This window comes from Dama dama, chromosome 31 (genome assembly GCF_033118175.1).
Source record: "Dama dama isolate Ldn47 chromosome 31, ASM3311817v1, whole genome shotgun sequence".
NCBI classification, from domain to species: domain Eukaryota; kingdom Metazoa; phylum Chordata; class Mammalia; order Artiodactyla; family Cervidae; genus Dama; species Dama dama.
The window spans coordinates 11,223,395-11,295,483 of NC_083711.1; the positions used below are offsets into that span (position 1 = coordinate 11,223,395).

Genomic DNA, 72,089 nt, shown 5'->3' on the forward strand with positions numbered 1-72,089 from the left:
TGATCCTCTACATAGAACACCCTAAAGACTCTACCAGAAAATTACTAGAGCTAATCAATGAATATAGTAAAGTTGCAGGATATAAAATCAACACACAGAAATCCCTTGCATTCCTATACCCTAACAATGAGAAAACAGAAAGAGAAATTAGGAAATAATTCCATTTACCATTGCAACAAAAAGAATAAAATACTTAGAAATATATATACCTAAAGAAACAAAAGACATATATATATAGATAACTATAAAACACTGGGGAAAGAAATCAAAGAGAACACAAATAGATGGAGAAATATATCGCGTTCATGGCTCGGAACAATCAATATAGTGAAAATGAGTATACTACCGAAAGAAATCTATAGATTCAATGCAATCCCTATCAAGTTACCAACGGTATTTTTCAGAGAACTAGAATAAATAATTTCACAATTTGTATGGAAATACAAAAAACCTCGAATAGCCAAAGAAATCTTGAGAAAGAAGAATGGAACTGGAGGAATCAACTTGCCAGACCTCAGTCTCCACTACAAAGCCACGGTCATCAAGACAGTATAGTACTGGCACAAAGAGAGAAATATAGATCAATGGAACAAAATAGAAAGCCCAGAGATAAATCCACCTTATCTTTGACAAAGAAGGCAAGAATATACAATGAAGAAAAGGCAACCTCTTTAACAAGTGGTGCTGGGAAAACTGGTCAACCACTTGTAAAAGAATGAAACTAGAACACTTTCTAACACCATACACAAAAATAAACTCAAAATGGATTAAAGATCTAAATGTAAGACCAGAAACTATAAAACTCCTAGAGGAAATCATAGGCAAAACACTCTCTGACATAAACCACAGAAGGATCCTCTATGACCCACCTCCCAGAATATTGGAAATAAAAGCAAAAACAAACAAACGGGACCTAATTAAAAAAAACAAAACAAAACAAAACAAAAAAAACTTCTGCACAACAAAGATAACTATAAGCAAGGTGAAAAGACAGCCTTTAGAATGGGAGAAAATAATTGCAAACGAAAAGAGGACCTTTTAAATAGTGCCTACTAAAAGACAAGCTGTCCTTCTAAGTGATTTCCTGATATTGACTCAAGTTTTCTCAGTAACTTCAAGAGATAGGTACGTCATTTCATATCCTCATTTTGTAGATGAAGGACTGAGGCTAGGTAAGTTCAGTGAATTGCCTGAGGCTCTAGAGCTAGTAAGTGACAGAGCCAGAATTTGGAGTTAGAATCCGTGTTTTTAAAGTGTCACACCAAGAGTACTCTCTTGCATAAGTGTGCAGAAGCCAGCCCGTACCAGCTCATGAGGGCTAACAATGGGTACCTCTTCCCAGCTCCACATCAGTGACATTGTGTTGGTAGTTTGAAATTGATCAAGATGGAAATATTTACTTTTTTTCAAAGGAGTCAATTTACCAGCACCCTACTGGCAGCCACTTGTATGGTCAAGAACTAATTCCTAGAATATCCTTGGAATTTTGAAGATCTGAGAACACATACTCTTCCAACTTACTTCCTCCCAATCTTTGGCACTGTGTCCAGGGCCAGCTACATAATCTTCAGGGTCCAGTGCAAACTGAAAATGTGTTTTAAAAAGCAGGAAAAAAGATCTTTTGCCTGTCTTCTGTGATCTCTTTTGACATGATGGCGCTTTGTGTTTGCTATTTAATATCACATGCTTTTGAGGTAAGAGGACAACTGTTGAGTGAGTCTAGACCCTCACAAGTGGTGGAGCCCAACACTTCCCATGCCTGTGCCCGAGTTCTCATGGTGGGAGGGGGCAGAAGGTAGTAGCACTTACTGGACTACTGGACAGTGAAGGGGCAGCGGGAAACTGAGGATTTATTCTGGGGAGGTAGGGAAGTGGTGAGAGAATGGAGGTGGGACTGCCTATAACAGCTCAAGTCTCCAGCACATGTTGCATTGTCCCAGTGGACTTCACTTGCATGTGTGCATGCTAAGTCACTTCAGTAATGTCTAACTCTTACTGACCCCATGAACTGTAGCCTGCCAGGCTTCTCTGTCTGTGGGATTTTCCAGGCAAGACTACTGGAGTGAGTTACCATACTCTCCTCCAGGGGATCTTCCCAACCCAGGTATCAAATCTGTGTCTCTTATGTCTCCTGCATAGGCAGGCAGGTTCTTTATCTCTAGTGCCACCTGGGAAGCCCAGACCTCATTTGCAAAAGACAAATTTAATTAATTGTACAATTAATTATACAAATACACTGTTTGTACACTTGTACAATTGACCTGATTGTGCTTCATAAACAGTGTGTATTCAGTGCATGTTGGGTAAATTGAATTGATTTGATTCACGACTCTCTAGCTAAGAATCCAATTAAACTTGTGCAAGTAAATATCATCATTCCAAACTCTCCTAGAGAGAAGTCAGGGGAGCATTAGCTATATGGGCGTAATTATGGAATTTTAAAGGATTGCATGTGTATTGGGGACTTTTCTGAGGTGTAGTGATGAGCAATAATGATGGAAATCTAAATCTTAAGATGACTTTGAGTTTATGGCTTAATTTTACATGGTAAGGGTTAAAGTTATACTTTTATACAGACTTAGATCCACAAATTAAAGCACTTGTAAACAGACATATCAATTCTCTCTTAAACCTGTCTTTACCTGTCTCTTTTTCAGTAGAAGAGGAATAAGCAATTCTGACCTCAAGGGACTAAGTGTAGAGCAGTATGACAGGAGGAATGAGCAATAATGGTACTTTGTTCATGGAGAGGTACTTGGGACTCACAGAAACATAGTTAAAATTATCCACTTGCATTTTGTTTATAGGAACATATGAAGGTCGAAGTGAAATGCAAGAAAAGCTCTATAAAAAAGAAAGACATGGAGGTCGACAATGTACAAAATGCAAATATTGGCATTTTGATGTTTTTAATGAGTTCAATTTTTTAAATTCAGCCTTTTCTTGAAGTAAAAAATGCATCTGGAATTTGGAGTCAAATGACCATTTTATCTCTATCATTACATAGCTGTGTGATTCTGTCCAAGTCACTTATTTTTTTTTTTTTTTATTAGTTGGAGGCCAATCACTTCACAACATTTCAGTGGGTTTTGTCATACATTGATATGAATCAGCCATGGATTTACATGTATTCCCAATCCCGATCCCCCCTCCCACCTCCCTCTCCACCCGATTCCTCTGGGTCTTCCCAGTGCACCAGGCCGGAGCACTTGTCTTGTACATCCCACCTGGGCTGGTGATCTGTTTCACCATAGATAGTATACATGCTGTTCTTTTGAAATATCCCACCCTCACATTCACCCACAAAGTTCAAAAGTCTGTTCTGTATTTCTGTGTCTCTTTTTCTGTTCTGCATATAGGGTTATCATTATCACCTTTCTAAATTCCATATACATGTGTCAGTATGCTGTAATGTTCTTTATCTTTCTGGCTTACTTCACTCTGTATAAGGGGCTCCTGCTTCATCCATCTCATTAGGACTGGTTCAAATGAATTCTTTTTAATGGATGAGTAATATTCCATGGTGTATATGTACCACAGCTTCCTTATCCATTCATCTGCTGATGGGCATCTAGGTTGCTTCCATGTCCTGGCTATTATAAACAGTGCTGCGATGAACATTGGGGTGCACGTGTCTCTTTCAGATCTGGTTTCCTCAGTGTGTATGCCCAGAAGTGGGATTGCTGGGTCATATGGCAGTTCTATTTCCAGGTTTTTAAGAAATCTCCACACTATTTTCCATAGCAGCTGTACTAGTTTGCATTCCCACCAACAGTGTAAGAGGGTTCCCTTTTCTCCACACCCTCTCCAGCATTTATTGCTTGTAGGCTTTTGGATAGCAGCCATCCTGACTGGCATGTAATGGTACCTCATTGTGGTTTTGATTTGCATTTCTCTAATAATGAGTGATGTTGAGCATCTTTTCATGTGTTTGTTAGCCATCTGTATGTCTTCTTTGGAGAAATGTCTGTTTAGTTCTTTGGCCCATTTTTTGATTGGGTCATTTATTTTTCTGGAATTGAGCTGCAGGAGTTGCTTGTATATTTTTGAGATTAATCCTTTGTCTGTTTCTTCATTTGCTATTATTTTCTCCCAATCTGAGGGCTGTCTTTTCACCTTACTTATAGTTTCCTTTGTAGTGCAAAAGCTTTTAAGTTTCATTAGGTCCCGTTTGTTTAGTTTTGCTTTTATTTCCAATATTCTGGGAGGTGGGTCATAGAGGATCTTGCTGTGATTTATGTCGGAGAGTGTTTTGCCTATGTTCTCCTCTAGGAGTTTTATAGTTTCTGGTCTTACATTTAGATCTTTAATCCATTTTGAGTTTATTTTTGTGTATGGTGTTAGAAAGTGTTCTAGTTTCATTCTTTTACAAGTGGTTGACCAGTTTTCCCAGCACCACTTGTTAAAGAGGTTGTCTTTTTTCCATTGTATATCCTTGCCTCCTTTGTCAAAGATAAGGTGTCCATAGGTTCGTGGATTTATCTCTGGGCTTTCTATTCTGTTCCATTGATCTATATTTCTGTCTTTGTGCCAGTACCATACTGTCTTGATGACTGTGGCTTTGTAGTAGAGTCTGAAGTCAGGCAGGTTGATTCCTCCAGCTCCATTCTTCTTTCTCAAGATTACTTTGGCTATTCGAGGTTTTTTGTATTTCCATACAAATTGTGAAATTCTTTGGTCTAGTTCTGTGAAAAATACCATTGGTAGCTTGATAGGGATTGCATTGAATCTATAGACTGCTTTGGGTAGAAGAGCCATTTTGACAATATTAATTCTTCCAATCCATGAACACGGTATGTTTCTCCATCTGTTTGTGTCCTCTTTGATCTCTTTCATCAGTGTTTTATAGTTTTCTATGTATAGGTCCGTTGTTTCTTTAGATAGATATACTCCTAAGTATTTTATTCTTTTTGTTGCAATGGTGAATGGTATTGTTTCCTTTATTTCTCTGCCTGTTTTTTCATTGTTAGTATATAGGAATGCAAGGGATTTCTGTGTGTTAATTTTATATCCTGCAACTTTACTATATTCATTGATTAGCTCTAGTAATTTTCTGGTAGAGTCTTTAGGGTTTCCTATGTAGAGGATCATGTCATCTGCAAACAGTGAGAGTTTCACTTCTTCTTTTCCTATCTGGATTCCTTTTACTTCTTTTTCTGCTCTGATTACTGTGGCCAGAACTTCCAACACTATGTTGAATAGTAGTGGTGAGAGTGGGCACCCTTGTCTTGTTCCTGATTTCAGGGGAAATGCTTTCAATTTTTCACCATTGAGGGTGATGCTTGCTGTGGGTTTGTCATATATAGCTTTTATTATGTTGAGGTATGTTCCTTCTATTCCTGCTTTTTGGAGAGTTTTAATCATAAATGAGTGTTGAATTTTGTCGAAGGCTTTGTCTGCATCTATTGAGATAATCATATGGTTTTTATCTTTCAATTTGTTAATGTGTTGTATTACATTGTTTGATTTGCGGATATTAAAGAATCCTTGCATTCCTGGGATAAAGCCCACTTGGTCATGGTGTATGATTTTTTTAATATGTTGTTGGATTCTGTTTGCTAGAATTTTGTTAAGGATTTTTGCATCTATGTTCATCAGTGATATTGGCCTGTAGTTTTCTTTTTTGTGGCATCTTTGTCTGGTTTTGGAATTAGGGTGATGGTGGCCTCATAGAATGAGTTTGGAAGCTTACCTTCATCTGCAATTTTCTGGAAGAGTTTGAGTAAGATAGGTGTTAGCTCTTCTCTAAATTTTTGGTAGAATTCAGCTGTGAAGCCATCTGGTCCTGGGCTTTTGTTTGCTGGAAGATTTTTGATGACAGTTTTGATTTCCTTGCTTGTGATGGGTCTGTTAAGATCTTCTATTTCTTCCTGGTTCAGTTTTGGAAAGTTATACTTTTCTAAGAATTTGTCCATTTCATCCAAGTTGTCCATTTTATTGGCATAGAGCTGCTGGTAGTAGTCTCTTATGATCCTTTGTATTTCAGTGTTGTCTGTTGTGATCTCTCCATTTTCATTTCTAATTTTGTTAATTTGGTTCTTCTCTGTTTGTTTCTTAATGAGTCTTGCTAATGGTTTGTCAATTTTGTTTATTTTTTCAAAAAACCAGCTTTTAGCTTTGTTGATTTTTGCTATGGTCTCTTTAGTTTCTTTTGCATTTATTTCTGCCCTGATTTTTAAGATTTCTTTCCTTCTGCTAACCTTGGGGTTCTTCAGTTCTTCCTTCTCTAATTGCTTTAGGTGTAGAGTTAGGTTATTTATTTGGCTTTTTTCTTGTTTCTTGATGTAAGCCTGTAATGCTATGAACCTTCTCCTTAGCACTGCTTTTACAGTGTCCCATAGGTTTTGGGTTGTTGTGTTTTCATTTTCATTCATTTCTATACATATTTTGATTTCTTCTACGATTTGTTGGTTATTCAGAAGCGTGTTATTTAGCCTCCATATGTTTGAAGTTTTAACAATTTTTTTCCTGTAATTGAGATCTAATCTTACTGCACTGTGGTCAGAAAAGATGACTGGAATGATTTCAGTTTTTTTGAATTTTCCAAGACCAGATTTGTGGCCCAGGATGTGATCTATTCTGGAGAATGTTCCGTGTGCACTTGAGAAAAAGGTGAAGTTGATTGTTTTGGGGTGAAATGTCCTATAGATATCAATTAGGTCTAGCTGGTCCATTGTGTCATTTAAGGTTTGTGTTTCCTTGTTAATTTTCTGTTTAATTGATCTATCCATAGTTGTGAGTGGGGTATTAAAGTCTCCCACTATTATTGTGTTAGTATTAATTTCCTCTTTCATACTTGTTAGTGTTTGCCGCACATGTTGCGGTGCTCCTATGTTGGGTGCATATATATTTATAATTGTTATATCTTCTCCTTTGATTGATCCTTTGATCATTATGTAGTGTCCTTCTTTGTCTCTTTTCACTTCCTTTATTTGAAAGTCTATTTTATCTGATATGAGTATTGCGACTCCTGCTTTCTTTTGGTCTCCATTTGCATGAAATATTTTTTTCCAGCCCTTCACTTTTAGTCTGTATGTGTCTCTTGTTTTGAGGTGGGTCTCTTGTAGACAGCATATATAGGGGTCTTGTTTTTGTATCCATTCAGCCAATCTTTGTCTTTTGGTTGGGACATTCAACCCATTTACATTTAAGGTAATTATTGATAGGTGTGGTCCCGTTGCCATTTACTTTGTTGTTTTGGGTTCACGTTTATACAACCTTTCTGCATTTCCTGTTTAGAGAAGATCCTTTAGCATTTGTTGAAGAGCTGGTTTGGTGGTGCTGAATTCTCTCAGCTTTTGTTTATCTGTAAAGCTTTTGAATTCTCCTTCATATCTGAATGAGATCCTTGCTGGATACAGTAATCTAGGTTGTAGGTTATTCTCTTTCATTACTTTCAGTATGTCCTGCCATTCCCTTCTGGCCTGGAGGGTTTCTATCGATAGATCAGCTGTTATCCTTATGGGAATCCCGTTGTGTGTTATTTGTTGTTTTTCCCTTGCTGCTTTTAATATTTGTTCTTTGTGTTTGATCTTTGTTAATTTGACTAGTATGTGTCTTGGGGTGTTTCGCCTTGGGTTTATCCTGTTTGGGACTCTCTGGGTTTCTTGGACTTGGGTGGCTATTTCCTTCCCCATTTTAGGGAAGTTTTCAGCTATTATCTCCTCGAGTATTTTCTTATGGCCTTTCTTTTTGTCTTCTTCTTCTGGAATTCCTATGATTCGAATGTTGGGGCGTTTCACAGTGTCCCAGAGGTCCCTGAGGTTGTCCTCATTTCTTTTGATCCTTTTTTCTTTTTTCCTCTCTGCTTCATTTATTTCCACCATTTTATCTTCTACCGCACTTATCCTATCTTCTGCCTCCATTATTCTACTCTTGGTTCCCTCCAAAGTGTTTTTGATCTGATTCATTGCATTAATCATTTTAAATTGACTCTTCTTTATTTCTTCTAGGTCTTTATTAAACATTTCTTGCATCTTTTCAGTCTTTGTCTCCAGGCTATTTGTCTGTAACTCCATTTTGTTTTCAAGATTTTGGATCATTTTTATTATCATTATTCTAAATTCTTTTTCAGGTAGATTCCCTATCTCCTCCTCTTTTGTTTGACTTGGTGGGCATTTTTCATGTTCCTTTACCTGTTGGGTATTTCTTTGCCTTTTCATCTTGTTTAGATTGCTGTGTCTGGAGTGGGCTTTCTGTATTCTGGAGGTCTGTGGCTCCTTTTAATTGTGGAGAATTAACCCAGTGGGTGGGGTTAGATGATTGGCTTGTCAAGGTTTCCTGGTTAGGGAAGCTTGCGTCAGTGTTCTGGTGCTTGGAACTTGATTTCTTCTCTTTGGAGAGCAATGGAGTGCCCAGTAATGAGTTTTGAGATGGGTCTATGTGTTAGGTGTGACCTTGGGCAGCCTGTATGTTGACGTTCAGGGCTATGTTCCTGCGTTGCTGGAGAATTTGCGTGGTATGTCTTGCTCTAAAACTTATTGGCTCTTGGGTGGTGGTTGGTTTCAGTGTAGGTATGGAGGCTTTTGGACGGTCACTTATTACTTAAAGTTCCACGTAGTCGGGAGTTTTCTGGTGTTCTCAGGTTTTGGGCTTAAGTCTCCTGCCTCTGGATTTCAGTTTTATTCTTCCTGTAGTCTCAGGACCTCTCCAACTATACAGCCCTGATAAGAAAACTTCTAGGTTAATGGCGAAAAGATTCACCTCCGTTAGGGACACCCAGAGAGTTTCACAGAGTTACATGAAGAAGAGGAGAGGGAGGAGGGAGATAGAGATGAGCAGGAGGAGAAAAAGGGGGACTCAAGAGGAGAGAGACAGATCTACGCAGCTGTCTGTTCCCAGAGTGTTCTCCGTAGCCCAGTCACCTACAAAGATTCACAGAATTGGATTGGGAAGAGAAGGGGAAAGGAGGAAATAGAGGTGTTCTGAGGTAGAAAACAGAGAGTCAAGATTGGGAGAGAATAATCTTTGGTTTAAAAATAGGGCTTCTCTTCTTTTTTTTTTTTGTAAGGTTATAGTGTATTGAAAATGAAAATTAAGGAGTAGTAGAGGAGTACTAGAGGAGTTTAAAAGAAATAAGAGAAAAAGAAAGATAGAAAATAGAAAAGAAAAAGGAAAGAAAAAAAGAAGAAAAAAGAAGAAAAAGAAAAGAAAAGAAAAAAAAAAGAAAGAAAAAAGAAAGAAAAAAAGAAAGAAAAAAAAATTTTTTTCCCCTAATTAAAAAAATCGTAATAATCTATGGAAATGAAAGTTAAGGAGTAATGGGGGAGTAATCGGGGATTTTAAAGGAAAATAAAAGGGAAAAAAGAGAAAAGAAAAAAAAAGAGAGAAAAAAGTAAAATTATATCTAGGAGTTTCTCTGGAGCAGTTGTGGTCAGTGTGGGTTCGGCTCAGTTTCAGATAGCTCCTCGTTCCAGCTTTCGCTTCTCGATATCTACAGGCCCCTTCCAGTGTAGTTGGTGTTTTCTAGAGGGATTTTAATCTGTTGCACCAGTCCTTTCTTAAGAAGTTCCCTTTGTTTATTTGGCTTCTGTTTGCCGGTCTCTTCAGAGCCTCATTTCCGCCCTGACACAGGCGGGCGGAGGTGGACTCTTATTCAGGTAGCTAGTTACGTCGCTCTGCGGGGAGGGGCTGGCACTGCGGGGACGGGCTGGCGCTGCCGGGAGGGGCTGACCCTGCTCTCTCCGTCTGCGCTGCTCAGGCTCCCGGCTGTTCTATATGGAGCGCGCCCCGCGCTGCGCGAGGTTCCAGCCCTCGGGTGTTCCACAAAAGCGCGGAATGAAAAGCTGCGCCTGCTCTCTGTGCCTTCCCCGTCAGCGCGATCCAGGCAGCCAGGGGCTTGGTGGGCGCTCTCTCCCCAGGTGTGGCGCGCCCACTCCCTTCCGCGGACCCAGTCTCAGTTTCCGCCGGCGCCAGTCGGGTGCGCGTGCCTTCTGCCCTCCGCGTCCCCAGCCCCAGTCCCCGCCCGCGCCGGTCGGGTGCCTGCGCCCTGTGTCTCGCCGCGACCTTCCCCTCCCCTTGCCTCCTGCCTCCGGCGGGGCTAGGCCGGTCCGCAGCCTGCGAGCTCGTCTCTGGACTTTCTCGGTCTCTTTGTTCTGCGAACGGCCGGCAGTGTGTTCGGGCAGGTTAATTTACTTTCTCTCTTTTGTTCTCCCACAGTTCAAGTTGGCAACTCACAGAAGCTCCCTCCGATTGTCCTCAGGGCACTCAGGCCCGGACCCTACCCCAAGCAATGCCGCCTAAGACTTACCGGGACGGATCTCCGTCCTTAGCTCTTTTGTCTCACTTTTTATCTTTTATATTTTGTCCTACCTCCTTTCAAAGACAATGGGCAGCTTTTCTCGGCGCCTGATGACCTCAGCTAGCGATCAGAAGTTGTTTTGCGAAGTTTGCTCTGCGTTCAGTTATTCTTTTGATGAATTTGTAGGAGAGAAAGTGGTCTCCCTGTCCTACTCCTCCGCCATCTTGGCTCCTCCCCCTCAAGTCACTTATTTTTTTAAAACTCAAACTACTGGGTGTAAGATAGGCTCAAGGGAGTATTATACAACATGGGAAATTCAGTAAATATTTTGTAATAACTGTAAATAGAATCTAACCTTTCAATTTGTATGAAAATTGCTTTCCCAGTGGCTCAGTGGGTAAAAAGTGTCTACAATGCAGGAGACACAGGAGACAGTTTCAATTCCTGGGCTGGGAAGATCCTTTGGAGAAGGAAATGGTAACCTACTCCAATATTCTTACCTGGAAAATCCCAAGGGCAGAGGAACCTGGCAGGTTACAGTCCAAAGGGTCACAAAGAGTCGGACACAACTGAGCATGAGCAATGGAAAAATATAGGGAATAACAAGTAAAATCCCTCTCAGTTTCTCTGGCTTGTTAGAAACCCTCAGTCTAATAGTATTATTTTATGTAAAGTGTGGAAAATGATAATAATTTTACGAGTCTTGCCTAATAAGGATAAGCATATTTTATTAGCTTTGCCTAATAAGGATAAACATATGCACACATATGCAACAAATACACACACACACATACACACACAGATATGCACACATACACACACAGATGATTTCAAAGCCACTGAATTTAGAGGACTCAACATTTATTTTAGTCTTTGTAAGAAGATGAGTCACATGAGAGACAAATTTTCAATAAAGCTGGGATTATGAAAAATAAAATGTTATTCTAGTCTTATTATCAACTAGATAAAACCCTAGGGAAGAGCAAATTAAAAAGAGATATCTTAAATTAGAAGTGCGTAGTAAAATAAGCTCTTCCGAAGCAAATTGTTATGTCATGGAGCAGGTTGATTTCAATGTTTCCCACCACACTTGATGGCACATCTAAAGGTCAGAGACTGTGGGTAACTCTCAGTCTTGCAGACCATCCCCCTGGCTACCCACATGCATCTTATATTGACACTTTCACCTCCTAAGCACCTTGAGCTGCTAAAGCGTTGGAGATTTCCACTGGGGGTATAGATGCAGCTCAGATACAGCTGTATAGACACAACTCAGCACTGACTCAGCAGTATTGAGCCTGCCTGACAGAGAATGATGTTGGGACTCTGGAAACAAGGAAGTCAAGGGGGGTACACTTTCTCTGGTTTGTGCCTTCTGCATTTGTTGCAGGAGTAGGGAGTGTGGGTGGAGGGGGGAGTCAGATTTTCACACTGCAAAGTATTATAGAAAAATAGGAAGAATATCATGGCTGGTGGGATTTTTCAATCATTCTGTCTTCAAATAAAATCATGTCAGATCTTCTGGATACTCAGCAGTATAGGCAGAAGCTGTTAACCAATATAGAGGCTAAGGAAAGAGAGGTAAAGCTTGTGGTGTTAGATGTGGGCAGTTTATGTATGTATGTATGTATGTATGTATCTCTCATCTATCCATCCAATGGGCCCAGTTCTCAGTGAATTCATAATGTTATATATGAGTAACAAAGTAAGATTAAAAATAGAAATGAAGCAATTGTTTTTATAGCCATGTGTTATGAAAGTTATAAAATATGGAAAGTTATTAGTGTTGTGCGAATCAGGAAAGAGTTCTGAGAAGATGGGGCATTTGACATGAGGCTTGAGTAGGAACTGGCCAGTCAGATAGGGGAGTGGGACAACAAGTCTTTGCATACATTTATTACCACCACCTCACAGTGCAAAAAGGACTGGAAAAGGTCGATGTTCATTCCAACCCCAAAGAAAGGCAATGCTAAAGAATGCTCAAACTACCACACAATTGCCCTCATCTCACACACTAGTAAAGTAATGATCAAAATTCTCCAAGCCAGGCTTCAACAGTATATGAACCGTGAACTTCCAGATGTTCAAGCTGGATTTAGAAAAGGCAGAGGAACCAGAGATCAAATTGCCAGCATCTGTTGGATTATCAAAAAAGCAAGATGTTCCAAAAGACCATCTATTTCTGCTTCATTGACTATGCCAAAGTCTTTGACTTGTGGATCACCACAAACTGTGGAAAATTCTGAAAGAGATGGCAACACCAGACCAACTGACCTGTCTCTTGAGAAATCTGTTTGCAGGTCAAGAAGCAACATGGAACAACAGACTGGTTCCAAATACAGAAAGGAATACATAACAGCTGTATATTGTCACCCTGCTTATTTAACTTCTATGCAGAGTACAGCATGAGAAACGCTGGGCTGGAAGAAGCACAAGCTGGAATCAAGATTGCCGGGAGAAATATCAATAACCTCAGATATGCAGATAACACCACCCTTCTGGCAGAAAGTGAAGAAGAACTAAAGAGCCTCCTGATGAAAGTGAAAGAGGCGAGTTAAAAAGTTGTCTTAAAATGCAACATTCAGAGAACTAAGATCATGACATCTGGACCACCACTTCATGGCAAATAGGTGAGGAAACAGTGGATACAGTGTCGGACTTTATTTTTTGGGACTCCAAAATCACTGCAGATGGTGATTGCAGGCATGAAATTAAAAGATGCTTACCTCTTGGAAGAAAAGTTATGGCCAACCTAGACAACATATTAAAAAGCAGAGACATTACTTTGCCAACAAAGGTTCATCTAGTCAAGGCTATGGTTTCTCCAGTGGTCATGTATGGATGTGAGAGTTGCACTATAAAGAAAGCTGAGTGCTGAAGAATTGATGCTTTTGAACTGTGGTGTTGGAAAAAGACTCTTGAGAGTCCCTTGGACTGCAAGGAGATCCAACCAGTCCATCCTAATCGAGATCAATCCTGACTATTCATTGGAAGGACTGATGTTGAAGCTGAAACTCCAATACTTTGGCCACCTGATGCGAAGAACTGACCCCTTGGAAAAGTCCCTGATTCTGGGAAAGATTGAAGGTGGGAGGAGAAGGGGATGACAGAGGATGAGATGGTTGGATGGCATCAGCGATTCAATGGACATGAGTTTGAGCAAGCTCCGGGAGTTGGTGATGGACACGGAGTCCTGGTATGCCGTGGTCCATGTAGTTGCAAAGAATCTGACATGACTGAGTGACTGAATGAACTGAACTGATTACCACCAGTGGAGGTGTGTAATCACTAAGCAGACTTAGAGGGGAACTCTCAGACTTTCTTTTTTCTCTTCAGATTATTTAGAGCACAGCCCATACCTCTTCCATAAGCAGGACAGGGCCTGGTCAGGAGGAGCATATGGCAGTGAGTTCACTAGCAGAAGACTACGAAAACTTGGCTCTGACATTCAATTGCTGTATGATTTCAAGATAGTGACTTAATCATTCTGAGCCTCAGCTTCTACCTCCAAACACTTGTTTGTCAAGTACCCACTCTATGTTTTTTAAGAGGATGTGAAAATGTTTTGAGATAATGTGTATAAAGACATTTTACTACATGCAATAGAGATGAACTGATTAGAAGGAATCTTTTCAGTATTTAATGAGAGTGTAGGCTAGGAGATTTGGGGGATTGGAAGATAGAAAAAAATATACCCTACGGAGGAAATCTATGAAATTAAGTGAAGTGAAAGTTATTCATTTGTGTCTGACTCTTTGCGACCCCTTGGACTGTAGCCTGCCAGGCTCCTCTATCCATGGAATACTCCAGGCAAGAATACTGGAGTGGGTAACCATTCCATTCTCCAGGGGTTCTTCCCAACCTAGGGATCAAATCCAGATTTCCTGCATTGCATGCAGGTTCTTTACCATTTGAACCACCAGGAAAGCCCATATATAGTCATAATTAAGGAAATCTTTAGAACATAGTTCATGTGGATATTTAAAACCTACTGTTTAATAAGTCTTTGATCTTGACTAAAATGTCTTAGTGCAAGATGATACTTAATTCAAGTTATCAAAATAAACAGTCCTAGAAATAAAATATTTTTCTACTATGGACTGATCTTTTTACTCCTGTGGAGTTTCAAAAGTATTGATATCAAATTTTTGCATAAACATGTTCCTAAGACATATGCTTTAAAAATATAACATAAAGTTATTCTTTAATTTCTGAACATGAAAATATGCATGATTCCATGCCCATTATGTTGACATAATGTTGACACTGTATTTTGGGTAATAAATTGCTATACAAAATGGCTTGGTCAGAGTGCAAAAAGGACAGTAAGAAGGTAATTTATATTCTGAGGGGTTTTGCTTCCTCATCATAAAAGCTTTTTAAATTAGGGCATACATATGTGTTATGCCATAGAATGACTTCCTTTACATTAGAAAGCTATTACATTCAGCTTTACATTACAAAGCTATTAAATTCAGATTAAATCAGGATTTCAGTACCAATAAATATGGGTATTTTAAAGCTATTATTAGACAAGAATTTAAAACTATGGAATAAGAAAAATGAGATTTTAAAAATTTAATTTTTATTGGCATATAGTTGATTTACAATGTTGTGCTAGTTTTCTGCTATACAGCAAAGTAAATCAGTTATATGTTTACCTGTATCCACTCCTTTGTCAGATTCTATTCTTATGTAGGTCATTACAGAACATTGGGTAGAGTTCCCTGTGCCTTACAGTAGATTTTTATTAGTTATCTATTTTATATATAGTAGTGTGAATATGTCATTCTCAACCTCCCAGCTTATCCCCCTCTGTCCTCCCTTTTCCCCCCAACCCTTGGCAACCATGTTTTCTACTTTTGTGACTCTATTTCTGTTTTATAAATAGGTTCATTGGTACTATTAGTTTTAGATTCCATAGAAATCTAAAAAAAGCATATCATATATTTGTCTTTCTCTGTCTGATTTACTTCATTCAGTATGAGAATTTCTAGGTCCACCTCAATACTGCAAAAAAAAAAAAAAAAAAAAAAACCAAAAAACAAAAAAACAAAGCAAAATTATTTAAAGTTAAAATTTATGTTTGGATTCTGAAAAGTACATACTTAAATAACATGGATTAATTTAATAATCACAAAATAAATATATATAGCCAAGAGGGGGAAAAAAAAAAAAAAGGAAAGTGAGATAAAGGGAATAGCATTTATTGAGTAAAATTCCTAACTGGAACACTAAATCTGTATGAAACATAAGGAAAACAATTATGTAAAAATAGTTAGGCCTCATTTTAGAAAAAAGAAATTTGTATTCAGGCAATTGAAGCATATAATCAAATGTCTTGTAGAGTACACATGGCTCTCCAATGTTTGAATATATGTTTGATTTGATTCACCCATTTTTATGGAAGAATATAGAGTCCACATTATGTATCAGGGACTATCCTCAGAGCTGGTTATTCGAGGATGCACAGAATGGGAGTTGCCTTTACTGCCTTAAACCAGTATCCAGAGATCTGAATAGAAAGGTGTTAGAAATGATGCAATAAAGATAAAAGAGCTTTTCAATAATCCAGGGATATTGACCAGACAGGGTGTGTTGGCTGTGGCACTGAAAAGTAAAATGTCTGTACCAGAGAATTTGTCAAGTAGAATTTATAGTTTTGCATTTCAAGGTGGACAGAAAAGGTAAGAAACTGAAGGATAAGAAAAATGGAATATATGTTCTTTATGTTTATGGTTAGGGATGAAACATAGCAGTGTGTTAAGATTAGACCAGTGACCAATATCAGAAATATTGGTAGAAAGATTTCTCCACTGAAGGAAAAATGTCTGATAATGAAACTTCTCAACAACTGAAGTTGGCAGCCTTGTGAAAATCCCTGTTAAAGGCATTCAATGAAGTACTCAATCACCACTCATTCCTTTGTTGTTGAAATTCAAGTATATCCAATGAAAAGAATGATCTTTTTTCCAGCCCTTCACTTTTAGTCTGTATGTGTCTCTTGTTTTGAGGTGGGTCTCTTGTAGACAGCATATATAGGGGTCTTGTTTTTGTATCCATTCAGCCAATCTTTGTCTTTTGGTTGGGGCATTCAACCCATTTACATTTAGGGTAATTATTGATAGGTGTGGTCCCGTTGCCATTTACTTTGTTGTTTTGGGTTCACGTTTATACAACCTTTCTGCATTTCCTGTTTAGAGAAGATCCTTTAGCATTTGTTGAAGAGCTGGTTTGGTGGTGCTGAATTCTCTCAGCTTTTGCTTGTCTGTAAAGCTTTTGAATTCTCCTTCATATCTGAATGAGATCCTTGCTGGATACAGTAATCTAGGTTGTAGGTTATTCTCTTTCATTACTTTCAGTATGTCCTGCCATTCCCTTCTGGCCTGGAGGGTTTCTATTGATAGATCAGCTGTTATCCTTATGGGAATCCCTTTGTGTGTTATTTGTTGTTTCTCCCTTGCTGCTTTTAATATTTGTTCTTTGTGTTTGATCTTTGTTAATTTGACTAGTATGTGTCTTGGGGTGTTTCGCCTTGGGTTTATCCTGTTTGGGACTCTCTGGGTTTCTTGGACTTGGGTGGCTATTTCCTTCCCAATTTTAGAGAAGTTTTCAGCTATTATCTCCTCGAGTATTTTCTCATGGCCTTTCTTTTTGTCTTCTTCTTCTGGGACTCCTATGATTCGAATGTTGGGGTGTTTCACAGTGTCCCAGAGGTCCCTGAGGTTGTCCTCATTTCTTTTGATCCTTTTTTCTTTTTTCCTCTCTGCTTCATTTATTTCCACCATTTTATCTTCTGCCTCACTTATCCTATCTCCTGTCTCCGTTATTCTACTCTTGGTTTCCTCCAGAGTGTTTTTGAGCTCATTCACTGCATTATTCATTTTTAATTGACTCTTTTTTATTTCTTCTAAGTCTTTATTAAACATTTCTTGCATCTTTTCAATCTTTGTCTCCAGGCTATTTATCTGCAACTCCATTTTGTTTTCAAGATTTTGGATCATTTTTATTATCATTATTCTAAATTCTTTTTCAGGTAGATTCCCTATCTCCTCCTCTTTTGTTTGACTTGGTGGGCATTTTTCATGTTCCTTTACCTGTTGGGTATTTCTTTGCCTTTTCATCTTGTTTAGATTGCTGTGTCTGGAGTGGGCTTTCTGTATTCTGGAGGTCTGTGGCTCCTTTTTATTGTGGAGGATTTACCCAGTGGGTGGGGTTAGACGATTGGCTTGTCAAGGTTTCCTGGTTAGGGAAGCTTGCGTCAGTGTTCTGGTGCTTGGAACTTGATTTCTTCTCTTTGGAGAGCAATGGAGTGCCCAGTAATGAGTTTTGAGATGGGTCTATGTGTTAGGTGTGACCTTGGGCAGCCTGTATGTTGACGTTCAGGGCTATGTTCCTGCGTTGCTGGAGAATTTGCGTGGTATGTCTTGCTCTAAAACTTATTGGCTCTTGGGTGGTGGTTGGTTTCAGTGTAGGTATGGAGGCTTTTGGACGGTCACTTATTACTTAAAGTTCCACGTAGTCGGGAGTTTTCTGGTGTTCTCAGGTTTTGGGCTTAAGTCTCCTGCCTCTGGATTTCAGTTTTATTCTTCCTGTAGTCTCAGGACCTCTCCAACTATACAGCCCTGATAAGAAAACTTCTAGGTTAATGGCGAAAAGATTCACCTCCGTTAGGGACACCCAGAGAGTTTCACAGAGTTACATGAAGAAGAGGAGAGGGAGGAGGGAGATAGAGATGAGCAGGAGGAGAAAAAGGGGGACTCAAGAGGAGAGAGACAGATCTACGCAGCTGTCTGTTCCCAGAGTGTTCTCTGTAGCCCAGACACCTACAGAGGTTCACAGAATTGGATTGGGAAGAGAAGGGGAAAGGAGGAAATAGAGGTGTTCTGAGGTAGAAAACAGAGAGTCAAGATTGGGAGAGAATAATCAACACACTCCTGAATAAAAATGGGAACTGAATTTCGGTTTTAATAATAGGGCTTCTCTTCTCTTCTTTTTTTCTTTTTTGTAAGGTTACAGTGTATTGAAAATGAAAATTAAGGAGTAGTAGAGGAGTACTAGAGGACTTTAAAAGAAATAAGAGAAAAAGAAAAATAGAAAATAGAAGAGAAAAAGAAAAGAAAAAAAAAAGAAAAAAAAAATTTTTTCCCTAATTAAAAAAAATCGTAAAAATCTATGAAAATGAAAGTTAAGGAGTAATGGGGGAGTAATAAGGAATTTTAAAGGAAAATAAAAGAGAAAAAAGAATAAATTAAAAATTAAAAAAATAAAAAAAAACCTTTTTTTTTCTTACTTAAAAAAAAAAAATAGTGAAAATATATCTAGGAATTTCTCTGGAGTGGTTGCGGTCAGTGTGGGTTCGGCTCAGTTTCAGATAGCTCCTCGTTCCAGCTTTCGCTTCTCGATATCTACAGGCCCCTTCCGGTGTAGTCGGTGTTTTCTACAGGGATTTTAATATGTTGCACCAGTCCCTTCTGAAGCGGTTCCCTTTGTTTATTTGGATTCTGTTTGCCGGTCTCTTCAGAGCCTCATTTCCGCCCTGACACAGGAGGGCGGAAGTGGACTCTTATTCAGGTAGCTAGTTCCGTCGCTCTGCGGGGAGGGGCTGACGCTGCTCTCTCCTCTGCGCCGCTCAGGCTCCCGGCTGTTCTATATGGAGCGCGCCCCGTGCTGCGCGCGGTTCCAGCCCTCGGGTGTTCCACAAAAGCGCGGAAGGAGAAGCTGCGCCTGCTCTCTGTGCCTTCCCCGTCAGAGCGGTCCAGGCAGCCAGGGGCTTGGTGGGCGCACTCTCCCCAGGTGTGGCGCGCCCCCTCCCCTCCGCGGTCCCAGTCTCAGTTTCCGCTGGCGCCAGTCGGGTGCCTGCGCCTTCTGCCCTCCGCGTCCCCAGCCCCAGTCCCCGCCCGCGCCGGTCGGGTGCCTGCGCCCTGTGTCTCGCCGCGACCTTCCCCTCCCCCCTGCCTCCTGCCTCCGGCGGGGCTGGGCTGGTCCGCAGCCTGCGAGCTCTTCTCTGGACCTTCTCAGTCCCTTTGTTCTGCGAACGCCGGCAGTGTGTTCGGGCCGGTTAATTTTCTCTCTCTCTTTTACTCTCCCACAGTTCAAGTTGACAACTCACAGAAGGTCCCTCTGATTGTCCTCAGGGCACTCAGGCCCGGACCCTACCCCAAGCAATGCCGCCTAAGACTCCCTTCCCGGGATGGCTCTCCGTCCTTAGCTCTTTTGTCTCACTTTTTATCTTTTATATTTTGTCCTAGCTCCTTTCGAAGACAATGGGCTGCTTTTCTGGGTGCCTGACGACCTCAGCTAGCGATCAGAAGTTGTTTTGTGAAGTTTGCTCTGCGTTCAGTTATTCTTTTGATGAATTTGTAGGAGAGAAAGTGGTCTCCCCGTCCTACACCTCTGCCATCTTGGCTCCTCCCCAAGAATGATCTTCTTGACTTTATACTCCCTTCCATTTTGGATTTCATGGCTGTTACAGTGAAAAATAATCTAAGTTTTGGAGTCTACCAGATTCAAAAAAGTTGATTTAAATAAAATCTAGAAACTAAGATAAGCAAACAAAAACAAACAAAGCAACATAGTTTTTTTTGGACTGAATGTTTGGTCATCAAAGTTTGAAAGTTTGGTATGAAGTTACGTTTCAATTAGTAAGGCAAGACCTAGGTTCAATAAACTTTGACAGGTGCTCCGACATGTGTCTGCACATAGGAGCCAAGAGCAGTAGTGGCGGCTTAGTTGCTAGGTCATGTCAGACTCTTTGAACCCCATGGACTATATAGCCCACCAGGCTCCTCTGTCCTTGGGATTTCTCAGGCAAGAACACTGGAGGGGGTTGCCATTTCCTCCTCCAGGGGATCTTCAAGACCCAGGGATCAAACCTACATCTCTTGCATTGCAGGCAGATTCTTTCGTGAGCCACCAGGGAAGCCCCAGAAGCCAAGAGAAGGATGATCCAGTTCAGACAATAACATGGAGGGAAGGCATGTCACAGGAGCTGATTACAGACCTGAGTTTTGATGTACAAATAGTTTCTTTAAGCTGAGAAATTTGGTGGCAAGAAAAATATTAATGCAGAAGAAATGATACTCATTTTCCTCTTTTACATGTCAAAAAGGTTAGTGTGTTAGAGAGGATTATTTAGAAGAAAGGAGACATATATTTTGAAGTCACAATGAACATTTTTATAGGAGGTTGAAAACTTCTGATTAATGTACATATGAATAAGGATAAAATTGAGTTCTGTGGTACTTGATGTCATCAGTGTATTAGGAGCTGAAGATGGCCTTTTGCTGTAAGTATCAAAGTGACCTACTTACCTTTAGCATTTGAACTAAATGTGTAAGGAACAGTAGTGACAGAAGAGGGAAAGAATGATTGAATGAGGGGAATGGACTAACATCTCATAACACAAAACTCTGATAAGGCTGTATGTGAAAAAATTAGTTTCTGGTCTAACTGAGGTCTTCTGATTCTTCAGCCAAATAAAGTTGGTTAAATTGTTAAAGTCTCCTCAATGGTGATACTCAGGTAGCCACAAAAGAGAGAGAGAGAAAAAGAGGGCTACCCCACTTGAACAGGACCTTCCATTGCCTGGTGCATGGAAGAAGAAAATATAAGAAAAAACACATACAGCATACTGTCTCCACAACTGTAAGTATTCACTCTTCCAGGGAATGGACTTCATTTTGAATTATCAGATACTGATCAGATTCTTAGGATTTGAGGAGAGCTGGACAAGGCAGGGGTAAGGAGTGCAGAAAGGCTAGGAGAGAATGGACAGGAAGTTGCAATGATTCAGGAAAGGAGACAGGAATATTCCTTTTCCTGTGGTCAGAAGCAGGTATTTTGGAAAAATGAGAGAGAAAAGGAGGCAAAATTATCTGATGTTCCCCAACAAGCTTGTCTTATAAGATATGTTAAATGATGGGAGGTTTTGAAAATGACCAGCTTTGGGTCACACGATTCTACTAAGACAGTTTGTCAGCAGAACAAATTAAAGTGAAGCTCTTAAAACAAACCAGGAGTCTCCAAAATAATGAGCTATTTTAAGTAAATATTATTGACTGTCAGTGGCAACGTGACTGGCTCATGATGTTGCTTCCATATTTGTTGTCTATGTCAGGGAATGAATGGTATGCTCTGCCAATTACTGACAGTATATAAAGGTCCACGGGAAGGAGAAGACACACACTTCAGAAACATCCTCTCGCAGTCCACCTGAATCCTCTTCCCTTGGCAACATGTGTTGTAACTACTATGGCAACTCCTGTGGCTATGGCTGTGGAAACAGCTATAGCTGTGGACTCAGCCCCTACTATGGCTGTGGATATGGAGCTAGATATGGCTGTGGATACGGCTCAGGATACGGCTGTGGCTATGGAACAGGATATGGCTGTGGATTTAGCCCCTATTATGGCTGTGGTTATGGAACCAGATATGGCTGTGGATATGGCTCTGGCTCTAGCAGCTACTGGCCAGTTTGCTACAGGAGATATTATTCTTCTTGCTGCTAGAACATCACCATCTTAGCCTAATTTGCTTCTGAAATGAGGAATCTAAAGATAATACTGCTTCGAGGATCTGTACCCATGATTTGCACTTTCAAGAAATTGCATGCCTGACAGAGGCTTTGACCTCCAACTACCCATTTTTCGATTGACGTCCTTGAGGTCTGAAGTTCAATGGTGATATCATCTGACACTTCCAAATGTTAGCCTCTATTCCCTTAATCTCTGAGTCTCTGTTATGACTGTGTTAATGACCCTAACATTCTGTAGCATGGATAACCCCTTATTCTCAATAAAAATGGCTCATTGCTTCTAACAAATCTCTGTGTACTGCTTATGTATTAGTCTTTCTTGAGGTGCTATGGCCTCTTTCGAAGACTGGGCTAACAGAGTGCTTGAACCTTGAGTTCTTTGATATAACTCAAGCATTTCTTCTCGTATTTGCACCAAAAATAATACCTTCTCCAACTATTTCTTGTATCTCACATGCTCAGGCACTCACATACCCAGGCACAAATCTCACAGTATTTCAGAACCGAGCTTTGCAAATCTCATCATGTCGAGAATGGGGTGGAGGCAGAATGACACATTCAGGTGGCCATGACAAAGTCCAGGTAGAGAAGAGACGACCTGACTTCCTAATGGAGTAATGGGATAGAAGGATACTTCCCAGAAGTAATGAGAAATTGGGAGCAGTGTTGGGTGTTATGCACTTGAGAATAAAGAACTAAGGAATGTATATTCTTTGCAGGCAAAGATGGAGAAGCTCTATACAGTCATCAAAAATAAGACTGGGAGCTGACTGTGGCTCAGATCATGAACTCCTCTATTGCTAAATTCAGATTTCAGTTGAAGAAAGTGGGGAAAACCACTAAACCATTCAGGTATGACCTAAATCAAATCCCTTACAAATATACAGTGGATGTGAGACATAGATTTAAAGGACTAGATCTGATGACCAGAGTGCCTGATGAACTATGGACAGACTTTGTGACATTGTACAGGAGAGAGGAATCAAGATCATCCCCAAGAAAAAGAGATGCAAAAAAGTAAAATGGCTGTCTGAGGAGGCCTTACAAATAGCTGTGAAAAGAAGAGAAGTGAAAAGCAAAGGAGAAAAGGAAAGATAGACCCATTTGAATGCACAGTTCCAAAGAATAGCAAGGAGAGATAAGAAAGCCTTCTTCAGTGATCAGTGCAAAGAAATAGAGGAAAACAATAGAATGGGAAAGACTAGAGATCTCTTCAAGAAAATTAGAGATACTAAGGGAATATTTCATGCAAGTTGGGCTCAATAAAGGATAGAAATGGTATGGAGCTAACAGAAGCAGAAGATATTAAGAAGAGGTGGGAAGAATACAAAAAAGATCTTCACGACCCAGATAATCACAATAATGTGATCACTCACCTAGAGCCACACACCTTGGAATGTGAAGTCAAGTGGGCCTTAGAAAGCATCACTACGAACAAACCTAGTGGAGGTGATGGAATTCCAGTTGAGCTATTTCAAATCCTGAAACTTGATTCTGTGAAGGTGCTGCACTCAATATGCCAGCAAATTTGGAAAACTCAGTAGTGGCCACAGAATTGCAAAAGGTCAGTTTTCATGACAATCCTAAAGAAAGGCAATGCCAAAGAATGCTCAAACAACTGCACAACTGCACTCATCTCACATGCTAGTAAAGTAATGCTCAAAATTCTCCAAGCCAAGTTTCAGCAATATGCAAACCGTGAACCTCCAGATGTTCAAGGTGGATTTAGAAAAGACAGAGGAACCTGAGATGAAATTGCCAACATCTGCTGGATCATCAAAAAAGCAAAAGAGTTCCAGAAAAACATCTACTTCTGCTTTACTGACTATGCCATAACCATCGACTGTGGAAATTTCTGAAAGAAATTACAATAAACTGTGGAAAATTCTGAAAGAGATGGGAATACCAGGCCACCTGACCTGCCCTTTGAGAAACCTGTATGCAGGTCAGAAAGCAACAGTTAGAACTGGACATGGACCAACAGACTGGTTCCAAATAGGGAAAGGAGTACATCAAGGCTGTATATTGTCACTCTGCTTATTTAACTTCTATGCAGAGTACATCATGAGAAATGCTGGGCTGGAAGAAGCACAAGCTGGAATCAAGATGGCTGGGAGAAATATTAATAACCTCAGATATGCAGATGACACCACCCATATGGCAGAAAGTGAAGAAGAACTAAAGAGCCTCCTGATGAAAGTGAAAGAGGAGAGTGAAAAAGTTGGCTTAAAGCTCAACATTCAGAAAACTAAGATCATGGCATCTGGTCCCATCACTTCATGGCAAATAGATGGGGAAACAGTGGAAGCAGTGGCTGACTTTATTTTTCTGGGCTCCAAAATCACTGCAGATGGTGAGTGCAGCCATGAAATTAAAAGATGTTTACTCCTTGGAAGGAAAGTTATGAACAACCTAGACAGTATATTAAAAAGGAGACACATTACTTTGCCAACAAAAGTCTGTCCAGTCAAGGCTATGGTTTTTCCAGTGTTCATGTATGGATGTGAGATTTGGACCATAAAGAAATCTGAGTGCAGAAGAATTGATGCTTTTGAACTGTGATTTTGAAGAAGACTCTTGAGAGTCCCTGAAGCTGAAACTCCAATACTTTGGCCACCTGATGAGAAGAGCTGACTCATTTGAAAAGATCCTGATGCTGGGAAAATTGAGGGCAGGAGGAAAGGGGATGGGAGAGGATGAGATGTTTGGATGGCATCACCGACTCAATGGACATGAGTTTGGGTAAGCTCTGGGAATTGTGGTGGACAGGGAGACCTGGCATGGAAGATGCCTGGTTCATGGGGTTGCAGAGTTGGAAACGATCAAGTGACTGAACTGAACTCAACTGAATCATTTCATCTCTACTGCATGTTGTAAAATGTCTTTATATACATTATCTCAATTCATTTTTACATCCTCTTAGAATAAATAGAGTGGGTATTTGACAAACAAGTGTTGGGAGAAAGAAGCTGAGGCTCAGAGTGATTAAGTCACTATCTTGAAATCACACAGCAGTTGAGTGTCAGAGCCAAGTTTTCATAGTCTTCTGCTAGTGAGCTCACTGCCACGTAGTCCTGCTGGCCAGGCCGTCCCACTCCTGCTTATGGAAGTAGTATGCGCTGTGCTCTAAATAATCTTAAGAGAATAAGGAAAGCCTGAGAGTTCCTCTTTAAGTCTGATTAATGATTACACACCTCCACTGGTGGTAACAAATGCACAGAAAGACTTGTTGTCCCAATCCCCTATCTGATTGGCCAGTTTCTACTCAAGCCTCAAGTCAAGTGCCCCATCTTCTCAGAACTCTTTCCTGACTCTCACAACACTAATAACCTTCCATATTTTATAGCGTTCAAAACACATGGCTAAAAAAAAATTACATCATTTCTTTTTAAAATCTTACTATGATACTCCTACATAAAATTATGAATTCACTGAGAAGTAGGCCCATTGGATGGATAGAGGAGAGATTCACACATAAATACATACATCGGTTCAGTTCAGTTCGTTCAGTCACTCAATTCTATCCAACTCTTTGCAACTCCGTGGACTGCAGCATGCCAGGCCTCCCTGTCCATCACCAACTCCTGGCCAAATTCATGTCCATTGAGTCGGTGATGCCATCCAACTGTCTCATCCTCTGCCATTCCCTTCTCCTCCCACCTTCAATCTTTCCCAGCATCAGGATCTTTTCAAATGAGTCAGCTCTTCTCATCAAGTGGCCAAAGTATTGGACTTTCAGCTTCAGCATCAGTCCTTGCAATGAACACCCAGGACTGATCTCCTTTAGGATGGACTGGTTGGATCTCTTGCAGTCCAAGGGACTCTAAAGAGTCTTCTCCAACACCACAGTTTAAAAGCATCAATTCTCCTACACTCAGCTTTCTTTATAGTCGAACTCTCACATCCATACATGACCACTGGAAAAACCATAGCCTTGACTAGATGGACCTTTGTTGACAAAGTAATGTCTCTGCTTTTTAATATGCTGTCTAGGTTGATCATAACTTTCCTTTCAAGGAGTGACCTGTGACCTGTGACGTCGCTCAGTCATGTCCAACTCTTTGTGACCCCATGGACTGTGGCCTACCAGGCTCCTCAGTCCTTGGAATTTTCCAGGCAAGAGTACTGGAGCGGGTTGCCATTTCCTTCTCCAGAGGATCTTCCCAACCCAGGGATTGAACCCAGGTCTCCCGCACTCCAGGCAGACGCTTTACCGTCTGAGCCACCAGGGAAGCCCTTTTGAGGAGTAAGCTTCTTTTAATTTCATGGCTGCACTCACCATCTGCAGTGATTTTGGAGCCCCCAAAAATAGTTAGTCACTGTTTCCCCATCTATTTGCCATGAAATGATGAAACCGGATGCCGTGATCGTAGTTTTCTGAATGTTGAGCTTTAAGCCAACTTTTTCACTCTCCTCTTTCACTTTCATCAAGTGGCTCTTTAGTTCTTCACTTTCTGCCATACAGGTGGTGTCATCTGCATATCTGAGCTTATTGATATTTCTCCCAGCAATCTTGATTCCAGCTTGTGCTTCTTCCAGCCCAGTATTTCTCATGATGTATTCTGCATAGAAGTTAAATAAGCAGAATGACCATATACAGTGTTGGGGTACCCCTTTCCTATTTGGAAACAGTCTGTTGTTCCATGTTCACAGTATGTAGAAACAAAGGATGCTACTAATTCTCCAGGGCACAGAACAACATGTAATAGCTAAAAGAAAAATAATCCAGAATATCACTAGTACTGAGCATAGAAACATTACAGTGTAGCTGTGTGTTTACAAATAAGTTTCTCTCTCTATGGATGTCTAAATCCAAACCTACTCTTCCTTCTCACTCTAAGCTAAACATCTAAACTTTCTATTGCCAAACATGTAGGAAAAAAAATGTGTAGCTTTTTAAAGTTTCAATTCAGCTCAGTTCAGTTCAGTTGCTCAGTCATGTCTTATTCTTTGCCACCTCATGGACTGCAGCAAGCCAGGCTTCCCTGTCCATCACCAACTCCCAGAGCTTGCTCAAACTCACATCCATTGAGTCCGTGAGGCCATCCAACCACCTCATCCTCTGTTGTCCTCTTCTTTCCTGCCTTCAGTCTTTCCCAGCATCAGGGTCTTTTCAAATGAGTCAGTTCTTCACACCAGGTAGTCAAAGTTCTGGAGCTTCATCTTCAGCATCAGTCCTCCCAATGAATATTCAGGACTGATTTCCTTTAGGATGGACAGGTTGGATCTCCTTGCAGTCCAAGGGATTCTCAAGAGTCTTCTCCAACATCACAGTTCAAAAGCATCAATTATTTGGCATTTATTTTTCTTTATAGTCCAACTCTCACATCCAGATATGACTACTGGAAAAACTACAGCTTTGACTAGATGGACCTTTCTCATCAAAGTCATGTCTCTGCTCTTTAATATGTTGTCTTGGTTGGTCATAGCTTTTCTTCCAATGAGCAAACATCTTTTAATTTCATGGCTGCAATCACCATATTCAGTAATTTTGGAGCCAGGAAAATAAAATCTCTCACTGTTTCCACTGTTTCCCCATCTATTTGCCATGAACTGATGGGACCAGATGCCATAACCTTAGTTTTCTGAATGTTGAGTTTTAAGCCAGCTTTTTCATTCTCCTCTTTCACTTTCATCAAGAGGCTCTTCAGTTCCTCTTTACTTTATGCCATAAAGGTGGTGTCATCTGCATATCTGAGGTTATTTATATTTCTCCCACTAATCTTGATTCCAGCTTGTGCTTCATCCAGCCTGGCATTTTGTATGATGTACTCTGCTTAGAAGATAAATAAGTAGGGAGACAGTATACAGCCTTGACTTACTCCTTTCCCAATTTGGAACCAGTTCATTGTTCCATGCCCAGTTCTAACTGCTGCTTCTTGACCTGCATACAGGTTTCTCTGGTGGCAGGCAAGGTGGTCTGGTATTCCCATGTCTTAAAAAATTTTCCACAGTTTATTGTGATCCACACAGTCAAAGGCTTTGGTGTAGTCAATAAAGCAGAAGTAGATGTTTTTCTGCAACTCTCTTGCTTGTTCTATTTATTTTATTTTTTTCAGTTGGATTTTCATTTATTTGCAACATAGGAACTTACCAAAATAAAATATATTAGTTGTAATATCATTAAAAACCACCAAATTCCTAGGAATATATTTTATAAAATATATATAAACCTCTATACTAAAAATTATTACTACAGAAAATTATTAAGAAAGACTGAAGAAAATCTAAGTAAAGATTAGATGGATTAGACATATTAGCATATTGCAAATCTATCAGTTCTCCCCATTTTGATCTACAAATTCAAAATCTCATTAGATTTTATAGTGCCAATTGACTGACTAGCACTATCAATTGTTCCATTTTAAAGTTTGGTGCGGGGGGGGGGGTGTTATTTTTGTTTATCTCACTTGCTTAGGTGTAACACTATCTTTCGTAGTCAAGCAGATTCCAATACTTGTTATTTTTTACTATAAGAACCATTACATCTTCTATTGTACACCCAAATTTCAACAACAGTGAAATGAGTGGTAATCCAGTACTTTATTGAATGCCTTTAGAAGGAATTTTCATCAAGCTTCTGATTTCATTTTCTGAGAATTTTCAATATTAGGCATTTTTCTTTCAGTTGAGAAATCATTCAACCTTTTTTTTTTCTTCTATTGATCACTGGTATAATCTTATGACTCTGCTATGTTTAATCACAAATGATAGGCATAAAGAAAATATGTCCTCATTCCAATTGTCATTATGCTGCAGTTTTCTTACCTTTCCTATCCTCCTTGTGATTTGAAATTATAAGGTATGCTTCACAAGTTCTCTACAATACACACTTTGCTTTTCAATACCACTGCCAAAGCAGAATTTCTGGCCACAATTCCCATGATTTACTGAAAAGTCGTCCATCTTTATTGCATTATTTCTAAACCTTTTCATTCAAGCCTCCCCATACCTAATGATGATTGCAGAACCCCCTCATTTTGTGCATCATGGAATAACCAGCTCTGATTATAATACCTTGCATATAAGTTGGGCTCAATTAATATTTCTCTAATAAAAATTGATAGATTAAGTCAAATTGTATTCAAATATTTGTGTCTAATTTGTAAACTAATTGATATTTGGACTGATTATCACCCTTTTGTCATTTCACTGAGCTGAATGTCTTGTGTTCTTTAACTAGCGAAAGTATGAATGTGTTAGTTGCCCAGTTGTGTCCAGCTCTTTGCAACCCCATGGACTGTAGCCTACTGGCTCCTCTATCCATGGAATACTTCAGGCAGGATATTGGGTTGGATAGTCATTGCCTTCTGCAGGGGATCTTCCCAACCCAAGGACTGACCCCAGGTCTGTGCTCCAGGCAGATTCCTTCCTGTCTGAGTCACCAAGGAAGCCCTCTTTGACTAAGGGAGTCACCACGTTTCAGATTTTGAAGGTATGTTAAGAGTTAGTTTGTCAAGACTCTTTAATGGATGTGTAAGCTATCTCATACATGCTTACTAAATCATATTCTTCCAAAACTTCGTGGATTTCTTTTCCCCCTTTACATTTGCTACTATCCTTTTGAATCTTTCTTTACAATTGGCATGAGATATCACAAGGTCAAAATACCTCTCTGAAATATCTTATTAATGCTTCAATCTTTACTCTCTTTCCAAGTAAACTGTTTTATTCCCACATCCCAACTGTCAGTTTGAAATTGGGAGGGGGGATCAGGATAGGGAACACATGTAAACCCATGGCTGATTCATGTCAATGTATGGCAAAAACCACTACAATAAAAAAAAAGAAATTATATTAATTTTTAAAAATTTTTTATTCTTCACCTACTAGAATGTAAACACTGTGAGAATAGGAAATGTTTCTACAATTTTTCTGCTTTGTCTTCAGTGTCTAAGATGAGACCCTTTCAAAACTACTCAAAATTATTTATCAACTAAGTGATTGAAATCAATTTCAACATCAATATATACAAACAAATACATTTGCATTTCCATCAAAAGCAGATGATATGATAGAATGTTTTGACTTTCACATGCATTCTTCAGTTCTTTAGTCTCATGTGCTTGACACCTATCTCTTCTTCTTATTTTCATATATGCTGGAAAATTTCCCTTCCTTTCCATTATTCTTTTAAGTACTCAAGCCACCTCTTCTCTATTTTGGAATTTGCTTTAACTTCCTCAATAAAGTATCATTCCTCCTCCTCTTTCACCTCCAGCTCCATCCCAGACACAGAGAGATTTGAAAAGCACAGTCCTGAAACAGTGAGATTTGTGCTTATATATGTGAGTGCCTAAGTATGTGAAAACCAAGAAATAGGTGGGAAAAGCATTATTTCTGATGTAGGTATAAAAGAAAAGCTTATATCAAGAAGGACGTCAAAGTTTAGCTTCACATTTGCTCAGTTTTCAACAGAGGCCATAACACCTCAAAACAAAAATTATGCACAAGCAAATACACAGAGATTTGTTAGAAACAATGAACCATTTTTATTGATAACAAGGGATTTCCCCAACAGTAGGACATTGGGTTCTTTACAACAGAGAGTCAGAGATTAAGGGAGATAAAGGTTAACATTTGGAAAAAAGACAGATGAAACCTCCATGGAAATTCAGGCCTCAAAGATGCCAATCTAAAAACGTGTAGTTGAAGGTTCAAGCTCTGTCTTGCACGTAATTTCTTGCATATATATATCATGACTGAACAATCCTTGAATCAGCATTATCTTAGATGTGTGGTTTCAGACATAAATGATGTTTTAGGTGGTGATGTTCTAGCAGCAAGAAGAATAACATCTGTAGCAGACTGGCCCTAAGATGCTGATGAAACTGCAGGGCACAAGAAGCCCCCAACAAGAAAAAAATCTTGTCCAAACTGTCAGTAGTATTAAGAAAAGAAATCTTGGTTTATAGCTACATATTTGTAAATGTTTCTCTATCTGTAGATTCCTAAATCCGAACATATCCAGTCTTCTCACTCTAAATAAACACTGGACCTTTCCATCGTCAAACACGTTGACAAAATTTTTTTGTTTGTGGAGTTTTGTTTTGCATATCTTACTTGTATAGATTTTACTTTCATTCACCATTTTCAGAATCAGGAAGGCTCCAAATTTCGAAGTTTTCTGTTTTTTATTCAGCTGTAGTTGATTTACAATATTGTGTTAGTTTTGGGTGTAGAGCATAATCATTCAATGTTTTTGAAGATTATCTTCCATTAAATATTATTACAACATAATAAATAATTCACCATGCTATATAATATATCTTTATTGCTCATCTGCTTTATAAACTGTAGTTTGCATCTGCTAATCCAGTGGCACTAATTGGTCCCTCCCCTTCACTCTCCCCTCTGGTAACCAAAAAGATTGTTTTCTATATCTTTGGGTCTCTTCTGTCTTACATGTGCTTTCATTTCACAATTTTTAGAGTTTTCATATAAGTGAAGTAATACAGTATTTGTCTTCCTGTGTCTGACTTATTTGTAGAACCAATTAAATGGATTTTTAAAAATTTTCTCTTCCTAATATTTCATAATTAGTGTATAGAAACACAACAGGTTTCTCTATACTAATCTTGTAACATACAATCTACTGAATTAACTTATTAGTTCTAATAGGTTTTCAGTGAAGACTTTAGAGTTCTCTATACAAAGTACATCATCTGCAAGTAGTGATAGCGTTTACCTCTTTCTTTCCAATATGTTGTATTTCTTCTTGTTTGCTGCAGCTAAAATGTCCAATTCTACTTTAAATAAAAGTGGTGAGAGTGAGCATCCTTGTCTTATTCCTGAATTTAGTAGGAAAGGTTTCATCTTTTCACCAATAAGTATTATGTTGGCTATGGATTTGTCATAAACAGTCTTTGTTATATTCAGATATTTTCCCCCTAAAACCACTTTGATGAGAGTTTTTACCATGAATGGATGCTGATTTTTTTAAACTATTTTTACTCATTTATTGAAGTGACGATGTATTTTTTGTCTTTCTTTTTGTTAACATGGGTGTATCACATTGATTGATTTGCATATGTTAAACTGTCTTTGTGACCCTGGATTAAATCCAACTTGATCACTGTGAATGACACTTCTTTGTATTTTTTAATTTAGTTTGCTAATATTTTGTTGAGATTTTTTTTTTTTCTTTTTTGGTAGTGTCTTTCTCTAGTTTTGGTAACAAGGTAATAGTGGTCTAGTATTGGAATAAATTAGGTAATGTTCCCTCATCTCAATTAGTTGGAATAACTTGTGAAGGATAAGTATAAGTTCTTTTCTATATGTTTGGTACAATTCCCCTTTGCTGGAAATTTTTTGAATTGCTGCTTTAATTTCACTTCTAGTGATCAGTCTGTTCAAATTATCTGTTTCTTCTTAACTTAGTCATGGTATTCTCTGTGTTTCTAGAAATTTGCATTTCTTCTAGGTTATCCAATTTGTTAGTTTATAATTGTTCACAGCATTCTCTTATGATTTTTTGTATATCTGTGATATTGTATTTTTTTCCTATTTCATTTCTTATCAAACTTCAACTGATTTTTTATGGTGAACACTATGAAATCCAAATTGAATGGAGTAAAAAATCTGAAAGGTGATTCTTTATGCTGGACACTCCCATTTTAACAACAAAAAATTAGTCATAATCCAGTATTTTATAGACTGGAATGACTTCAACAGGAATTTTCACCAAGCTGCTGATTTCATTTTCTGAGAACATTAATTATTAGACAGTTTTATTTCAGTTAAGAAATCATTCTACCTATTTTTTCCTGTTATTGGTCACTGCTCTAATCTGATGATTCTACTATGTTTAATCCCTAAGAATAGGCATAAAGAAAATATATTTCCATTCCAATTTTTACCATTCTATAGTTTCTTTCCTTTTCTGTCTTCCTTGACGTTCAAAACTATGAATTCTACTTCATAAATTCTCTAGTATAGATACTTTGCAATACTGCTGCCAGCAGATACTTTATCATCACAATCCCCCAGGATTATTGAAAAGTCTTCTATTTATTGCATTACTTCTAACACATTTCCTTTCAAACCTCTGGATATTGATCCATAAGAACAACAAAAATATATATTCTTTGTATCACTGAATATCCTGCTCTGAGAAGAGTATCTGGCACATAATATGCACTCAATCAATATTTCTCCAATAAAAAGGGATAGATTAAGTCAAACATTGCTGTGTCAGTATAAGGTATTTGGATAGATTGTCATCATTTTCTAATTTTTCCAAAGCTGTGTGTCTCAAGTGTTCTTTACTGGAGTCACACATTTCATGTTTTTAAGGTATGTTAAAAGTTAAAATGTAAATACTCTTCCTGGATATAGAAATTATCTCATATGTGTCTAATCATATTCTTCCAAAACTTAGAGCATTTCTCTTCCTTTTTTACACTTGCTACTGTCCTTTTAAATCTTCTTTTGCAATTGATATCAGCTCATTTTTCACAAGTTCAAAATGCCTCCCTCAACTGTCTCTGTAATACTTCAATCCTTACTCTTTTTCTATTCAGCAGTTTTAGTTCCCTACCCCAATTGTCAGTCTGAAATCATCTTAATATTTTTACTGATCATTTTTTTAGCTTCAAGTGCTAGATTATAAAACCTGTGAGAGCAGTAAGGTTGTCTATAATTTTTCCACTTTGTCTTCACTAAGATAAGACCCTCTCAAAGCTACACATAGCTATTTGTCAATTAAATGGCTGAAACCAATCTCCTAAAGGTCAATATATGCAAAATATTCAATACTGTCATTATCTGTTCAGTCCAGTCACTCAGTCATGCCTGACTCTTTGCAATTCCATGGACTGCAGCACGCCAGGCCTCCCTGTCCATCACCAACTCCCAGAGCTTGCTTAAACTCATGTGCATTGAATCGGTGATGCCATCCAACCTTCTCAGCCTCTGTTGTCCCCTTCTCCTCCTGCCTTCAATCTTTCCTAGCATCAGAGTCTTTTCAAATGAGTCAGTTCTTTGCATCAGGTGGCCAAAATAGCAGAGTTTCAACTTCAGCATCAGTCCTTCCAATGAATATTCAGGATTGATCTCCTTTAGGATGGACTGGTCTGATCTCCCTGCAGTCCAAAGGACTCTCCAGAGTCTTCTCCAACACCACCGGTCTAAAGCATCAATTCTTCAGCATTCAGATTTCTTTATAGTCTGACTCTCACATCCATACATGACTACTGGAAAAACCACAGCTTTGACTAAATAGACCTTTGTTGGCAAAGTAATGCTGTCTAGGTTGGTCATAGCTTTTCTTCCAAGGAGCAAGTGTCTTTTAATTTCATGCCTGCAGTCACCATCTGTAGTGATTTTGGTGCCCCCACAATAAAATCTCTAGCTGTTTCCATTGTTTCTTCATCTATTTGCCATGAAGTATGGGACCAGATGCCATGATCTTCATTTTCTGAATGTTGAGTTTTAAGCTAATTTTTTAACTCTCCTCTTTCACTTTCATTAGGAGGCTCTTTAGTTCTTCACTTTCTTCCATAAGGGTGGTGTCATCTGCATTTCTGAGGTTATTGATATTTCTCCCAGCAATCTTGATTCCAGCTTGTGCTTAATCCAGCCCAGCACTTCACATGGAGAACAATATTAAGATTCCTTTTAAAACTGGGAATAAAACTACCAAATGACCCAGCAATTTCAGTACTGGACTTATACCCTGAGAAAATAACAATTCAAAAATGCACGTGTACTCCAGTGTTCATTGCAACACTGTTTATAATAGACAGGACAAGGAAGCAACCTAAATGTCCATTCACAGATGAATGGATAAAGAATTTATGGTACATATATGCAATAGAATATTACTCAGCCATAAAAGAAATGGATTTGTGTAATTTGTAGTGAGGTGGATGAACTTAATGTTTGTTACACAGAGTAAAGTAAGTCCAAAAGAGAAAATCAGATATATATTAATGCATATATATAGAATCTAGAAGATGGTACTGATGAGTCTATTTTTCAGGGGAGAAATGGTGACACAGACATAGAGAAGGGACTTGTGGACAGTGGGGGAAGGAGAGGATGGGACTAATTGAGAAAGTAGCATTAACTTATATGCATTATCATGTGTAAAATAGATAGCTACTGGGAGGCTGCTATATAGCATAGGGAGCCCAGCTGGAGCTCTGTGACTACCTAGACGGATGGGGTAGGGGTGGGTGAGAGGGAGGCTGAAGAGGGAGGGGATAAGCATATAGTTATGACTAATTTGCTTTGCTGTATGGCAGAAATCAACACAGAATTACAAAGCAATTATCCTTTAATTAAAGATAAATTTAAAAAATTCATTAGCAATTCCATCAAAAGAAAATGATACCATAGGATATTTTTATTCTAACTCAGCCATTCCTTAGTTCTTTATTCTCAAGTGCCTAACACCCAACTCTGTTTATTTTATTTTATTTTTTTAAAATTTTTATTATTATTTTTTTTTTATTAGTTGGAGGCCAATCACTTCACAACATTTCAGTGGGTTTTGTCATACATTGATATGAATCAGCCATGGATTTACACGTATTCCCCATCCCGATCCCCGCTCCCACCTCCCTCTCCACCCGATTCCTCTGGGTCTTCCCAGTGCACCAGGCCCGAGCACTTGTCTCATGCATCCCACCTGGGCTGGTGATCTGTTTCACCATAGATAGTACAGATGCTGTTCTTTTGAAATATCCCACCCTCACATTCTCCCACAGAGTTCAAAAGTCTGTTCTGTATTTCTGTGTCTCTTTTTCTGTTTTGCATATAGGGTTATCGTTACCATCGTTCTAAATTCCATATATATGTGTTAGCATGCTGTAATGTTCTTTATCTTTCTGGCTTACTTCACTCTGTATAAGGGGCTCCAGCTTCATCCATCTCATTAGGACTGGTTCAAATGAATTCTTTTTAATGGCTGAGTAATATTCCATGGTGTATATGTACCACAGCTTCCTTATCCATTCATCTGCTGATGGGCATCTAGGTTGCTTCCATGTCCTGGCTATTATAAACAGTGCTGCGATGAACATTGGGGTGCACGTGTCTCTTTCAGATCTGGTTTCCTCAGTGCTAACACCCAACTCTGCTCCCAATTTCTCGTTACATCTGGGAAGTCTCTCTTCTATCCCATTACTCCGTCAGGAAGTCAGGTCATCTCTCCTCTCCCTGGGCTTTGTCATGACCACCTGAATGTGTCATTCCGCCTCCACTTGCTCCCCCAGCTCCATTCTCGACACAGTGGGATTTGCAAAGCTCGGTTCTGAAATACTGTGAGATTTGTGCCTGTGTATGTGAGTGCCTGAGTATGTGAGGTACAAGAAATAGTTGGAGAAGGTATTATTTTTGGTGCAAATACAAGAAAAAATGATTGAGTTATATCAAAGAACCCAAGGTTCAAGCACCCTGTTAGCCCAGTCTTCGAAAGAGGCCATAACACCTCAAGAAAGACTAATTCACAGACATTTGTTAGAAGCAATGAGCCATTTTTATTGAGAATAAGGGGTTATCCATGCTATAGAATGTTAGGGTCATTAACACAGTCATAACAGAGACTCAGAGATTAAGGTAGTAGAGGCTAACATTTGGAAGAGTCAGATGTTACCACTATAGAACCTCAGACTTCAAGGACTTCATTCTAAAAATGGGTACTTAGAGGTCAAAGCCTCTGTCAGGCATGTAATTTCTTGCAAGTAGAAATCCTGGGTTATTGATCCTTGAAGCAGTATTATCTTTAGATTCCTCATTTCAGAAGCAAACTAGGCTAAGATGGTGATGTTCTAGCAGCAAGAAGAATAATATCTCCTGTAGCAAACTGGCCAGTAGCTGCTAGAGCCAGAGCCATATCCACAGCCATATCTGGTTCCATAACCACAGCCATAATAGGGGCTAAATCCACAGCCATATCCTGTTCCATAGCCACAGCCGTATCCTGAGCCATATCCACAGCCATATCTAGCTCCATATCCACAGCCATAGTAGGGGCTGAGTCCACAGCTATAGCTGTTTCCACAGCCATAGCCACAGGAGTTGCCATAGTAGTTACAACACATGTTGCCAAGGGAAGAGGATTCAGGTGGACTGCGAGAGGATGTTTCTGAAGTGTGTGTCTTCTCCTTCCCATGGACCTTTATATACTGTCAGTAATTGGCAGAGCATACTATTCATTCCCTGACATAGACAACAAATATGGAAGCAACATCATGAGCCAGTCACGTTGCCACTGACAGTCAATAATGTTTGCTTAAAATAGCTCATTATTTTGGAGACTCCTGGTTTGTTTTAAGAGCTTCACTTTAATTTGTTCTGCTGACAAACTGTCTTAGTAGAATCGTGTGACCCAAAGCTGGTCATTTTCAAAACCTCCCATCATTTAACATATCTTATAAGACAAGCTTGTTGGGGAATGTCAGACAATTTTGCCTCCTTTTCTCTCTCATTTTCCCAAAATACCTGCTTCTGACCACAGGAAAAGGAATATTCCTGTCTCCTTTCCTGAATCATTGCAACTTCCTGTCCATTCTCTCCTAGCCTTTCTGCACTCCTTACCCCTGCCTTGTCCAGCTCTCCTCAAATCCTAAGAATCTGATCAGTATCTGATAATTCAAAATGAAGTCCATTCCCTGGAAGAGTGAATAATTACAGTTGTGGAGACAGTATGCTGTATGTGTTTTTTCTTATATTTTCTTCTTCCATGCACCAGGCAATGGAAGGTCCTGTTCAAGTGGGGTAGCCCTCTTTTTCTCTCTCTCTCTTTTGTAGCTACCTGAGTATCACCATTGAGGAGACTTTAACAGTTTAACCAACTTTATTTGGCTGAAGAATCAGAAACTAAGTTTTTCACATACAGAATTATCAGAATGTTGTGTTATGAGATGTCAGTCCATTCTCCTCATTCAATCATTCTTTCCTTCTTCTATCACTACTGTTCCTTACACCTTTAGTTCATAAGCTGATGGTGAATAGGGTCAGTTTAATGATACCTACAGCAAAAGCCCTTCTTCAGGTCCTAATACACTCATGACATCAAGTACCAGAAAACTCAATTTTATCCTTATTCATATGTAGATTAATCAGAAGTTCTCAACCTTCTACAAAAATGTTCATTGTGACTTTGATATATAATATGTCTCCTAATATATGTCTCCTAATATACTTTGAAATATAATATGTCTTCTAAATAATCCTCTATAACACACTTACCTTTTTGACATGTAAAAGAGGAAAATGAGTATCTTTTATTCTGCTATTAATATTTTTCTTGCCACCAAATTTCTCAGCTTAAAAAAAATCTATTTGTACATCAAAACTCAGGTCAGTAATCAGCTCCTGTGAGATGCCTTTCCTCCATGTTATTGTCTGACCTGGATCATCCTCCTCTTGGCTTCTGGGGCTTCTGTGGTGGCTCAGGAAAGATTCTGCCTGCAATGCAGGAGATGCGGGTTCAATTCGTGTTTCTGGAAGCACCCCTGGAGGAGGAAATGGCAACCCCCTCCAGTATTCTTGCCTGGGAAATCCCAAGGACAGAGGAGCCTGGTGGGCTATACAGTCCATGAGGTTCAAAGAGTCTGACATGACCTAGCAACTAAGCCACCACCACCAGCACCTCTTGGCTCTTATGTACAGACACATGTCAAAGAACTTGTCAAAGTTTATTAAATTTAGGTCTTGCCTCACTAACTGAAACGTAACTTCATACCAAACATTCAAACTTTCATGACCATTCAGTCCAAAGAAAACATGTTGCTTTCTTTGCTGGGGTAGGGTTTTTTTTTTTTTTTCCCACCACTTATCTTAGCTTTTATGTTTTATTTAAATCAATTTTTTCAGAATCTGGCAGACTCCAAAATTTAGATTATTTTTCACTGTAATAGCCATGAAATCCGAGTTGGAAGGGAGTATAAAGTCAAGAAGATCATTCTTTCCACTGGATATACTCGAATTTCAACCACAAAGGAGTAGTGATCGAGTACTTAATTGAGTGCCTTTAACAGGGATTTTCACAAGGCTGCCAACTTCAATTTTTGAGAACTTTCATTATCAGACATTTTTCCTTCAGTGGAGAAATCATTCTACCGATTTTTCTGATATTGGTCACTGGTCTAATCTTAACACTCTGCTATGTTTCATCCCTAACCGTAAACATAAAGAACATATATTCCCATTCCATTTTTCTTATCCTTCAGTTTCTTACCTTTTCTGTCTGCCTTGAAATGCAAAACTATAAATTCTACTTGACAAATTCTCTGGTACAGACACTTTACTTTTCAATGACACAGCCAACACACACTCTCTGGTCACAGTATCCCTGGATTATTGAAAAGCTCTTTTATCTTCATTGCATTATTTCTAACACCTTTCCATTCAGATCTCTGGATTCTGGTTTAAAACAGTAAAGACAACTGCCATTCTGTGCATCCTCGAATAACCAGCTCTGAGGATAGTCCCTGATACATAATGTGGACTCTATATTCTTCCATAAAAATGGGTGAATCAAATCAAACATATATTCAAACATTGGAGAGCCACGTATACTCTACAAGACATTTGATTATATGCTTAAACTGTCTGAATACAAATTTCTTCTTTCTAAAATGAGGCCTAACTATTTTTACATGGTTGTTTTCCTTATATTTTATACCTATTTAGTGTTCTGGTCAGGAATTTTACTCAATAAATGCTATTCCCTTTATCTCACTTTCCTTTTTTTTTTCCCCCTCTTGGCTATATATATTTATTTTTGTGATTATCATTTAATCCATGTTATTTAAGTATGCACTTTTCAGAATCCAAACACAAATTTTAATTTTAAATAATTTTGTTGTGTTTTCTTTTGCAGTGACAAGGTGGACCTAGAAATTCTTATACTGAGTGAAGTAAGTCAGACAGAGAAAGACAAATATATGATACTGCTTTCTTTAGATTTATGTGGAATCTAAAAATAATGGTACAAATGAACCTATTTATAAAACAGAAATTGAGTCACAGAAGTAGAAAACAAACATGGTTGCCAAGTGGTGGGGGGGAGAAGGGAGAACAGAGGGGGATAAGCTGGGAGGTTGAGAATGACATATTCACACTACTATATATAAAATAGATAATGAATGAAAATCTCCTGTATGGCACAGGGAACTCTACCCAATGTTCTGTAATGAGCTATACAGGAACAGAATCTAACAAAGGAGTGGATACAGGTATACATATAGCTGATTCACTTTGCTGTGTAGCAGAAACTACCACAACATTGTAAATCAACTATATGCCAATAAAACTTAAATGTGTAAAATCTCATTTTTCTTATTCCACAGTTTTAAATTCTTGTCTAATAATAGCTTTAAAATACCCATATTGTTTGTACTGTAGCCCTGATTTAATCTGAATTTAGTGTAATAGCTTTATAACATGAAAGAAGCCATTCTATGGTATACACACATGTATGCCCTAATTAAAAACACTTTTATGATGAGGAAGCAAAACCCCTCAGAATATAAATTATCTTCCTATTTGCTGTTTTGCACTCTGACTGAGCCATTTTGTGTAGTAATTTATTACCCAAAATACAGTGTCAACATTATGTCAACATAATGGGCATGGAATCATGCATATTTTCATGTTCAGCAATTAAACAATAACTTTATGTTTTTAAAGCATATGTCTTGGGAACAAGTTTATGCAAAAATTTGATATCAATACTTTTGAAACTCCACAGGAGTAAAAAGATTACTCCATAGTAGAAAAATATTTTGTTTCTAGGAGTATGCCTATTTTGATAACTTGAATTAAGTATCATCTTGCAGTAAGACATTTAAGTCAAGATCAAAGGCTTATTAAACGGTACGTTTTAAATACCCATGTGAAATATGTTCTAAAGATTCCCATAGTTGGGACTATGTATGGACTTCCCTGGTGGCTCAGAAGACAAAGAATCTGCATGCAATTCAGGAGACATAAAAGACCTGGGTTTGATCGCTGGGTTGGAAAGATCCCCTGGAGAATGGAATGGCTATGCACTTCAGTATTCTTGCCTGGAGAATTCCATGGACAGAGGAGCCTGGCAGGCTACAGTCTAAGGGGTCACAAACAGTCAGACACGACTGAATAATTTTCACTTCACTTCACTTCATAGATTTCCTCCTTATGGTATATTTTTTTTCTACCTTATAATCCCTAGGACTAGGAGATGCCAGAGACATACGAAAAATCATAAGAGAATACTGTGAACAGTTATATACTAACAAATTGGATAACCTGGAAGAAACACAAATTTCTAGAAATACAGAGCATACCATGACTGAGTTAAGAAGAAACAGATAATTCCAACAGACTGATCACTAGAAGTGAAATTAAAGAAGAAATTCAAAAAATTTCCAGAAAAGGGAAATTCTACCAAACATATAGAAAAGAACTTATATTTATCCTTCTCAAATTACTGCAACTAATTGAAGATGAGGGAAAATTCCCTAATTTATTCCAATACTAGACCACCATTACCTTGCTACCAAACTAGAGAAAGACACTACCAAAAAAGAAAAAAAAAAAAAAAAAAAAAAAGAACCTCAACAAAATGTTAGCAAATCAAATTAAAAAATACAAAGAAGTGTCATTTACCTTGATCAAGTTGGATTTAATCCAGAGTCACAAAGACAGTTTAACATATGCAAATCAATCAATGTGATACACCTATGTTAGCAAAAAGAAAGACAAAAAATACATGGTCACTTCAATAAATGCATAAAAATAGTTAAAAAAATCAGCATCCATTCAAGCTAAAAACTCTCATCAAAGTGGTTTAAGGGAAATATATCTAAATATAATAAAGACTGTTTATGAAATCCATAGCCAACATAATACTCATTGTTGAAAAGGTGAAATCTTTCCTACTAAATTCAGGAATAAGACAAGGATGCTCACTCTCACCACTTCTATTTAAGGTAGAATTGGACATTCTAGCTGCAGCATACAAGAAGAAATAAAATGTATTGGAAAGAAAGAGGTAACACTATCACTATTTGCAGATGATGTACTTTGTATAGAGAACTCTAAAATGTCCACTGAAAACCTATTAGAACTAATAAGTTAATTCAGTAGATTGTATGTTACAAGATTAGTATAGAGAAATCTGTTATGTCTCTATATACTAACTATGAAATATTAGGAAGAGAAAGTAAAAAAAATTCCTATTCAATTGGTTCTACAAATGATACCTAGGAATCAACTTAAGGAAGCAAAAGAACTATATTCTGGAAACCATAAAACTTTGATAAAGAAAATTGAAAATTATATGCAAAAATGGAAAGATATCCCATTCCTTTGTATTGGAAAAGTTAATATTATTAAAATTGTCATAATATCCAAAGAAATGTATAGATATAATGCAATTTTTATCAAAATACCCATGATATTTTTCACAGAACTAGATCAAAAAAATCCTAAAATTTACAGAACTAGAATAATCCTTAAATAGTTCTAAAATTCATAGAAAAATAATCTTAAAACTAGAACAACAAAAGGCCACTAATTGGCAAAGCACTCTTCAGAAAAAAATGATGATGCTGGAGATATAACTCTCCCAATTGGCATAAAAAGACACATAGATCAACGGAGCAGAAGACAGAGTCAGAAATAAACCTCCACACCAGTGACCCATTAATTTATGACAAAAGAAGCAAGTGTATACTGTGGTGAGAAGAATCTCTTGAACAAGTGATGCTGGGAAAACTGAACAGCCACATGTAAATCATTGAGATTGGAACATCCCCTCATCCCATACAAAAAGTAAACTCAAAATGGGTTAAAGATGTGAATGTAAGACCTGAAAATAAAAGCTGTTAGAAAACATGAACAGAACCTTCTTTGACATAAATTTTATCACTTTTTTTTTTCTGATCTGTCTCCTAAGGCAAAATCAATGAAAGCAAAAGTAAACACATGGGACACAATTACACTTAGAAGCTTTTGCATAGCAAAAGAAGCAGTTGATAAGGTACCCATTCTCTGCAGAATGGGAGAAAATATTTGCAAATGATGTTACTGACAAGATGTTAATATCCAAATTGTATAAACAGCTCAAAATAAAAAAGTTGAAAGATCCAATCAAAAAATGGGCAGAAGACCTGAATAGCTATTTTCCAAAGAAGACACACAGATGTCTAACAGGACAAGAAAAGATCCTCAATATTACCAATTATCAGAAAAATGCAAATTAAAACAATAATGCAATATCAACTTACATCTGTCAGAATGCTGCTGCTGCTGCTGCTAAGTTACTTCAGTCGTGTCTGACTCTGTGCGACCCCATAGACGGCAGCCCACCAGGCTCCACCGGTCCTGGGATTCTCCAGGCAAGAACACTGGAGTGGGTTGCCATTTCTTTCTCCAATGCATGAAAGTGAAAAGTGAAAGTGAAGTCACTCAGTCGTGTCCGACTCTTCATGACCCTGTGGACTGCAGCCTACCAGGCTCCTCTGTCCATGGGATTTTACAGGCAAGAGTACTGGAGTGGGTTGCCATTGCCTTCTCCAGCCATCACCAAAACAATCAATAGATATCAAAAGTTTTAGAGAATATGGGAAAAGGAACCACTTGAACACTCTTGGGGAATGTAAATTATTGGTGTAACCACTATGGAAATCAGTATTGTGGTTCCATAGAAACCTAAAATATGATCCAGCAATTCTACCCCTGGGTATGTATTCAAAAAAAGTGAAAACACTAATTTGAAAAGATACATATGCTCCAGAGTTCATAGCAATACTGTTACAATATCTCACATGGGGAAACAACTCAAACTTCCCTCTACATATGAATCAATTAAGAAGATACAATATATGTATACACACAGTGGAATATTACTCAGACATAAAAATGAGATACTACCATTTGCAGGGAAATGGATGGATCTAGAGAATATTATGCTTAGTGAAAGAAGTTCAGGCAGAGGAATAAGTCAGACAGAGGAAGACAAATACTGTATTAACTCAGTTATATGAAGACTCTAAAAATTATAAAATGAATTCATATGCAAGGCAGAAAGATTTAGAAAACAATCTTTTGGTTACCAAAGGAGATAACAAAGGGGAGGGACCAATTAGTGCCACTGGATTAGCAGATGCAAACTACTGTTTATAAAGTAGATGAGCAATAAGGATATACTATATAGCATGGTGAATTATTTATTATGGTGTAATAATTTTAATGGAGTATAATCTTCAAAACTACTGAATCATTATGCTCTACGCTCGAAACTAACACAATATTGAAAATCAAATATAGCTGAATATAAAAAAAAAAGTAAAAATTTGGAACCTACCTGATTCTGAAAATGGTGATATGGAAGTAAAATCTATACAAGTAAGATATGCAAAAAAAAGTCAATAACAAAAAAAATTTGACTACATGTTTGATGATGGAAAGGCCCAGTGTTGTTTAGAGTGTGAAGACAGGATATGTTTGGATTTAGGTATCTACAGATAGAGAAACATTTATAAATATGTAGCTATAAAACAAGATTTCTATTCTTAACAATATTGACAGTTTGGACAAGAATTTTTCTTGTTGGGGGCTTCTTGTGCCCTGCAGAATCATCAGCATCTTTGGCTTCTAAAAATGAGCTTGCAAATATTCAAGAAAGGAGGTAGGAGTAGTCTTATGGCAGAGGCAAATGATTTAAGAAAGAAGAGAGAGAAAAGGGGCAAAATTTTTCTACATTGCTTCTCACATTTTTAATATAAGATATATATTAAATGATAGGAAATTTTGAAAATGAGTATCTGTTTAGAGACACATGATTCTACTGAAAACTTCTCTGGCAGAGCAAATTAAAACGATGCTCTTTAAATATCCCCAAAATAACTAGCTACTTTAGGCAAATTATCAATTGTCAAAAGTGACCGGCACATAATGGTTGCTTACATATTTGTTGTCTATGTCAGGGAATGAATGGTATGTTCTGCCAATTACTGACAGTATATAAAGGTCCACGGGAAGGAGAAGACACACACACTTCAGAAACATCCTCTCGCAGTCCACCTGAATCCTCTTCCCTTGACAACATGTGTTGTAACTACTACGGCAACTCCTGTGGCTATGGCTGTGGAAACAGATATAGCTGTGGATTCAGCCCCTATTATGGCTGTGGATATGGAACCAGATATGGCTGTGGATATGGGACTGGCTGTGGCTATGGTTCAGGATATGGCTGTGGATTTAACCCCTATTATGGCTGTGGTTATGGAACCGGATATGGCTGTGGATATGGCTCTGGCTACCACAGCTATGGGCCAATCTGCTACAGGAGATGTTATTCTTCTTGCTGCTAGAACATTACCAGCTAAAACATCATTTATGTCTGAAACCACACATCTAAGATAATGCTGATTCAAGGATTGAAAAGTCATGATTTCTATATGCAAAAAATTACCTGCAAGACAGACCTTGAACCTTCGACTACCCATTTCTAGATTGGCAACTTTGAGGCCTGAAGCTCCATGGTGGTATCATCTGTCTTTTTTCCAAATGTTAATCTTTACTCCCTTAATCTCGGACTCTCTGTAGTAATGATCCTAGTACCCTACTATTGGGGAAATCCCTTGTTATCAATAAAAATGGTTCATTGTTTCTAACAAATCTCTGTGTATTTGTATCATTTTTGTTTTGAGGTATTATGGCCTCTGCTGAATACTGAGCAAATGTGAAGTTGAACTTTGAAGTCCTTCTTGGTATAAGCATTTCTTTTTATACCTGCATCAGAAATAATGTCTTTCCCACCTATTTCTTGTTTTTCACATACTTAGGCACTCACATATATAAGCAGAAATCTCACTATTTCAGGACTGTGCTTTTCAAATCTCTCTGTGTCTGGGATGGAGCTGGAGGTGAAAGAGGAGGAGGAATGACACTTTATTCAGGAAGTTAAAGCAAATTCCAAAATAGAGAAGAGGTGGCTTGAGTACTTAAAGGAATAATGGAAAGGAAGGAAAATTTTCCAGCATATATGAGAAAAAGAAGCAGAGATAGGTGTCAAGCACATGAGACTAAAGGACTAAAGAATGCATGTAAAGTCAAAACATTCTATCATACCATCTGCTTTTAATGGAAATGCAAATGTATTTGTTTGTATATATTGATGTTGAAATTGATTTCAATCACTTAGTTGATAAATAATTTTGAGTAGTTTTGAAAGGGTCTCATCTTAGACACTGAAGACAAAGTAAAAATTATAGAAACATTTCCTACTCTCACAGTTTACATTCTAGTGTTTACATTCTAGTAGGTGAAGAATATAAAAATAAAAAATAATTAAGATAATTTCAATTATCACTGAGCGACTGAACTGAACTGAACTGAAGCTTGTATGAGATAGCTTACACATCCAGTAAAGAGTCTTCACAAACTAACTTGTAGTTCAGTTCAGTTCAGTTGCTCAGTCGTTTCCAACTCTTTGTGACCCCATGAATCGCAGCACGCCAGGACTCCCTGTCCACCACAAACTCCTGGAGTTTAATCAAACTCATGCCCATCGAGTAGGTGATACCATCCAACCATCTCATCCTCTGTCATCCCCTTCTCCTCCTGCCCCTAGTCACTCCCAGCATCAGGGTCTTTTCCAATGAGTCAACTCTTTTCATGAGGTGGCCAAAGTATTGGAGTTTCAGCTTCAGCATCAGTCCTTCCAATGAACACCAGGACTGATCTCCTTTAGGATGAACTGGTTGGATCTCCTTGCAGTCCAAGGGACTCTCAAGAGTCTTCTCAACACCACAGTTCAAAAGCATGAAGTTTTCAGCTCTCAGCTTTCTTCACAGTCCAACTCTTACATCCATACATGACCACTGGAGAAACCATAGCCTTGACCAGACGGATCTTTGGTGGCAAAGTAATGTCTCTGCTTTTTAATATACTATCTAGGTTGGTCATAACTTTCCTTCCAAGGAGTAAGCGTCTTTTAATTTTTTGGCTGCTGTCACCATCTGCAGTGATTTTGGAGCCCAGAAAAATAAAGTCTGACACTGTTTCCACTGTCACCCCATCTATTTCTCATGAGGTGATGGGACCAGATGCCATGATCGTAGTTTTCTGAATGCTGAGGTTTAAGCCAACTGTTTCACTCTCCTCTTTCACTTTCATCAAGAGGCTTTTTAGTTCCTCTTCACTCTCTGCCATAAGGGTGGTGTCATCTACATATCTGAGGTTATTGATATTTCTCCTGGCAATCTTGATTCCAGCTTGTGCTTCTTCCAGCCCAGCGTTTCTCATGATGTACTCTGCATATAAGTTAAATAAGCAGGGTGACAATATACAGCCTTGATGTACTCCTTTCCCGTTTTGGAACCAGTCTGTTTTTCCGCGTTCAGTTCTGACTTTTGCCTCTTGACCTGCATGCAGGTTTCTCAAGAGGCAGGTCAGGTGGTCTTGTATTCCCATCTCTTTCAGAATTTTCCACAGTTTATTGTGATCCACACAGTCAAAGGTTTTGGTGTAGTTAATAAAGCAGAAATAGATGTTTTTCTGGAACTCTCTTGGTTTTTTGATGATCTGGTGGATATTGGCAATTTGATCTCTGGTTCCTCTGCCTTTTCTAAAACCAGCTTGAACATCTGGAAGTTCTCAGTTCACGTATTGCTGAAGCCTGGCTTGGAGAATTTTGAGCATTACTTGACTAGTGTGTGAGATGAGTGCAATTTGCGGTAGTTTGAGCATTCTTTGGGATTGCCTTTCTTAGGGATTGGAATGAAAACTGACCCTTTCCAGTCCTGTGGCCACTGCTGAGTTTTCCAAATTTGCTGGCATATTGAGTGTACCATTTTCACAGCATTATCTTTCAGGATTTGAAATAGCTCAACTGGAATTCCATCACATCCCCTAGTTTTGTTCATAGTGATGCTTTCTAAGGCCCACTTGACTTCACATTCCAGGATGTCTGGCTCTAGGTGAGTGATCACACCATTGTGATTATCTGAGTCATGAAGATCTTTTTTGTACAGTTCTTCTGTGTATTCTTGCCACCTCTTCTTAATATCTTCTGCTTCTGTTAGGTCCATAGCATTTCTAACTAAACTAACTCTTAACATACTTTCAAAATCTGAAAGATGGTGACTACCTTAGTTAAAGAGGGCTTCCTTGGTGGCTCAGACAGGAAAGAATCTGCCTGCAGGGCAGACCTGGGGTCAGTCCTTGGATTGGGAAGATACCCTGCAGAAGGCAATGACTATCCAACCCAATGTTCCTGCCTGAAGTATTCCATGGATAGAGGAGCCTGCAGGCTCCAGTTCATGGGGTTGCAAAAAGCTGGACACAGCTGGGCCACTAACACTTCATACTTTCACTAGTTAAAGAACACAAGACGTTCAGCTCAGTGAAGTGACAAAATAGTGATAATCAATCCAAATATCTATTAGTTTATAAATGAGACACAAATATTTGAACAGAAATTTGACTTAATCTGTCAATTTTTTATTAGAGAAATATTAATTGAGCCCAACATATGTTCAAGGTATTATAATCAGAGTTGGTTATTCCATGATGCACAGAATAGAGGTGGTTCTGCAGTCATCATTAGGTTTAGAGAGACTTGAGTGAAAAGGTTTAGAAATAATGCAATAAAGATGAAGACTTTTCAGTAAACCAGGGGAATTGTGGCCAGAAATACTGCTTTGGCAGTGGCATAGAAAATAAAGTGTCTACTGTAGAGAATTTGTGAGGCAAACTTAAAATTTCAAATTCCAAGGAGAACAGGAAAGGTAAAAAAAACTGAAGCATAATAACAACTGGAATGAGAATGTATTTTCTTAATGCCTGTCATTCGTGATTAAACATAGCAGAGTCATAAGATTATACCAGTGATCAATAGTAAGAAAAAAAAGGTTGAATGATTTCTCAACTGAAGGAAAAATGCCTAATATTGAAAATGCTCAGAAAATAAAATCAGAAGCTTGATGAAATGTCCTTCTGAAGGCATTCAATAAAGTATTGGATTACCACTCATCTCACTGTTGTTGAAATTTGAGTGTACAATAGAAGACTTCATGGTTCTTATCATGAAAAATAACAAGTATTGGAATCTGCTTGATTATGAAAGATAGTGGTATACCTAGGCAAGTGAGATAAGCAAAAATAACATCCCACCCAACTTTAATATAGAAAAAGCAAGAGAGTTCCAGAAAAACATCTACTTCTGCTTTATTGACTATGCCAAAGCCTTTGACTGTGTGGATCACAACAAATTGTGGAAAATTCTTCAAGAGATGGGAATACCAGACAACCTCACCTGCCTCCTGCGAAATCTGTATACAGGTTAAGAAGCAACAGTTAGAACTGGACATGGAACAATGAACTGGTTCCAAATTGTGAAAGGAGTAAGTTAAGACTGTATACTGTTACCCTGCTTATTTAACTTCTAAGCAGAGTACATCATGCAAAATGCTAGGCTGGATGAAGCACAAGCTGGAATCAAGATTGCTGGGAGAGGGGGAGGAGCCAAGATGGCGGAGGAGTAGGACGGGGAGACCACTTTCTCTCCTACAAATTCATCAAAAGAATAACTGAACGCAGAGCAAACTTCACAAAACAACTTCTGATCGCTAGCTGAGGTCATCAGGCACCCAGAAAAGCAGCCCATTGTCTTCAAAAGGAGGTAGGACAAAATATAAAAGATAAAAAGTGAGACAAAGAGCTGAGGACGGAGATCCGTCCCGGGAAGGGAGTCTTAGGCGGCATTGCTTGGGGTAGGGTCCGGGCCTGAGTGCCCTGACAACAATCGGAGGGAGCTTCTGTGAGTTGCCAACTTGAACTGTGGGAGAGCAAAAGAGCAAGAGAAAATTAACCGGCCCAGACACACTGCCGGCCGTTCGCAGAACAAAGGGACCGAGAAAGTCCAGAGAAGAGCTCGCAGGCTGCGGACCGGCCCAGCCCCGCCGGAGGCAGGAGGCAGGGGGGAGGGGAAGGTCGCGGCGAGACACAGGGCGCAGGCACCCGACCGGCGCGGGCGGGGACTAGGGCTGGGGACGCGGAGGGCAGAAGGCGCGCGCACCCGACTGGCGCCAACGGAAACTGAGACTGGGTCCGCGGAAGGGAGGGGGCGCGCCACACCTGGGGAGAGTGCGCCCACCGAGCCCCTGGCTGCCTGGATCGCTCTGACGGGGAAGGCACAGAGAGCAGGCGCAGCTTCTCCTTCCGCGCTTTTGTGGAACACCCGGGTTGGAACCTCGCGCAGCGCGGGGCGCGCTCCATATAGAACAGCCGGGAGCCGGAGCAGCGCAGACGGAGAAAGCAGCGTCGGCCCCTCCCGGCAGCGCCAGCCCGTCCCCGCAGCGCGACGGAACTAGCTACCTGAATAGGAGTCCACCTCCGCCCGCCTGTGTCAGGGTGGAAATGAGGCTCTGAAGAGACCGGCAAACAGAAGCCAAATAAACAAAGGGAACCGCTTCAGAAGGGACTGGTGCAACAGATTAAAATCCCTGTAGAAAACACCAACTACACCGGAAAGGGCCTGTAGATATACAGAAGTGTAAGCTGGAACGAGGAGCTATCTGAAACTGAGCCAAACCCACACTGACCACAACAGCTCCAGAGAAATTCCTAGATATATTTTTACTTTTTTTTTTTAAGTAAGAAAAAAAAATTTTTTTCTTTTTTTCTTTTTTCTCTTTTATTTTCCTTTAAAATTCCCTATTACTCCCCCATTACTCCTTAACTTTCATTTTCATAGATTTTTATGATTTTTTTAATTAGGGAAAAAATTTTTTTTTCTTTCTTTTTTTTTCTTTCCTTTTTCTCTTCTATTTTCTATTTTTCTTTTTCTCTTATTTCTTTTAAAGTACTCTAGTACTCCTCTACTACTCCTTAATTTTCATTTTCAATACACTATAACCTTACAAAAAAAAAAAAAAAGAAGAAGAAGAGAAGCCCTATTTTTAAACCGAAATTCAGTTCCCATTTTTATTCAGGAGTGTGTTGATTATTCTCTCCCAATCTTGACTCTCTGTTTTCTACCTCAGAACACCTCTATTTTCTCCTTTCCCCTTCTCTTCCCAATCCAATTCTGTGAATCTTTGTAGGTGACTGGGCTACGGAGAACACTCTTGGAACAGACAACTGCATAGATCTGTCTCTCTCCTCTTGAGTCCCCCTTTTTCTCCTCCTGCTCATCTCTATCTCCCTCCTCCCTCTCCTCTTCTTCATGTCACTCTGTGAACCTCTCTGGGTGTCCCTAACGGGGGAGAATCTTTTCGCCATTAACCTAGTTTTATTATCAGTGCTGTATAGTTGGAGAAGTCCTGAGACTACAGGAAGAATAAAACTGAAATCCAGAGGCAGGAGACTTAAGCCCAAAACCTGAGAACACCAGAAAACTCCTGACTACATGGAACTTTAAGTAATAAGTGACCGTCCAAAAGCCTCCATACCTACACTGAAACCAACCACCACCCAAGAGCCAATAAGTTTTAGAGCAAGACATACCACGCAAATTCTCCAGCAACGCAGGAACATAGCCCTGAATGTCAACATACAGGCTGCCCAAGGTCACACCTAACACATAGACCCATCTCAAAACTCATTACTGGGCACTCCATTGATCTCCAAAGAGAAGAAATCAAGTTCCACGCACCAGAACACTGTTGCAAGCTTCCCTAACCAGGAAAGCTTGGCTTGACAAGCCAATCGTCTAACCCCACCCACTGGGTAAATCCTCCACAATAAAAAGGAACCACAGACCTCCAGAATACAGAAAGCCCACTCCAGACATGGCAATCTAAACAAGATGAAAAGGCAAAGAAATACCCAACAGGTAAAGGAACATGAAAAATGCCCACCAAGTCAAAAAAAAGAGGAGGAGATAGGGAATCTACCTGAAAAAGAATTTAGAATAATGATAATAAAAATGATCCAAAATCTTGAAAACAAAATGGAGTTACAGATAAATAGCCTGGAGACAAAGATTGAAAAGATGCAAGAAATGTTTAATAAAGACTTAGAAGAAATAAAAATGAGTCAATTAAAAATGAATAATCCAATGAATGAGATCAAAAACACTTTGGAGGGAACAGAGAGTAGAATAACGGAGGCAGAAGATAGGATAAGTGCGGTAGAAGATAAAATGGTGGAAATAAATGAAGCAGAGAGGAAAAAAGAAAAAAGGATCAAAAGAAATGAGGACAACCTTAGGGACCTCTGGGACAATGTGAAATGTCCCAACATTCGAATCATAGGAGTCCCAGAAGAAGAAGACAGAAAGAAAGGCCATGAGAAAATACTCGAGGAGATAATAGCTGAAAACTTCTCTAAAATGGGGAAGGAAATAGCCACCCAAGTCCAAGAAACCCAGAGAGTCCCAAACAGGATAAACCCAAGGCGAAACACCCCAAGACACATATTAATCAAATTAACAAAGATCAAACACAAAGAACAAATATTAAAAGCAGCAAGGGAGAAACAACAAATAACACACAAAGGGATTCCCATAAGGATAACAGCTGATCTATCGATAGAAACCCTCCAGGCCAGAAGGGAATGGCAGGACATACTGAAAGTAATGAAAGAGAATAACCTACAACCTAGATTACTGTATCCAGCAAGGATCTCATTCAGATATGAAGGAGAAATCAAAACCTTCACAGATAAGCAAAAGCTGAGAGAATTCAGCACCACCAAACCAGCTCTTCAACAAATGCTAAAGGATCTTCTCTAGACAGGAAATGCAGAAAGGTTGTATAAACGTGAACCCAAAACAACAAAGTAAATGGCAACTGGACCACACCTATCAATAATTACCTTAAATGTAAATGGGTTGAATGCCCCAACCAAAAGACAAAGATTGGCTGAATGGATACAAAAACAAGACCCCTATATATGCTGTCTACAAGAGACCCACCTCAAAACAAGAGACACATACAGACTAAAAGTGAAGGGCTGGAAAAAAATATTTCATGCAAACGGAGACCAAAAGAAAGCAGGAGTCGCAATACTCATATCAGATAAAATAGACTTTCAAATAAAGGATGTGAAAAGAGACAAAGAAGGACACTACATAATGATCAAAGGATCAATCCAAGAAGAGGATATAACAATTATAAATATATATGCACCCAACATAGGAGCACTGCAATATGTAAGGCAAACGCTAATGAGTATGAAAGAGGAAATTAATAGTAACACAATAATAGTGGGAGACTTTAATACCCCACTCACAACTATGGATAGGTCAACTAAACAGAAAATTAACAAGGAAACACAAACCTTAAATGACACAATGGACCAGCTAGACCTAATTGATATCTATAGGACATTTCACCCCAAAACCATCAACTTCACCTTTTTCTCAAGTGCACACAGAACCTTCTCCAGAATAGATCACATCCTGGGCCATAAATCTGGTCTTGGAAAATTCAAAAAAACTGAAATCATTCCAGTCATCTTTTCTGACCACAGTGCAGTAAGATTAGATCTCAATTACAGGGAAAAAATTGTTAAAAATTCAAACATATGGAGGCTAAATAACACGCTTCTGAATAACCAACAAATCATAGAAGAAATCAAAATATGTATAGAAATGAATGAAAATGAAAACACAACAACCCAAAACCTATGGGACACTGTAAAACCAGTGCTAAGGGGAAGGTTCATAGCATTACAGGCTTACATCAAGAAACAAGAAAAAAGCCAAATAAATAACCTAACTCTACACCTAAAGCAATTAGAGAAGGAAGAAATGAAGAACCCCAGGGTTAGCAGAAGGAAAGAAATCTTAAAAATCAGGGCAGAAATAAATGCAAAAGAAACTAAAGAGACCATAGCAAAAATCAACAAAGCTAAAAGCTGGTTTTTTGAAAAAATAAACAAAATTGACAAACCATTAGCAAGACTCATTAAGAAACAAACAGAGAAGAACCAAATTAACAAAATTAGAAATGAAAATGGAGAGATCACAACAGACAACACTGAAATACAAAGGATCATAAGAGACTACTACCAGCAGCTCTATGCCAATAAAATGGACAACTTGGATGAAATGGACAAATTCTTAGAAAAGTATAACTTTCCAAAACTGAACCAGGAAGAAATAGAAGATCTTAACAGACCCATCACAAGCAAGGAAATTGAAACTGTCATCAAAAATCTTCCAGCAAACAAAAGCCCAGGACCAGATGGCTTCACAGCTGAATTCTACCAAAAATTTGGAGAAGAGCTAACACCTATCTTACTCAAACTCTTCCAGAAAATTGCAGATAAAGGTAAGCTTCCAAACTCATTCTATGAGGCCACCATCACCCTAATTCCAAAACCAGACAAAGATGCCACAAAAAAAGAAAACTACAGGCCAATATCACTGATGAACATAGATGCAAAAATCCTTAACAAAATTCTAGCAAACAGAATCCAACAACATATTAAAAAAATCATACACCATGACCAAGTGGGCTTTATCCCAGGAATGCAAGGATTCTTTAATATCCACAAATCAATCAATGTAATACACCACATTAACAAATTGAAAGATAAAAACCATATGATTATCTCAATAGATGCAGAGAAAGCGTTTGACAAAATTCAACACTCATTTATGATTAAAACTCTCCAAAAAGCAGGAATAGAAGGAACATACCTCAACATAATAAAAGCTATATATGACAAACCCACAGCAAGCATCACCCTCAATGGTGAAAAATTGAAGGCATTTCCCCTGAAATCAGGAACAAGACAAGGGTGCCCACTCTCACCACTACTATTCAACATAGTGTTGGAAGTTCTGGCCACAGCAATCAGAGCAGAAAAAGAAGTAAAAGGAATCCAGATAGGAAAAGAAGAAGTAAAACTCTCACTGTTTGCAGATGACATGATCCTCTACATAGAAAACCCTAAAGATTCTACCAGAAAATTACTAGAGCTAATCAATGAATATAGTAAAGTTGCAGGATATAAAATTAACACACAGAAATCCCTTGCATTCCTATATACTAACAATGAAAAAACAGACAGAGAAATTAAGGAAACAATACCATTCACCATTGCAACAAAAAGAATAAAATACTTAGGAGTATATCTACCTAAAGAAACAAAAGACCTATACATAGAAAACTATAAAACACTGATGAAAGAGATCAAAGAGGACACAAACAGATGGAGAAACATACCGTGTTCATGGATTGGAAGAATTAATATTGTCAAAATGGCTCTTCTACCCAAAGCAGTCTATAGATTCAATGCAATCCCTATCAAGCTACCAACGGTATTTTTCACAGAACTAGACCAAAGAATTTCACAATTTGTATGGAAATACAAAAAACCTTGAATAGCCAAAGTAATCTTGAGAAAGAAGAATGGAACTGGAGGAATCAACCTGCCTGACTTCAGACTCTACTACAAAGCCACAGTCATCAAGACAGTATGGTACTGGCACAAAGACAGAAATATAGATCAATGGAACAGAATAGAAAGCCCAGAGATAAATCCATGAACCTATGGACACCTTATCTTTGACAAAGGAGGCAAGGATATACAATGGAAAAAAAAAAACAACCTCTTTAACAAGTGGTGCTGGGAAAACTGGTCAACCACTTGTAAAAGAATGAAACTAGAACACTTTCTAACACTATACACAAAAATAAACTCAAAATGGATTAAAGATCTAAATGTAAGACCAGAAACTATAAAACTCCTAGAGGAGAACATAGGCAAAACACTCTCCGACATAAATCACAGCAAGATCCTCTATGACCCACCTCCCAGAATATTGGAAATAAAAGCAAAACTAAACAAATGGGACCTAATGAAACTTAAAAGCTTTTGCACAACAAAGGAAACTATAAGTAAGGTGAAAAGACAGCCCTCAGATTGGGAGAAAATAATAGCAAATGAAGAAACAGACAAAGGATTAATCTCAAAAATATACAAGCAACACCTGCAGCTCAATTCCAGAAAAATAAATGACCCAATCAAAAAATGGGCTAAAGAACTAAACAGACATTTCTCCAAAGAAGACATACAGATGGCTGTCAAACACATGAAAAGATGCTCAACATCACTCATTATTAGAGAAATGCAAATCAAAACCACAATGAGGTACCATTACACGCCAGTCAGGATGGCTGCTATCCAACAGTCTACAAGCAATAAATGCTGGAGAGGGTGTGGAGAAAAGGGAACCCTCTTACACTGTTGGTGGGAATGCAAACTAGTACAGCCACTATGGAAAACAGTGTGGAGATTCCTTAAAAAACTGGAAATAGAAGTGCCATATGACCCAGCAATCCCACTTCTGGGCATACACACTGAGGAAACCAGATCTGAAAGAGACACATGCACCTCAATGTTCATTGCAGCACTGTTTATAATAGCCAGGACATGGAAGCAACCTAGATGCCCATCAGCAGACGAATGGATAAGGAAGCTGTGGTACATATATACCATGGAATATTACTCAGCCGTTAAAAAGAATTTATTTGAATCAGTCCTAATGAGGTGGATGAAACTGGATCCCCTTATACAGAGTGAAGTAAGCCAGAAAGATAAAGAACATTACAGCATACTAACACATATATATGGAATTTAGAAAGATGGTAACGATAACCCTATATGCAAAACAGAAAAAGAGACACAGAAATACAGAACAGACTTTTGAACTCTGTGGGAAAAGGTGAGGGTGGGATGTTTCAAAAGAACAGCATCTATACTATCTATGGTGAAACAGATCACTAGCCCAGGTGAGATGCAAGAGACAAGTGCTCCGGCCTGGTGCACTGGGAAGACCCAGAGGAATCGGGTGGAAAGGGAGGTGGGAGGGGGGATCAGGATGGGGAATATGTGTAAATCTATGGCTGATTCATATCAATGTATGACAAAACCCACTGAAATGTTGTGAAGTAATTAGCCTCCAACTAATAAAAGAAAATAAATAAAATAAAAAAAATTAAAAAAAAAAAAAAAGATTGCTGGGAGAAATATCAATAACCTCATATAAGCAGATGACACCATCCTTCTGGCAGAAAATAAAGAGGAACTGAAGAGCCTCTTGATGAAAGTGAAAGAGGAGAATGAAAAAACTGGCTTAAAAATCAACATTCAAAAAACTAAGATCATGGCATCTGGTCCCATTACTTTATGGCAAATACCTGGGGAAACAATGGAAACAGTGAGAGACTTTATTTTCTTGGGCTGCAAAATCACTGCAGATGATAACTGCAGCCATGAAATTAAAAGATGCTTGCTCCTTGGATGAAAGGCTATGACCAACCTAGACAGCATATTAAAAAGCAGAGACATTACTTTGCCAACAAATTCTGTCAAATCAGATGTCTGGATTTTCTAGTAGTCATGTATGGATGTGAGAGTTGGACTATAAAGAAAACTAAATGCCAAAGAATTGATGCTTTTGAACTGTGTTGTTGGAGAAGAGTCTTCAGAGTCCCTTGGACTGCAAGGATATCCGACCAGTCCATCCTAAAGGAAATCAGCCCTGAATATTCATTGTAAGGACTGATGCTGAAGCTAAAGCTTCAATGCTTTGGCTATCTGATATAAAGAACTGACTCATTGGAAAATACCCTGATAATGCAAAAAATTGAAGGCAGGAGGAGAAGGGGACAACAGAGGATGAGATGGTTGGATGGCCTCACCAACTCAATGGACATGAGTTTGAGCAAGCTCTGGGAGTTAATGATGGACAGGGAAACCTGACTTGCTGCAGTCCATGAGGTGGCAAAGAATAGGACATGACTGAGCAACTGAACTGAACTGAGCTGAACTGAAACTTTAAAACTCTACATATGTTTTTTGGCTGCATGTTTGGCAATAGAAAGTTCAGGTGTTTAGTTTAGAGTGAGATGGAAGAGTAGGTTTGGATTTAGACATCCATAGAGAGAGAAACTTACTTGTAAACAGACAGCTATACTACAATGTTTCTATTCTCAGTACTATTGACATTCTGGATTATTTTTCTTTTGGTTATTACATGTTGTTCTGTGCCCTGGAGAATTAGTAGCATGCTTGGGTTCTATAACTAGATGCCAATTGGTATTGGGCAATAGGTATCTGGGTAAAGAAGTCTGGCAAGAAATTACAAGGATTCAAGAAAATGGACAGACATATTTGTTTTCAAGTGATCAGAGGTAGATGTGAAAATAAAGAAGATAAAGTTAAGTGGAATTTTTTTTAACATTTCCACCCAAACCTTTTAAAATAAGATATATATTAAATGATAGGAAGTTTTGAAAATGGGCATCTGCTACTGAGCATATGATTCTAGTGAGAAATTTTTTGGCAGAGGAAAATTAAAATGATGCTCTTTAAGTGAAATAAGTCTCCAAAATAAGAAGCTATTTTAAGCAAAGCATCATTGGTCAACAGTGATATGCTTACAATGTTGCTTCCATATTTTCTGTCTATGTCAAGGAATGAATGGCATGCTCTGCCAATTACTGACAGTATATAAAGGTCCACGGGAAGGAGAAGACACACACACTTCAGAAACATCCTCTCGCAGTCCACCTGAATCCTCTTCCCTTGACAACATGTGTTGTAACTACTACGGCAACTCCTGTGGCTATGGGTGTGGAAACAGCTATAGCTGTGGATTCAGCCCCTACTATGGCTGTGGATATGGAGCTAGATACGGATGTAGATACAGCTCAGGATACGGCTCAGGATATGGCTGTGGATATGGCTGTGGATACGGTTCAGGATACAGCTGTGGATTTAGCCCTTATTATGGCTGTGGCTATGGAACCAGATATGGCTGTGGATATGGCTCTGGCTATGGCAGCTACTGGCCAGTTTGCTACAGGAGATGCTATTCTGCTAGCTGCTAGAACATCACCGTCTAAACCCTTTTTGCTTCTGAGATGAAGCATCTAAAGATAATGCCGATTCAAGGATTTATAACCCATGATTTCCACTTGCAAGAAATTACATGCCTGACAGAGGCTTTGACCTGCAAATACCCTTTTAGATTGGCATCTTTGAGCCCTGAATCTTCTTGATAGTATCTCTGACTCTTTTGCAAGTGTTAGTCTTTATTCTCTGAATCTCTGTTATGACTGTATTGCTGATCCTAACAAAATCACTTGTTCTCAATAAAAACGGTTCATTGTTTCTATCAAATCTCTGTGTACTTGCTTGTGAATTAGTCTTTTTCCAGGCAATGTAGACTCAGTTGAAAACTGGGCAAACATGATGCATGAAGTTTGAGTTCTTATTTGATATAATGCAAACATTTCTTTTCATATCTGCGTCAGAAATAATGTCTTCTCCACGTGTTTCTTGTATCTCACGTACTGAGGCACTCACATACCCAAGCACAAATCTCCCAGCATTTCAGAACTGTGCTTTGTAAATCCCACTGTGTCTAGGATGGAACTAAAGGGGAAAGAACTTTATTCAGGAAGTTAATGAGAAGTCCAAGGTAGACAAAAGATGACCTGAGTGCTTAAAAGAAAGGAAGAGATACTTTCCAGGTTAATGAGAATTAGAATTAGACATAGGAATTAAGAACATGAGAATAAAGAACCAGGCAACAGAAAAGTAATAACAAAAATGTATTTATATTGTCTGCTTTGATGGAATTGCCTATGTATTTGCATATGCTGAGGTTGAGGAAATTAATTTCAATCAATTAACTGACAAATAGTTTTGAGTATTTTTGAAAGGGTCTCAAATTAGACAGTGAAGACAATGTAGGTAAATTAAAGACAAGCCTTTGCTTTCAGTGTTTATGTTCCAACATTGAATATAGAAAAACAAACAGCAAGAATAATTCAGATAATTTGAGACTGACAATTGGAGTGGAGGGAATAAAATAGCTAAATGTGAAAGAGAGTAAAAGTTGAAGTATTAGAGAGTTTGTTCAGGGAGGTATTTTGAACTTGTGACAAATGAGCGATGTCAATTGCAAAGAAAGGACAGTAGCAAGTATAAATGGGAGAAAATTTATGAAGTTTTGTAACAATATGATTTGTTAGTTATGTATGAGATAATTCACACATCTAGAAAAGTGTTTTCACAAAGTAACTCTTAATATACCTTCAAAATCTGAAATATTGCAACTCCCTTAATCAAAGAACACTTGAGACACTCAGCTTTAGGAAAATGAGAAAATGATAATAATATATTAAAATATCTTACAGTTTATAATTGCTACATAAATATTTGACTTCATCTATGTTTTTGTTGGAGAAATATTGATTAAGTGCAAATTATGTGCTAGGCACTATTCTCAGAGTTGGTTATTCAGTGATGTACAGAAAATATATTGTTTCTGTTGCTTTGTATCTAGACATTTGAATGAAATGTATTAGAATTAGTGCAATAAATATAGAAGACCTTTCAATAATTCAGAGATATTGTGGACAGAAAGTGTGTGCTGTCAGTAGTATTGAAAAGTGAAGTGTCTATGCCAGAGAAATCTATTATGATGACAGAAAAGAAAAGAAATTGAAGAATGACAAAAATTGGAATAAATGTATCTTTTCTTTATGACTATTATTAGGGATTAAACATAGCAGGGGGATCAGATTAGACCAGTGACTAATATGAGAAGAAAAATAGGTAGAAACATTTTTCCACTGGAAAAAAAATTGTCTAATAAAGTATGTTCTTAGAAAATGAAATCAGGAGCTTGGTGAAAATTCCTGTTGAAGGCATTCCATAGACTACTGGGTCATAACTCATTTTTTTTTTTTTTTTTTTTTTTTTTTTGCTGAAATTTGAGTGTCGAGTAGAAGGAATCATCCTTGAGTTTACAGTCCATTCCAACTCAGATTTGCACAGTTGTTACTGTAATTTGTTTCTGTTGTTCAGCCTCTTGGTCGTGTCCAGCTGTTTGTGATGCCATGAATTGCAGCTTGCCAGGCTTCCCTGGGCTTCACTATCCCTCTGAGCTTCCTCAAACTCACGTCCATTGAGTCAGTGAGGCCATCCAACCATCTCACCCTCTGTCAACCACTTCTCTTTTTGCCCTCAATCTTTCCCAGCATCAGGGTCTTTTTACAATGAGTTACTATAATCCATTACTTCAATTTTGGTAAGAAATGAAAGAGGAATAGTAACAAGTGATACCACAGACACACAAAAGATCATAAGAGAAAGTGAACAATTATATGCTAACAAATTAGACAGTCTAGAGAAAACAGACAAATTTCTAGAAATTTGTCTAGAAATACACAATCCCAAGATTGAATCAAGAAGGAAGGAATAGACAATTTGAACAGACTGATGACTAGAAGTGAAATTGAATCTGTACTTTGAAAACCTTCTAGCAAGCAAAAGGTCCAAGACTGGAGGGCTTCACAGGGGAATTCTATCAAATATAAAAGAAGAAATAAACCTATCATTCTCATACTATTCCAAAGAATTGAGGATGAGGGAACACTTCCAAATTCATTCTACAAGGCCACCATTACGCTAGTATCAAATCCAGAAAAAGAGACTACAGAAAAGAGAAAATGATAGTCCAATATCTTCAATGAATATTGATACAAAAATTCTCAACAAAATATTAACAAATAAGATTCAACAATATGAAAAGGATCAAATACCATGACTGAGTTGGATTTACTTGAGACTCACAAGGTTGGATCAATGTGTGTGATACAACACATTAACAACAACAACAACAAAATGACAAAAACCATAGGATCATTTGATAGATTCAGAAAACGCATTTGAAGAAGTCAACTTCCATTTATGATGAAAACTCTTGTCATAGTGGGTGTAGAAGAAAAATATCACAGCCTAGTCAAAGCTGCTCATTTATGGCAAACCCACAGCCAACATAATAGTCAGTATTGAAAAGTTTAAAGCCTTCCTGTTAAGTTTAGAAACATGACAATCATGCTCACGCTCACCACTTCTACTTAAGATAGATCTGGGAGTTCTAGCTACAGCAGTCAGACAAGAAAAAGCAATAAAAACATCCGGATTGGAAAGGAAGAGGTGACGCTCACTATTTGCACATGATGCGGTCCTTTATAGTTCAGTGCAGGCGCTCAGTCTTGTCCGACTCTTTGCGACTCCATGTACTACAGTGCACCAGGCTTCCCTGTCCATCACCAACTCCCGGAGCTTGCTCAAACTCATGTCCATCGTGTTGGTGATGCCATCCAACCATCTCATCCTCTGTCATCCCCTTCCCCTCCTGCCTTCACTCTTTCCGAGCATCAGGGTCTTTTCCAATGAGTAAGTTCTTTGCATCAGGTGGCCAAAGTATTGGAGTTTCAGCTTTAGCATCAGTCTTTTCTTTTTCTTTTTTTTAGCATCAGTCTTTTCAATGAATATTCAGGACTCATTTCCTTTAGGACTGACTGGTTTGATTTCCAAGCAGTCCAAGAGACTCTCAAGAGTCTTCTCCAACACCACAGTTCAAAAATATCAGTTCTTCTGTGCTCAGCTTTCTTTATGACACAACACTCACATCCATACATGACTACTGGAAAAACCATAGCTTTGACCAGACGAACATTTGTCGGCAAAGAAATGTCTCTGCTTTTTAATATGCTGTCTAGGTTGGTCATAGCTTTTCTTTCAAGGAGCAAGCATCTTTTAATTTCATGGCTGCAGTCAACACCTGCAGTGATTTTGTACTTTATATAGAGAACTCAAGTCTCCACCTTCAAACCATAAATAACTAATAAATTGAGTAACCTGCATGATACAAGATTAATATACAGAAATCTGCTGTGTTTCTATATCTTATAATAAGACATTCAGAAGAGAAAGTAAAATGAATCTCATATAAAACTGCATCAGAAAATACCTAGGAATAAACCTAGACACATAGATGAAAGACCTATACTCTGAAACCTATAAAACTTTCATTAACAAAATTGCAAATTATATAAAAAAATGAAAATATACCCTATGTCTTTAGATAGGAAGGATTAATATTAAATATGGGCATACTACCAAAAGATTTAATGTAATCTCCATCAGAATAACTATGACATTTTTCACAGTAGTAGAACAAACTTTTTTAAATTCACAGAATTAGAATAGATAATCTTAAAATTCATAGAAAAATAATCTTAAAACTAGAACAGCAAAAGATTCCCAATTTCCAAAGAACTCTTCAGAATAAAGGACAAAACTGGACAACCCTCCAAAAGTTCAGACAATACTACAGCAAGGTGTTTGCCCCAAAATAGGGCTTCCCAAGTGTTGCCGTGGTATGGGCTGCCAATACAGGAGACTCAAGAGACATGGGTCTGATCCCTGGGTCTGGAAGATCCCTTGGAGTAGGAAATGGAAAACCACTCCAGTATTCTTGCCTGGAACATTCCATGCACAGAGGAGCCTGGTGGGCTACAGTCCATGGGGTCTCAAAGAGTCAGACATGATTGAGCACACATATGCACACACAGACATAGGTTAGTGGAACAGAGTACAGAGGCCAGAAATAATGCCATACATCTATAATCCATTATTATATGACAAACGAGGCAAGAATATACAATGGAGAAAAGACAGTCTCTTCAGCAAGTGCTACAGGGAAAACTGGAGACCTATATGTAAAAGGAGGAGATTAGAAAATTGCCTCATACCGTATACAGAAATAAACTCAAAATGGGCCAAAAACCTAAATGTAAGACCTGAAAATATAAAACTCTCAGAAGAAAACATAAAGGATCACTCTTTGACATAAATTATAACAACTTTTTTTGGATCCATCTCCTAAGGCAAAATAATTAAAAGTTAAAATAAACAAATGGGACATAATTACACTTAAAAGGTTTTGCACAGCAAAAGGAAGTAGCTGAAAAATGAAAAGACAGCCTATGAACTGGAAGAATATATTTGCAAATGATGTGACTGACAAGCTGTTAATTTCCAAATTAGATAAATAGCTCACATGGCTCAAAAAACAAAACAAAACAAAACAAAACAAAACAAACAAACAAACAAAACAACCCAGACAAAAAAATCTGTTATTTGGGCACTTGACTCTATTGAGACAATTCTTTGGCAGTGAAAATTCAAATGATGCTCTTTAAATAAAACTGGAATCACCAAAATAGCAAGCTCATTTTAAAGAAACCATTAGTGATTGTCAACAGTGACTGGTGCATAATGTTGCTTACATACTTGTTGTCTATGTCAGGGAATGAATGGTATGCTCTGCCAATTACTGACAGTATATAAAGGTCCAAGGGAAGGAGAAGACACACACACTTCAGAAACATCCTCTTGCAGTCCACCTGAATCCACTTGCCTTGACAACATGTGTTGTAACTACTACGGCAACTCCTGTGGCTATGGCTGTGGAAACAGCTATAGCTGTGGATTCAGCCCCTACTATGGCTGTGGTTGTTATGGTACTGGCTGTGGATACGGCTCAGGATACGGCTGTGGATTCAGCCCCTATTATGGCTGTGGATACAGCTCCCCGTATGGCTGTGGTTATGGGATAAGATATGGCTGTGGATACGGTCCCTACTGTGGCTATGGATATGGCTCTGGCTATTGCAGTTACCGGCCAGTCTGCTACAGGTATTATTCTTCTTGCTGCTAGAGCATCACCATCTAAGCCTTCTGAAATAACAACACATCTAAAGATAATGCTGATTCAAGGATTTTTAAGCTATATTTCTATATCTAAGAAATTACATGCCTGACAGAGACTTTGACCTCCAGCCGCCCATTTTTAGATTGACATCCTTGAAGCCTGAAGTTCCATGATAGCACCTGATCATTTCCCTAGAGTTAGCCTTTATCGTCTTAATTTGTGACTCTTTTATGGCTGTGTTGATGATCGTAGCATCATACAGTGGGGGAAATCTCTTATTCTCAATAAAAATGGTTCATTTCTTCTAACAAATCTCTGTGTACTTGTTTGTGAATTAGTTTTTCTGACCTCTCTTGAAGATTGGGCTAATAGGTTGCCTGAACCTTAAGTTCTTCTTTAATATAATACAAATGTTTCTTCTTATACCTGTGTTAGAAATAATATCTTCTCCACTTATTTCTTATATTCCACACACTCACTCATTCACATACCCATGCACAGATCTCACAATATTTCAGAACCATGCTTGGAAAATAACCTTTTGTCCAGGTTGGAGCTGCAGAAGAAAGAGAAGGATGGATGACACTTATTTAGGATGTTAACATAAAGTCTAAGGCAGAGAAGAGGTGGTCTGAGTGCTTAAAGGAGTACTAGAATGAAAAAGATACTTTCCAGAATTAATGAAAAATTACAAGCAGATCTAGGTGTTAAAGTACACAAGGAAAAAAAAAAACTAGAAAAAGATAAACTAGAATAAAATATTTTATCATATCATCTTCTTTTGATGAAATTGGAAATATATTTGTTTTCATATATTTATTGAGATTGAAGAAATTTATTTCAGTCACTTAATTGACAAATACTTTTGAGTAGTATTGAAAGGCTCTCATACCAAACAGTGAAGACACAGTAGGAAAATTATAGACAGGTTTTCTGTCCTCACAGTCTTTACTTTCTCGTACATGAAGATAAAAATAAACAGCAAAAAATAAGGCAAATTCAAGCTGATAATTGAATGGAGGAAATAAAATGAATTAATGAGAAAGACAGTGTATCAAAATGCCAACAGAGATCCATATAGTCAAAGCTATGGTTTTTCCAGTAGTCATGAACGAATGTGAGAGTTGAACCATAAAGAAGACTTAGCACTGAAAAACTGGTGCTTTTGAACTGTAGTTCTGGAGAAGACTTTTGAGAGTCCCTTGGGCAGCAAGGAGACCTAACTAGTCAATCCTAAAGGGAAATCAACCCTGAATATTTACTGGAAGGACTGATGCTGAAAATGAAACTCCAGTTCTTTGCCCACCTGATATGAAGAGATGACTCACTGGAAAAGACCCTGATGCAGGGAAAGAGTGGGGGCAGGAGAAGGGGGTGATAGAGGATGGAAGAGTTGGATGGCATCACTGACTTGATGGACATAAGTTTGAACAAACTCTGGGAGATAGTGAAGGACAGGGAAGTCTGACATGCTACAATTCATGGGGTCACAAAGAGTGGGACATGACTTATTGACTGAACAACAAAAACAATGAAAAAGAAAGAGAGTAAGGATTGAACTATCTCTAGGAGGTGTTTGAAGTTGTGAGAAATGAGCTGACACCAACTGAAGAGAAAGATTAGAAAGATCAATAGCAAGTGTCAGCGGGAAGAGTCAATTTAGTTTTCGGTTTGATAAGGTAGGGCTACATTTTTCAGGTGGAAAAGAATAAAGTCTAGTGGCTCAGTAAGATTCTGTAATGCCTTAACTGGAGCATATATAAAAAATGGGATTAAAAAGTACAGTCAAATCACTGAATCAGAGAACCTATTACTCTGTTGGATTCTGACTTTAGTGGTTTTTATGACCTTCCTGAATGCTAACATTTAGAACCTATAGCAAAAAAGCCTCTTCGTACTCAGTTCAGTTCAGTTCAGTTCAGTTCAAACACTCGTCATTTCTGACCCTTTGCAACCCCATGGACTGCAGCTTGCCAGGCCTCCCTGTCCATCACCAACTCCTGGAGTTTACTTAAACACATGTCCATTGAGTCAGTGATGCCATCCAACCATCTCATCCTCTGTTATCCCCTTCTCCTCCTGTCTTCAATCTCTTCCAGCATCAGGGTCTTTTCAAATGAGTCTGTTCTTTGCAACAGGTGGCCAAAGTATTGGAGTTTCAGCTTCAACATCAGTCCTTCCAATGAATATCCAGGGTTGATCTCCTTTAGGATGGACTAGTTGGATCTCCTTGCAGTCCAAGTGACTCTCAAGAGTCTTCTCCAACACCACAGTTCAAAAGCATCAATTCATCAGTGCTCAGCTTTCTTTAAGGTCCAACTCACATCCATACATGACTACTGGAAAAACCACAGATTTGACTAGATGGACATTTGTCAGTAAAGTAATCTCTCTGCTTTTTAATATGATGTCTAGGTTGGTCATAGCTTTTCTTCCAAGGAGCAAGCATCTTTTCATTTCTTGGCTGCAGTCACCATCTGCAGTGATTTTGGAGCCAAAAAAATAAAGTCTGGAACTGCTTCCACTGTTTCCTCATTTATTTGCTATGAAGTGATGGGACCAGATGCCATGATCTTAGTTTTCGGAATGTTGAGCTTTAAGCAAACTTTTTCACTCTCCTCTTTCACTTTCTTCAAGAGACTTTTTAGTTCCTCTTCACTTTCTGCCATAAGGGTGCTGTCATCTGTATAGCTGAGGTCATTGATATTTCTCTGGCAGTCTTGATTCTAGCTTGTGCTTCTTCCAGTTCAGCGTTTCTCATGATGTACTCTGCATAGAAGTTAAATAAGCAGGGTGACCATATACAGCCTTGATGTACTCCTTTTCCTATTTGGAACCAGTCTGTTGTTCCATGTCCAGTTCTAACTGTTGTTTTCTGACCTGCATACAGGTTTCTCTAGAGGCAGGTCAGGTGGTCTGGTATTCCTATCTCTTTCAGAATTTTCCACAGTTTATTGTGATCCACACAGTCAAAGGGTTTGGCATAAAGCAGAAGTAGATGTTTTCTGAAACTCTCTTGCTTTTTCAATGACTCAATGGATGTTGACAATTTGATCTCTGGTTCCTCTGCCTTTTCTAAAACTAGCTTGAACATCTGGAAGTTCATGTATTGCTGAAGCAAGTCTTCTTAGAACTGTTCAATTTCAGCTTCTTTTGCATTAGTGTTTGGGATATAGACTTGGATTACAGTGATACTGAATGGTTGACCTTGGAAATGAACGGAGATCATTCTGTCATTTTTGAGATTTTACCCAAGTACTGCATTTAAGCCTCTTTTGTTGACTATGATGGCTACTCCATTTCTTCTAAGAGATTCTTGCCCCTAGTAGTAGATATAATGGTCATCTGAATTAAATTAGCCCATTCCCATCCATTTTTGTTCACTGATTCCTAAAACGTTGATGTTCACTCTTGCCATCCCCTGTTTCAGCTCACTTCAGTTCAGTCGCTCAGTTGTGTCTGACTTTTTGTGACCCAATGGACCACAGCATGCCAGGCTTTCCTGCCCATCAGCAGCTCCTGGAGCTTATTCAATCTCATGTCCATCGAGTTGGTGATGTCATCCAACCATCTTATCCTTTGTCATCCCCTTCTCCTCCTGCCTTCACTCTTTCCCACCATCAGGGTCTTTACCAATGAGTCAGGTCTTTGCACCAGGTGGCCAAATTATTGGAGCTTCAGCTTCAGCATCAGTCCTTCCAATGAATATTCAGGACTGATTTCAATCACTTCTGATTTACCTTGATTCATGAACATAACATTCCAGGTTCCTATGCAATATTGTTCCTTACAGCATCTGTCTTTACTTCTATCACCAATCACATTCACAGCTGGGCGTTCTTTTCTCTTTGGCTCTGTCTCTTCATTCTTTCTGGAGTTATTTCTCCACTCTTCTCCAGGAGCATATTGGGCACCTACTGACCTGGGGAGGTCTTCTTTCAGTGTCCTGTATTTTTGCCTTTCCATACTGTTCATGGTGTTCTCAAGGCAAGAATACTGAGTGGTTTGCCAGTCCCTTCTCCAGGGGACCATGTTTTTTTCCCAAACTCTCCACTATGACCAATCCATCCTGGGTGGCCCTACATGGCATGGCTCATAGTTTCATTGAGTCTGTTTCTAACTGTTGCTTCTTGACCTGCATATAGAGTTCTCAGGAGGCAGGTAAGGTGGTCTGGTATTCCCACTTCTTTAAGAATTTTCCACAGTTTTTTGTGATCCACATAGTCAAAGACTTTGGCATAGTCAATAAATCTTCAGAGTCAGTAGCAATCAAGTTTCAACTGGCAGAGATGAGGATATTTCTTTCTCATCTGCATGTCACTCATAAGTACACAAAATCTGGAGTGGGGTCCTTGAACCTAGGAGACCCCACAAAATGGCCCACACCAGGGAAACAGGACCTGTTGTCAAAGTCAACTCCAGAGTGAAGTTACACTCAGGATATAATTTTTCCAAGTGATGAAGAAACTGGTTCTTTCAAGAGCTGTATAGTTTTCACAGCTGAAACATTTGTTAAGTCTGATCTGAGGACAAGACTATGCTCTGGGTTACACTAAGGTTAGTCTTACAAGCAGAGGAAGAGGATTTCAACACTTAAAGCTCTTTGAAAAATCTAATTTGTTTCCTTATATTCCTTATCATCAAAGATATGCCTAAAATAAAGAAGAATGTAATTTAGTAGGTGTGTATAAAATAATTTATGTATCCATAAAAGGGTCTATCTTTTATTAGGCATGTATGAAATAATTTATATATCCAGAGAAAGGTTTTCATAAACTAACACTTAATATGGCTTTGGCATCTGAAATATTAGGACTATCACTCCTAGAGAATTTGATACTATTAGCTTGAGTGAAATGAGAAAATAACAATAATGTTAGAAGAGACAGGGATGATAAAATTAGAGAAAATGTGTGTGTGTGTGAGTAGTACGAGTTTAATGAATGTCAGGAAAATGAAGATTTGGCTTCACATACATTATCATATTGGGCTTCCCAGGTGCTGCTAGTAATAAAGTATCCAGCTGCCAATGCCGAAGACACAAGAGATGTAGGTTCAATTCCTGGCTTGGGAAGAAACCTCTGGAGTAGGAAATGGCAACCCTCTCCAGTATTTTTGCCTGGAAAAATCCCATGGACAGGTGGGTTACAGTCCTTGGGGCTGCAAAGAGTCAGATACAACTGAGCACACACTCACATACGCATACACATCTAATCATATTATAGCAGAAAGGAAAGACCATTGCCATGAATGAGTTCTTTCCGTAGTCAGGAAATGATTCAAACTTTAATGCTCCTTTAAGAGGAAACACAAAATCCTTTTCTTTGGTGAGTTACTGCATACTGTAGAGGTTCTAAATTGCAAAGCCCATTATTTGTTCTTTCAGTCAGTTAGCAAGCCTTAAGGTTCATCTTGTAGATATGTACTATCATTTGGCATTGGGCACAGAGATACAACAGAGAAGGCAATGGCACCCAACTCCAGTACTCTTGCCTGGAAAATCCCATGGACGGAGGAGCCTTGTAGGCTGCAGTCCATGGGGTCGCTAAGAGTCGGACACGACTGAGCGACTTCACTTTCATTTTTCACTTTCATGCATTGGAGAAGGAAATGGCAACCCACTCCAGCGTTCTTGGCTGGAGAATCCCAGGGAGGGGCGAGCCTGATGGGCTGCCGTCTACGGGGTCGCACAGAGTCGGACACGACTGAAGCGACTTAGCAGCAACACAGAGATACAAAGCACATTGTTCCTTCTAAGAATTCAAAATGTTCATTGGATACAAAATAGTAAATCATAGGTTCACATTATAGCAGGTATATTTGCAGGTGTTATGGGGCAACTGAAGAGGAACTCAAGGGGGAAGCCTAAATCGACCTGAATGTCAGAAGAGAAAGTTAGCTAAGAGTCATAAATTGCTTCCAAAGGAGAAGGGTATATGAGCAGAGCTGTGAAAGATGAGTTGAAATTGGTCAGTTATGTAAGAAGGAAAACAGAATTCAAGGCAGAGAAATTTAGAAAAGGAAATGAATAAATTGCCCACTTATTTCTAGAGAAGTAATCACTACTGGAAAAGTTATAATCAACAGCTATAAAGGAGTCTTTAAATTTTCTCACACTTCTCAGCCCAGTATCATAGCCACTAGAGATATATCTGTACTTGAACACTTGAGAATGTTGCTAAGTGCAAAATGAAAGGGGCTATTAAGTGTAAAGTACAAGCCAGGTTTCAAGGATGTAGTGTAAAAATATTATGAAGGCTATATTAAAATATTGGTTAGGTATCAAATAATATTTGTGTGTATTAGTTTAAATAAAATATGCTATAAAATTAATTTACCTGTTTCTTTTAGCTTTTTAAAATGTGACTCCAGGAAAATTAAAAATTCTATACATATTTCATAGTATATATTTCACTCTACCATGTAGTTTTAGGAGGTCTCAGCAAGCTGACCCAGAGAGGACTGTAGATCTGAACAGAAGCCACCAGGAAAGGTGAGACAATCTAGCCACGTTATCAAGGTACAGGCAGTGGATCGTTCTGAACCAGTAAGACCACGGTATTCAGTGCAAAAGACTTCAGGGGTGTTCCCAGTAAAGAAAAGTTCTCATCTAAGATAACTTCTTCAGGAAAGAGAAATGCCTGCTTCACACCACACACAATAGAAACTCCATATTTATTGAAATTCTAAACATGAAATTTAAATTTTAAAGTACTAGAAGGTGGTATAGACTTTTAGAAATTTTGTAACCTATGAAATTGTTCTGTGTTGACTACAACATTGTTCTGTGTTCAGAAATCTTAAGCTTATTTTGAGTTGATATCTATTTGAGTTGATATCTATGTTCTTTGGCACAGGAAACATTGTCTTTAACTGCAATAATGCATCATTTCTTCAAGGACATATAGGTGATCTTACCTAAAATAAGAAGGCTGTATAGACAGCAATTCAGTCCACATTCCAGAGTTACACTATTTATGCTCAAGCATGAGCTCTATCAGTTACTATGTAATTGATCACAGGCACATTCCCTAACTTCTCTGAGCCTCACTATACTCAAAGGTAGAATGGCAAATAGTGCTATATCAGGATTGTTGAGAGTACTAGATTGAACAAAGTTATACCACTGTAAGAACTCAGTACATTTTTGTTATTATATTTACTATTAGGTTGCTTAATCTGAAATTGCTAATATTTAATCACCTTTGTTGTTCATCTGCCCAGTCATGTCCAACTCTTTGTGACCCCATGGAATCCAGCATGTCAGGCCTCTCGGTCCCTCACCATCTCCCGAAGTTTGCCCAAGTTCATGTCCATTGCATTGGAGACGCCATCCAGCCATTCCATCCTCTGATGCCATCTTCTCCTTCCGCTATCAATCTTTTCCAGCATCAGGATCTTTTCCAATGAGTCAGCTCCCCAAAATACTGGATCTTTGGCTGACAAAATACTGGAGTTTCAGCTTTAGCGTCAGTCCTTCCAATGAGTATTCAGGGTTGATTTCCCTTAAAATTGATTGGTTTGATTTCCTTGCTATCCAAGGAGTCTTGCTGTCTCAGGAGTCTTCTCCAGCACCACAGTTCAAAAGCATCAATTCTTTGATTCTCCACCTTCTTTATGGTCAGCTCTCATAATCATACATGATGGCTGGGAAGACCATACCCTTGACTATACAGATCTTTGTTGGCAGAGTAAGGTCTCTGCTTTTCAACACACTGTCTAGGTCTGTCATAGCTTTCCTGCCAAGAAGCAAATGTTTTCTGATTTCATGATTGCAGTCACCATCCGCAGTGATTTTAGATGCCACGAAGAGGAAAACTGTCACTACTGCC

At 38.6% G+C, this 72,089-nt stretch overlaps 4 protein-coding genes across 4 annotated transcripts; 3 read left to right on the forward strand and 1 right to left on the reverse strand.

Annotated features, from left to right (window-relative positions):
- The first annotated feature begins 21,477 nt into the window (after nt 1–21,477).
- On the forward strand, nt 21,478–21,750 carry LOC133049948 (keratin-associated protein 21-1-like). The gene has a single exon (XM_061134030.1). It carries the CDS (start codon nt 21,478–21,480, stop codon nt 21,748–21,750), a length of 273 nt encoding a protein of 90 aa, XP_060990013.1.
- A 14,800-nt stretch (nt 21,751–36,550) lies between these two features.
- On the reverse strand, nt 36,551–36,823 carry LOC133049949 (keratin-associated protein 21-1-like). Its single transcript, XM_061134031.1, has one exon. It carries the CDS (start codon nt 36,821–36,823, stop codon nt 36,551–36,553), a length of 273 nt encoding a protein of 90 aa, XP_060990014.1.
- Nucleotides 36,824–44,821: 7,998 nt separating this feature from the next.
- On the forward strand, nt 44,822–45,088 carry LOC133049950 (keratin-associated protein 21-1-like). The gene has a single exon (XM_061134032.1). The coding sequence runs from the start codon at nt 44,822–44,824 to the stop codon at nt 45,086–45,088; it is 267 nt and encodes an 88-aa protein (XP_060990015.1).
- Nucleotides 45,089–58,273: 13,185 nt separating this feature from the next.
- Nucleotides 58,274–64,263, forward strand: LOC133049951 (keratin-associated protein 21-1-like). The gene is made up of 2 exons (XM_061134033.1): nt 58,274–58,514; nt 64,091–64,263. The coding sequence occupies exons 1-2, from the start codon at nt 58,274–58,276 to the stop codon at nt 64,261–64,263; spliced, it is 414 nt and encodes a 137-aa protein (XP_060990016.1).
- The last annotated feature ends 7,826 nt before the right edge of the window (nt 64,264–72,089 follow it).

Coding starts and splice junctions, on each gene's coding strand:
- LOC133049948 (XM_061134030.1), top strand. CDS start 21,478: ATGTGTTGTAACTACTATGGCAACTCCTGTGGCTATGGCTGTGGAAAC.
- LOC133049949 (XM_061134031.1), bottom strand. CDS start 36,823: ATGTGTTGTAACTACTATGGCAACTCCTGTGGCTATGGCTGTGGAAAC.
- LOC133049950 (XM_061134032.1), top strand. CDS start 44,822: ATGTGTTGTAACTACTACGGCAACTCCTGTGGCTATGGCTGTGGAAAC.
- LOC133049951 (XM_061134033.1), top strand. CDS start 58,274: ATGTGTTGTAACTACTACGGCAACTCCTGTGGCTATGGGTGTGGAAAC. Junction 58,515..64,090: donor TGGCTGTGGATATGGCTCTG/GCTATGGCAGCT, acceptor GATACGGCTCAG/GATACGGCTGTGGATTCAGC.